This window comes from Ipomoea nil, unplaced genomic scaffold, assembly GCF_001879475.1.
Source record: "Ipomoea nil cultivar Tokyo-kokei standard unplaced genomic scaffold, Asagao_1.1 scaffold1074, whole genome shotgun sequence".
NCBI lineage: Eukaryota > Viridiplantae > Streptophyta > Magnoliopsida > Solanales > Convolvulaceae > Ipomoea > Ipomoea nil.
Window position 1 is genome coordinate 870,186 of NW_017617502.1, and position 70,286 is coordinate 940,471.

The 70,286-nt window shown below is 33.3% G+C and overlaps 3 protein-coding genes and 2 non-coding genes across 7 annotated transcripts; 1 reads left to right on the plus strand and 4 right to left on the minus strand.

Annotated features, from left to right (window-relative positions):
* Positions 1-3,444: 3,444 nt before the first annotated feature.
* Positions 3,445-3,516, minus strand: TRNAP-AGG. Its single transcript has one exon. It is a non-coding gene; the product is annotated as a tRNA-Pro (tRNA).
* Positions 3,517-5,380: 1,864 nt separating this feature from the next.
* On the minus strand, positions 5,381-5,452 carry TRNAP-AGG. The gene has a single exon. It is a non-coding gene; the product is annotated as a tRNA-Pro (tRNA).
* A 318-nt stretch (positions 5,453-5,770) lies between these two features.
* On the minus strand, positions 5,771-9,467 carry LOC109182501 (U1 small nuclear ribonucleoprotein C-like). Of its 3 annotated transcripts, none has more exons than XM_019332625.1 (6): positions 9,330-9,467; positions 9,013-9,047; positions 8,850-8,892; positions 8,681-8,722; positions 8,337-8,586; positions 5,771-6,378 (listed from the first exon to the last, which is right to left on the minus strand). In XM_019332625.1, the coding sequence occupies exons 2-6, from the start codon at positions 9,018-9,020 to the stop codon at positions 6,116-6,118; spliced, it is 606 nt and encodes a 201-aa protein (XP_019188170.1). In that variant the 5' UTR covers positions 9,021-9,047; positions 9,330-9,467; the 3' UTR covers positions 5,771-6,115. The 3 variants fall into 3 exon arrangements, with proteins under 3 accessions (XP_019188170.1, XP_019188169.1, XP_019188171.1); XM_019332624.1 differs by having other exon boundaries at positions 5,771-6,381; positions 9,330-9,466; XM_019332626.1 differs by having other exon boundaries at positions 8,346-8,586; positions 9,330-9,465.
* Positions 9,468-30,837: 21,370 nt separating this feature from the next.
* On the plus strand, positions 30,838-58,272 carry LOC109182601 (CBL-interacting serine/threonine-protein kinase 7-like). The gene is made up of 5 exons (XM_019332750.1): positions 30,838-31,161; positions 40,903-41,679; positions 53,471-53,474; positions 57,515-57,607; positions 58,133-58,272. Exons 1-5 carry the CDS (start codon positions 30,838-30,840, stop codon positions 58,270-58,272), a joined length of 1,338 nt encoding a protein of 445 aa, XP_019188295.1.
* LOC109182840 (rho GTPase-activating protein 2-like) lies at positions 42,745-47,463 on the minus strand. Its single transcript, XM_019333054.1, has 4 exons — positions 47,026-47,463; positions 44,376-44,496; positions 43,888-44,238; positions 42,745-43,625 (listed from the first exon to the last, which is right to left on the minus strand). The coding sequence occupies exons 1-4, from the start codon at positions 47,361-47,363 to the stop codon at positions 43,029-43,031; spliced, it is 1,407 nt and encodes a 468-aa protein (XP_019188599.1). The 5' UTR covers positions 47,364-47,463; the 3' UTR covers positions 42,745-43,028.
* Positions 58,273-70,286: the final 12,014 nt, after the last annotated feature.

Below are 70,286 nucleotides of genomic sequence, written 5' to 3' on the forward strand. Positions count from 1 at the left end.
CAATTAAAATAATATTTAAGGTGGGTGATTGCTACAAATCTTAAACTATATTAAAAATTTAGTACATAGTATTTAATATTACAAATTTTTAAGAACTTAGTAAACTACAATAATAATTGAATTACAATTTTAGAGTCGCCACGAATCAAAAATTTTAGACCTTTGAAATTTTTAACTCTAGATGTAGCAACATACAATTGACCTTTAAAGACCAAACAATCACAATCTTAGTTCGAACATTGATTTTTTCTTCCAAATACTATCGAATTAAGTGTGTAATCAATAAAAGCTGAGAACTAATCATTCGAGAATATAATCTTAATGTTACTAAGCCTACTTCACGTCAATTAAGTTGAAGAGTGTTGTTGGATAGTATCCGATGAATCCACGAATAACGCATCTTTGTCTCCGTAGTCCTCGATATGCACATCAACAATCTTAAATATTAGGCCGCCTAGCTATGCTATATATTAATTTCAAACTTATGGACTTTGGGGTTGCACGTGTGGTGTGCATGCATGCTTCTTAAAGCCATATGGTCTTGTGAAAATTAAATGTTGTTAATACCAACATTTAACCATTAATATCAACATTTAATTTTCACAAGACCATATGGCTTTATTATAATTAAGATTTTAAATTTTTATTACTTCATCGTCTAAACTCTTTAAATTAGGAATTTCTTTATCCATAATTATTCATTCAACAATAATGGTTGAACTAAATGAACACTGAGCAAAATTCCTAAAGGACTGGTACCGTTGATTCATTCATTGATTTTGTATGTGCATTCATTAAATATATTAGAATCATTCGCAACAAAAATATTTGGTTACTATTTAAAAAAAGTTTATGTACAAAGTGGAAAACAATTTTACTCAAAGGTTAGTATCAATTCAATGATTTTTTTTTTTTTTAAATAAAACATACACACACACACCATCAATATTTGGACTACTTGTTATTATTGTTATTATCAAGTAAACAAGTTATGAAAATAAAACAAGACGTACTATTCAAGAACATTATACAAATATAATAAATAATAATATTTTATTCAATACTTCCACATGAAACATGTAGGGGAAAAAGCTATCACTGCAAAATATCAACATGCGCTTGCAAGATCAAGAGTTCATAGTACAACTAAGATCCAGTCATATACACAACAAGAAAAATACACAGCTTCTTACACCATAATCTCATTGCATGACGTTGTCATCTATGCTACTAACCGTAACCAATTGCAAATAACACACTACCAACAAAAAAAAAAAGAAGATGACAAATAGTGAAGATGATGAAGACAATGACAATGTTACTCAAAATAGAATTAAGAATACTTAGAAAAATTCAAACCAAAAGTAGTATTTATTTAGACTACCGTTTTTAGACTAAGTAGTTAGACTATCGATTTTATAAAGTTACAAACATTTATTTTAGTGACAATTATAATGAATCTCTTATATTATCTTGTATTCGTATACTTTGAGTTATATATTTAAATAAACAAATTCGACATTCAATTACTTATGTATGAAATTCTCATATATAATCTTTTATTGATATACTTTCAATACTTATTTAATTATAAATATTGGGCATTAACTCATTCGCGTAATGCGCGTGTAAAACTAGTATATATATGAGTTAATTCTAAATTTTTTGTCTTAGATTTATAATTGTCATTTCACTTTTAGTCTCTATTTTAATAACATCCCATGTTGGTCCTAGTATTATTGTAACATGACTATTTTTGGTCCTCTGTCAAAGCTAGTCTTAGAAAACTTCATATATCTCAACAATTGAAAGCGGTTAGCAAGACTCAAGTTAAATTTACCACAAAAAAAAAAAAAAAAAAAAAAAAAAAAAAAAAAAAAAAAACTATATATTGACCGCAATAAGTCTAAGAAAAAAAAATTAATTCAAAGGGGCATTCCGAGAATTAAACTTAGGACCTCTTGCACCCTAAGCAAGAATCATACCACTAGACCAAATGCCCTCATTTGTTAAATTTGTTGAAAGCTATTAGCAAGGCTCAAGTTAAGTTTACCAAAAATAAAAAATAAAAAAATCTATTGATAGCACCAAGTCTGAGGACGACACCATAATCAGTTGATCTTCTATTTGGGGCATTCCGAGAATTAAACTTGGGACCTCTTGCACCTTAAGCGAGAATCATACCACTAGAACATTTCGATAATTAACTCTTAAGATTTTAACATTGGGTATTAATATTGGGCATGTATTTTTCACATCGCCATATAAAATACCAGTATATATATATGAGTTAATTATAACTTTTTATCTTAGATTTATAATTGTCATTTCACTTTTAGTCTTTGTTTTAAGAACATCTCATGTTGGTCCTAGTATTATTGTAAACTAGTAATTCACCCGCGCGATGCACGGGGAAAAATTATGTTATTATAAATATAAATAAAAAAAATTAGAAAAAATAAAAATATTTTAAATTGTTTAATATAATAATATTTTTGAGCTTCCATTGGTCAAATATTTATTATTTTTATAGAATACAAAATTATAATTAAAATTTTGTATGGTTAATATAATCTCTAATTATGTACATATTCAAATAAACTTATAGAGAGAATTTACATAATTACACTGATTTATTCTTAATTGTATTTCATCTATATTATAATTTTCACAATACGAATAATAACTAAGATAATTACATTTAGAAAGCAAATTTCAAATTTTGTATGAGTAAATTTAAACTCTAATTGAACATATTTTTTTTATATGATTATATAATATATTCTTTATGCACATCTCATTCCATAAACCCAAATGTCATTTTATAAATCCAAGACCACTTTTTGTGGAGATAATTCAAATGTATTTTTTTCTTTTAAAAGTCCTAAGTTTAGACATCCAGAAAAACATTAAAGACCCATACGATATATACATTTATATATATTTAAATTTTTATTTATGGCTTAAATGATTTTTTTTTTTAATTCTGAAGTCCAATAATTGACCCACGGCCCACAACATTTTTATTCCATAATTTTTGTTATGAGCGAGAAAAAAAATAGCTATTTTATTTTTCAAATGTTGTGTTTTTTTTTAATTATATATATATATATATATATATATATATATATATATATATATATATATATATATATATATTAAAAGATGTTGGGACTATTTTATATTTATAGCTAGTAATAATAATAATGTTGGTAATTAATTATAACATTAATTACTTCCCAACCATATAGCTTTATTATATGTAAGATGTAACATGACTATTTTTGGTCCTCTGTCAATGCTAATGATGGCAAAGCTAGTCTTAGAAAACTTCATATATCTCAACAATTGAAAGCGGTTAGCAAGGTTCAAGTTAAATTTACAAAAAAAAAAAATCTATTGATTGCACTAAGTCTAAGAAAAAAAATTAGATTTATATTTAAAGGGGCATTTTGAGAATTGAACTCAGGACCTCTTACACCCTAAGCAAGAATCATACCACTAGACTAAATGCCCACATTTAATTTATTAAATTTGTTGATAGTGGTTAGCAAGGCTCAAGTTAAATTTATCAAAAAAATAAATTAAAAAATTATCTATTGACCACACTAAATCTGAGGACAACACCATGATCAATTAATCTTCTATTTGGGGCATCTAATGATGGCAAAGCTAGTCTTAAAAAACTATATATATCTCAACAATTGAAAGTTGTTAGCAAGGCTCAAGTTAAATTTACCACACACAAAAAAAGGAGTTAATTACCGACTATGAGGATTTTACCAATTTGGTCATCGACTATCAGAATTCCTCAATTTGGTCCCCGACTATGGCATTTTTACCCGATTTGGTCCTAAGTGTTATTTGCCGGTCAAACTTAAAGGGAAATTTGGAGATTATTAAAAAGAATTATTATTACCTCATCATCTTCAATCCAAATTATTATTATTATCTCCAATTTCTAGACAATATCATCATCATCAATGCCAACATGCCATTTCTTCACTAGACTTCACCCTTCATTCTCAACATCAACTCAACACCATAGCCGATCACCTCTCAACTACACCGCCGGACACCACCACTATCCACAACTTCGCGGATGCCGCCGGAACATTCCGCCGTCGCTGCACACCAGTCAACGATGCCTCCAACTGCTACTGCTAGGTTAGCAGAGAGGGGGGAATGAAGGTAGAAGGTGGGAGCTGCTACTGCCGGAGCTCCTCCAAGACTGTCGTCGCGATAGGAAACGAGAGAGGGAGACTGTTGCTCGCCACTGACCTGCTCTGCTTCGCCGGAAAAAGACATCGCCAGAGTTGCTTTTGAGATGAGATAGGCGAAGGAGAGAGAGATAGAGGTCCACCGATGTGCCTTGCTACTGCCACTGGACAACACTTCGTCGATCTACAGTCTGCGTCGTCGACGAGTGATGAGCGAGGGTGAGAGGTCGCCGAAAAAGAGCTAGCTGAAACCAGAAGTCACCGCAGATCTGCACGCGTCGGCGCTCTGCTCGCCCACTGATGTAGGGTTATAGTTGTCGCTTGAAAGATAGATGATTTCTCAACTCATTGCTCAAAATTTCGGCTGGAGTTGTGCAATTACTGTTTCGTATAGTATTTGGAACTTCAACAATTAGAAGGTTTTGTTTGTCTGAAATAATAAGGCAAAACGTGGAATTAACTTAGACAGTCGAGAAAGGAAACAATGTGCAATTACAAAAATGTCCTCAAGTTTATTGCCTTAAACAAACTGGTTTGACTTTAGGACCAAATCAGGTAAAAATACCATAGTCGGGGATCAAATTGAGGAATTTTGATAGTTGAGGACCAAATTGGTGAAATCCTCATAGTTGAGGGACCAAATCGGTAATTAACTCCCCAAAAGAATTATCTATTGACCACATTAAAGTCTGAGAAAATAAAGTTGGATTTCACATGGCTCAAGTTAAATTTACCAAAAAAAAAAAAAAAAAAAACTATCCATTGACCACAATAAGTTGAGGACAGCACCATGATCAGTTGATCTTCTATTTTACAGTTTACACCAATTGCATATTCTGGAATTATTAAAAAATTAAAGGAAAAATAGGCTCAAGTTAAATTTACCAAAAAAAAAAAAAAAAAACTATCCATTGACCACAATAAGTTGAGGACAGCACCATGATCAGTTGATCTTCTATTTTACAGTTTACACCAATTGCATATTCTGGAATTATTAAAAAATTAAAGGAAAAATAGGCACCAGCCAACCAGGGGTGAGCAAATAAAAATTCGGATTCATTACAGTTTACAACAATTGCATATTCTGAAATTATTAAAAAGTTAAAGGAAAAATAGGCACCAGCCAACCAGGGGTGAGCAAATAAAAATTCCGATTCACAGGGGCATTCCGAGAATTGAACTCGGGACCTCTCGCACCCTAAGCGAGAATCATACCACTAGACCAAATGCCCACATTTGTTCTGGATTGGCGCAGGTATATATTAGAACCTTATTATTAAGGACAGAAATATATTAGACCCTAAAATAAAGCCGATTTACTGCACAACGCAAATGCGGATATTTGACCAGTCCTGTAACTATTTCATACAAATACATAGCTGCATATTGACAGTGGAACAAGTGCAGAATAGCAAAATACAAAGCCAATTTAGTTTCAAACATGTAAGAGAGTTACCATGTCTTTGAAACTATTTAACATTCATACAAATACATAGCTGCATATTGACAGTGGAACAAGTGCAGAATAGCAAAATACAAAGCCAATTTAGTTTCAAACATGTAAGAGAGTTACCATGTCTTTGAAACTATTTAACATGATAGTGATGCCAAAAAAATGTATTACAAAATTTGGTGTCATAATATAATGAGAACACTTCAATGTTATATATCCAAATGCATACAACATAAATTCCTGCAAGTAGTTCTTAACTCCAATAAACCTAGAATGCCAAAAAATGTCAGGCTATATTCTAAGATTTTTCTACACCAAACCCAATGGGGAAGAAATTATGTCCCCTCTTCAGGGTATTTCTTCCAAAAGCATCCTTCTCACCAACTCGTATCATGGAGCAATCACAGGTAAGTTTGGTGCACAAACATATATCTTAACCGGACTAATGGTTAGGCTCAGGAGGCACATGAGAGTTACTCGAGTTATCACCAGCCGCACTAGTTGGCACAGGTATACCACCTCCTTGAGGCATAGGAGGAGGAGGTGCATACATTGGAGGGGGACCAGTAGGTGTAGTCATTCCTGCACTTCCCGGAAGTGAAGTTGGAGTACCCATAGGTGGCCTTGGAAGACTATTTAATTGACCAGGGATCGGGGCACCAGGAGGTGCCATCATAGATGGCATGGGTGGACCAGATACATAACCTGGAAACATCACAAGACAGGCAATTGGAATGTTAATTGAAAGAGCATAACAAGGAAAATATAATTCAGGTATGGCACAAATTTATTACTTATTTGGGGTGACGAGGGAAACCCGCAACCACTACCTGAGGGCATGGTTGCAGACTTGCAGTAGGCGCTAGTCGGGTGGTAGAGTAGCGCCTAGCGCCTAGGTGGCTAAATATTAATTAATTAATAAAATTTAAAAAAATAAAAAAAAAACAGTGCTGGGTTATATATATATATATATATATATATCAGCGGATTTGTTCAGAACAAGGGTCCAGATTTATTCTATTCTGTTGGTAATAATGTAACAATTCTGTTCGTAGGAACAAAGAGAAACAAATTTATTCTATACTCGATAAGTACCAATACGCAACGGGGGTTGATACCTTTTTCTATGAGCGAAAGGGTCCCCATTTATTCATCATTAGAAGGCCCAATTCGTAAGAATTTTACTATATTCATTATTCATTCTGCATTTTTTATGACTTTAGGAATTTTTATAGTCTATAGAATCTATTCTATGTATAAAAGAAATACGATAAAAACCAATACTCAATACTATAATATAAAGCCAATCAAACCCTATTTTATATATATATATATATATATATATATATATATATATATATATATATATATATATATATATATATATATATATATATATATATATAAAATTAAAAGAATTAGCAAGGCCAACTCGGTCAAACTCGCCGCCACTCGGCCGAGTTGGGTGCCTAGGCGGCCGGCCACCTAGGGGGTAATTCGCCTCGGCCTAGGGGTGCCTAGGCGGCTGCCTAGGCCGATTTTTGCAACAGGTGTGCACGGGGTAAATCCCACCTTGTGACCCTAAACGGCAAAGGAACACAAGGTGGTAAATCAGCCTAAGTTGCCCATAGCTGACCGGCTCAAACTAAGAGGGTTGGGATTTGAACTTGTGACCTTGTGGTTACAAGTGTGTATCTTTAGCCATCTTGACTGGGGTTATCCCCAAATTTATTGCTTATTTGTTTGGGGGGAAGATATACAATGGCTGAGCAGGAGGATGCCAAACACATTGCTCATAAAATACTAGCAAATGGAGAACCTTTAGAAAATAAGCAAGCAATGAAATGAGGCCATCTAGAGATAACCATTTCAATTCACATTATATCAACACACATCACAGTGTTAGTTCCAAGGTGTTGGGAATATCATATTATCATATATGGGCAGCCTCAAGGATTGAGCTAAAATATATGGCCATATGGCACTATGGATCAGCCAAGTATACTTCCTCGGACGCTCCAGATATCTAGCAGACTCAGTGGCCATTTACAGCAATCTTAGCAATGAGCTCTGTTATTTAATGACTCCATCAGTTTGGCTAAATCATGTACTGAACTAACTCATAAAGCTGACCTAATGAATGACCCTTTGGACGAATACGCTTAGGCAGATGGGCTCATTACACGCACTCTTCCGCCAGCTCATCACACTAGGCTCCTTGACTCAGAGAGTCAGAGACAGCCTCAGATTATCATTCCCCAGATTGAACAATCAACACCAAAATAATCCCTCTAAATGACAAAACCAACTAGAAGACAGCCATTACATTTTGATAGAAGTACAATTAGTATAGCAGCATTTCCCAAAACTGCTCACTAACAGCCATCTAGTTGGGTTGTTAGGCAATGACACAAGGTATTCTACTTCTTCAATCAATTCTCTCAAGTCTCACCCCAAGAGATCATTTAATAAAAATGCAGTTTTCTGGACATAGAAAGTTAGAAACCAAAAAATATAAAATAAAAATTTTTCCACATGAGGATAGAAATACTTATCTCAAAATATTCATAATAACGTGGGAACTACAGACTCAATTAAACAAAAAGAAGCAGTAGAAATTATGGAACAAGAAGTTTGCATAAATGTTGACACGCTGCATATACCTGGTGCACCAGGCAGTGGTCGTAACATTGGTGGCCGAACTCCTGGGATTAAGTGAGTACCCGCTGGTAATTGAGGATTGCCTGGCATAGGAATTTGCCCTGGGGCAGGAAAAACAGGCAGACCGGGTCTCATTTGTGCATAAGGAGGAGCAGGTGCCCTAAATGCTACAAGGTGCTCCTTGACCCTTTGGTCAATCAAACTCTGGTTAAGTTGTGCCTCATATTGTTGATAATAACTCCTCACATTAGCCTGAACAGATATAAACATATCTGACTCATAAATTACTGTAAAGTAGTACTCCACAAAATTTAGCAGATTATGTTCCAAAAGCTATACACAATACCTTGTGTTTATATCCAGAATTATGCTGCTTTCTAACCGAAGGCTGTAACACAAGATTCGCAGAAAACAACTCGAGTCAATGAAATACTTTAAACTTCGCTAACATTAACAACTTCAGGAGGTTTAAATCGGAAATAAACAACGAAGGGTTCTTCGATAAGGTGACTTACAGAATCATGTGTCAAGTAAGTGTCACAATAATCGCAGTAATATCTGGAAAAAAAAAAAAAATAGAAGAACTCCAAATTAGGGAAGTGGGTACATTTCTAAGCCAGATGAAAGACGACGACTTTAATTACACAGTTTAAGGTCTCTTTCGGACTGGAGACATACCGAGGCATCCCTTATCTATGGGCCGCGCGAACAACCTGCAAATTTAAATTAAAACCGTTCAATGTAATCACTAAAGCTGGCAAAACAGCGAAATCCCAGAATAGCATATAGCTCATCTATAGGGGTTTTAGCATCGCAACCCGAAATTTAGCCGTACAATGTAAGCACAAAAGCTAGGAAATTCTCTTTATATTGTTCAATATTTTTGGTTGTCCCGTCGGGGTTGAAGGATTAAACGGGCATTAATAGCGAGAACTGAAAAAAATAAACAAGAATGATAGGAGCGAAAGGTGAAGAAGAGTGGAGACGAAACATACCAGGGAGTCAGGGGTTGTGTCACTGGAGCGAAGCAATGCAGATCACGGAGAGAGAATTGGTGCTCAACCTCAACCCTAAATAAAATAAAATTCGGAGTGAAAAATAAGAAGAAAATCTAGGGAAGAAGGGGAATTTTAAGCCAACCTATGAGTTGTTTTCTTGAATCAGCCCCGTGAGGATTTTTTTTTTCTCTTATTTTTTGGGTGATAATAGATTAATAGATTTTCTTTTCTTTTTTTTTTTTTTATAAAAAAAGAAAAAAATTCTGATGAGGGGTTCACCCGTGGTGACTTATAATCACCTTAAATATGCAATCTAACACAAGGTCTATGCCGGCGATGCTTGATTCCGACATGATCCCTCATGATACAATCTCGAACAGCTAGAGGCGGTTCGGTTAAAATTTGAGCCCCAATGGATGATGCACTGAGTGTGAATTTTAAAATGATTTAATTTCAGCAATGGTCTTCCGACTATATTGATTTTTTAAAATTAGTCATTAACTTTTAGTTTGGACAATTTACGTCTCTTAACTTTCAATTTCATTACAATTGAACTCCTTTCGTCAAATTACGGTAAATTGAGAGGCAATCACGGTTGCTTCCACCTTTGTCCTGGAAGATGATGGAGGCTGATATGACGGTCTCCTCATTCGAATGATCTATACAAAGGGGGAACAGTTATGGCTGCTCCCTCCTTCATCCATATCGGACGAAGGAGGGGGCAACCATGTGGATGAAGGGGGAGGCAGACCCTTCATCCACAGTAGACGAAGGTGGAGGCAGTCATGACTGCCTCTACTTTCTTCTGAAATTTTTTAAAAAATTATTTTTTTCTTTTAATTTTTAAAAATAATAATTAAAATAATTTTTTATATATAATTTGACATTATGACATTATATTGAAGGAAAATTTGGAAGTAACATGTAAAAATTGCTATTTACACAATTTTTGAGTTTTTAATGGTCCAATTGTACATTTTTTGTTTGATTGTATAATTACACAATGTGTAAAAGTTCAATGGTCTATTTGACACTTTTTCCAAAAAAAGTATTAAAAAATGGAATGCTTATTAGGTGGACATGGTTTGAAAGTTGTGTGAATCATGCATAGGATATATTATTTTTATTTTTATGCATATGGAACACTTTTTTTGTTTTTGTTTAATGTATGAGGGTATATTAACTTTATGCATATTGTACATTATATTTATACATAATGTTCATTATTTGAATGTGTACAAAATAATATAAAAAAAAAACAATTTGAATTTTCATTGTTTATATTCATAAGGTTCACTAGTTGTGTGCACGTGGTTTATTATTTGAGCATGTTCAAACTGGCTGAAGTTCTAGGCTTATTTATGTTGTACATGATGTTCATTATTTATTGAATATCTTATTACTTTGTAGAGCATATCTGGACTTATTTGACACACCTCACCCCTTTACTTAGATATTGATATTTAGTAAATTTATGATCAATATTTGTATGTATAAAATTCATTATTTGTATACATAAAGTTCCTGTTTGATGTATGGAATACCATAAAATTGTCTAACAAATATATGCTCACAAAGTTGTCAAAACAAGTTTAACGAACCTACTGAGTCAGTTTTACTTGTCATCTAGTAAGGTAAGGACTAGTTAGGGATTGGAGGCCTGCACCCGCCGTAGGCTAAACTAAGGATGTGTTTGGTTCGCACATAGGAATCAGAATCAGAATGAGTATCAAATACTTGGTAATGGTAATGGGTTTTGATAAAAGTATTTAACATGTTTGGTAGTAGGGTGGAATGAGAATGGTTACTAATAGTAGTGCTTGAAAATGAATAAGGGAATGATAAGGGAAAATGGTCAAATAGACCCATAAACTTTAAGTAAAAGTGCAATTAGGTCCTTCAACTTTATAAGAGTGCAATTAAACACTTGAATTTGTTATTTTGGTGCATCTAAACCCAATAGCCAGTTATTTACGTGGAACAACCAGTCAAAAAGATTCCGGCAACTTCTCCAATAATAATTCCGGTGAAAACAAAAACTTTTTTTTTTTAAAAAAAAAGATGAATTAACCGGAGAAGACAACTGTTCGGTCGCCCTCTCCATTGGAGACTCTCCCATGGAGAAGGCGACCGGACTCTGGGTAGGGGTGACCACGGTTCGAGCCGTAACCGTTACTGTGCTAACCGAAGCGTAATCAGAACCGTCTATACGGTTCCGATTTCAGTTCCAGTTAAGGTTTGTAATATTCTGAAACCGGTTCCAAACCATGAAATTTAAAGAAAACAAAAAAAAAAAAAGTCAAGTCTGACCAGCAGACCATGACTCAGTGATTAAAACTTCAATTCTTTTTTAAGTTTGAATGTAAATTATAAACTTATTATAAATAAATAAATCCTATATATAATAAAGCTATATGGTCTTGTGAAAATTGAATGTTGCATTTAATTTTCACAAGACCATATGACTTTAAGATGTGAAAGTCTTGTGAAAATTAAATGGGCTTTAAGATGTGAAAATTATTTTAAGATGTGAAAATTAAATGCAACATTTAATTTTCACATCTTAAAGCCATATGGCTTTAAGAAGCATGCATGCAACCCCAAAGTCCATAAGTTTGAAATTAATATATAGCATAGCTATGTGGCTTAATATTTAAGATTGTTGATGTGCATATTGAGGACGTACTACGGAGACAAAGATGCGTTATTCGTGGATTTATCGGATACTATCCAACAACACTCTCTAACTTAATTGACGTGAAGTAGGCTTAGTAACATTAAGATTATATTCTCGAATTATTAGTTCTCACCTTTTATTGATTACACACTTAATTCGATAGTATTTGGAAGAAAAAAATCAATGTTATAACTAAGATTGTGATTTTGGTCTTTAAAGGTCAATTGTATGTTGTTACATCTAGAGTTAGAAATCTCAAAGGTCTAAAAATTTTGATCCGTGGTGACTCTAAAATTGTAATTCAATTACTATTGTAGTTTACTAAGTTCTTAAAATTTTATAATATTAAATACTATGTACTAAATTTTTAATATAGTTTAAGATTTGTAGTAATCACCCACCTTAAATATTATTTTAATTGTAAATATATTTATGTTCATAATTTTATCATAGGAATTCACACATAATAATTATTAAATAACAAAAATTTTATATATGAATAAACCTCATATAGTATATATTTTTATAACATATTTTCCGTGCATCGCACGACATAAATACTAGTAAAAATAATGATAGCATGGAGCTGAAAGATGGATTATATATATTCATTCGTATATTTGTTTACAAAGATATGAGGATGAGTATTTATAGTTTTGAAAAAATAAGATTATAAATAATACTTTTACAAGATATAAGCATGCTAAGCAAGTTAGACAAATTGGTTTGTTGCTTTTGCACAACATCCCTCATTACTTGAGGACACATGTTTGATCCTCATCTTCATGACTCATTTCATTTCTTTGGAACTTATAAACTGATTGTATTGAACATTGAGGGTTCAATATGTTTTGCATATAAGCATTAACATAATTGTTCCTATAGCTTAGTGAGTAAGACTTTGCTTTCTAAGTTAAATGGTCTAAGGTTCAAACCTTGTATTGGGCATTAATATCATTTCTTTTCTTCCATTATAACATTACAGAGTATAATTGTGCGCAACAAAGCATACACATTAAAAAAAAAAGGGGGGACAATAAGGTTCCGGTTCGATTTGTGATTTGGTGGAACCGTGAACCTCCGATTTGGAATCGGAACCTAACCGTGGTCACGGCTAACTCTGGGCGCCTTTTCCACGTCTTCTCCGGTGAAAAAGGTCACCAGAAGTTATTTAACTCATTTTGACAAGTTCAAGTGTTTAATTGTACTTTTTCAAAATTGAAGGGGCCTAATTGTACTTTTGTTAAAGTTGAAGGGTTTATTTGACATTTTCAATAATAATAATAATAATAATAATAATAATAATAATCCTTTATATAATAAAGCTATATGGTTTGGGAAATAATTAATGTTACAATTAATGTCACAACATCCTTTATTATATATATAAAAAAAAAACACACAACATTTAAAAAATAAAATATCTATATATTATATAATCATATAAAAAATATACTTTTGAAAAATAAAATAGCTATATATTATATAATCATATAAAAAATATGTTCAATTAGAGTTTAAATTTACACATACAAAATTTGAAATTTGCTTTCCAAATGTAATTATCTTAGTTATTATTCGTATTGTGAAAATTATAATATAGATGAAATACAATTAAGAATAAATCAATGTAATTATGTAAATTCTCTCAATAAGTTTATTTGAATATGCACATAATTAGAGACTATATTAACCATACAAAATTATAATTATAATTATAATTTTAATTTCAATTTTAATTGTAATTTTGTATTCTATAAAAATAATAAATACTTGACCAATGGAAGGTCAAAAATATTATTATATTAAATAATTTAAAATATTTTAGTTTTTTTATTTTTATTTTTATTTATAATAGCATAATTTTTTCTTGTGCATCGCGCGGGTGAATTACTAGTAATAATAATAATAATAATAATATATTTTTAAAAAAATATTATTTGAGTTTTAGTGTCTTTGTATTAATATTTGTTTAAACTAGTTAAGTTATATTATTGTCTAATTATTAGCTTTTTTTTTTTTTGAAAATGTCTAATTATTAGCTTTTTGAACTAATTTTTAATTAAATTAGAATATTCAAAATTTGTGGACTGTTATGACATGGACCTGTGTCCACCTTGCAAGGTGGACACGCGTCCAATACGACGCCGTTCTGCAATTTCGGAATAACGGTGTTGTTAGTGACACTGTTTTCTTTCTACCAATCATATTTTTTAAAACATTTATCAAAAGAATTTAGCGACATAAAAAATTGTGAATATACTATTACGTAACTGTGAATATAGAGTTCTGCAGTTGTGAATATAGAATTCAAGAATTATGATTACAGAGATCAAAAATTATAAATATAGAGTTTTGTAACTGTGAATATAGAGTTCAATAATTGTGAATATGGAGTTCAAAAATTATGAACATAGACTTCTAGAGTTCAAAAATTATGAACGTAGAGTTCTGTAATTGTGAATATAGAGTTCAATAATTGTGAATATGGAGTTCTATAATTATGAACATAGAATTCTATAATTATGAACATAGAGTTCAGTAATTATGAACATAGACTTGTATAATTATTAACATAGAATTTGGGAAGGAAACTGTCGAATCTAAAGACAAACGCCAAATTCGCAGGTACGCAAGGGGACCAGAAGCGAAGGAAGAAGAGCGCAAAATTCACCATTACAACTTGGTGGATTTGGAAGTGGAGAAACAACTGCATTTTTAATAATGTGGAGTTAGACATCAGCGACAAGATGATGAGACTACGCAATGAAATCACGGAAATTGAAAAAGCGCTGGATAGAAGTTCGGGACCAGGAGGCAGAAAGGGTGGCGATACAAGGCGCAACCAGCCATGGCAACCACCGGAAGCCGATTAGATCAAGCTAAATGTAGATGGGTGCACTGGAAGGAATAATAAAGCTGCATGTGGAGGAATTCTCATAAATGCAGAAGCTGAGTTTCTAGGTGGCTTCTCTAAGCAGATAGGCACATGCAGTGCCATGGAAGCTGAAATTTAGAGCATTTACACTGGAATGGAAAAAGCATGGGAAATGGGAGTTCGGAAGCTGATCATAGAATCAGATTGTGCTAAAGCCATCTCCATAATCAATAGCAATGATGATTGTGGGGGAAATGCCAGTAATCTGATTACAATTTGCAAAGAGGCAAAAAATTGGCAGTGGGAAATTATCTTTATACATGCACCACGTGAGCAGAACAAGGTGGCAGACATCTTGGCGAAGCAAGCTTATGAGTATGACGCAAATAGCACATGGTTCGAGCACCCTCCTAGAGCAATTCAGCAAGCCATAAGGGAAGATGAACTTGGCCTTTTGGGCAGCACAAACTCGGTGAGGATTAGCTATTAATCCTGGATATACTCCTCCTTCTTTCAGAAAAAAAAAAAAAAAGAAAAAGACAAGCGATGTTAACGGCGAAAGAAAACAATTTTTTTTTATAATTGACACGGCGTAGTTTTCTGCCAAAACGACGCCATTTGAAAACTGTATCCACCTTGCAAGGTGGACACAATTCCACGGTATAATTTGCCAAAATTTGTCAAGTAGGCTTGTCATGTCTTACGAGTTAGCATTTTTCAAGCCCACTTAAATAACGAGATTTGATAAGTCTAGTTTTTTTAAATCCAGCAAAAGCTTTATGTAGTGCTTAAAAATACAATGAATATAGCAACATGTCCCTTCCAAAGACATGAAACCTAAACAAATGACTCAAAACCAAGTTCAACATATCAATTCAAATATCACATTTCTTTAGTAATTTTTAATTGATTATTTCTTTTATGTTCAATACTGTCTAAGGACTTCTAATAGAATATAGTGTTGTGCTATGAGGCTCGAATGTCACAGACAGTATTCTGTATTTTATATAGCTGGACGAATGGTTTAGATAGTAGAATGTATCTGCGTCGTGTTATTACAAACACTCCCTTAAAAATATTTGCGACCAGGGAATCGCTTGTTTTCGACAAGGAACACAGATACGCAGAGATGAAAATTCTGCTTACACAGCTCAGGCGTAAGTTTTCTGTTCGGTATATTTAATGGAATTGGAAGAGACAAGTTATATACTGATAGCTATAACTGCCTCTTCCTTTTCAGCCATCCAGAAGAGCTACAGAGTAGGAGAAGAAGAGGGATCGATGTTGCACGTTCAAGTAACGTGTGTAGAGTGCGGACAAGGTGGTCAAAGTCCCATAAAAATAGGGATTAAAAATATAAGGCGAGAGTAAAACTTTGACCCCACCACACCGTGCGAACCGAGGCGGGCGGGCGGCGGCGGCGGCGCGCGCGAGATCTCCCCTTGTTCCCTCTCCATAACACTTCAAACCTTAGGAAAGGAGTTGGTGTTTAAATAGTGAGAAAAGGTAAGCTAGTCTTTCAATGTGGGACAAAGGGCAAAACCAAATATGCCTCTTAAATGCTCCCAACATATAGTGCATTCCGTTTAGCCAAAAACACACTTGAAATGAGTGCAACAACTTTTTTTGAACTTAACTGCACTCATTAGCTCTGTAATAAGTCCCTGTTCTGTCTATCTCTATATAGACTTATAATCTGTCAAGTCTATCTCAGCATAGACCACCCATTTTAGGCTACAGATTCAGCACTGTTCTCAACAGCCATTTGGTGTAAGTCTTTCCGTGATTTTCCCTCACAGGTGGTTGATCACGAATTTCTTACCTCATTGGGTTTTAAACCCATTTCCCTTGAAGTTTCAAGGACGGTCTTCCGATTCAGACCTTTTGTAAAAGGGTCTGCAATGTTCTTTTCAGACCTCACAAATTCCATTGTGATTACCCCATTTAGAATTAGTTGCCTTACAGACTCATGTCTGACTCTTATGTGTCTTCTTTTGCCATTATAGACACTATTCTGTGCAACACATATGGCAGTTTGTGAATCACAATGTATAGGAACAGCAGGTGCTGGACACCCCCACAACGGCACGTCTGCCAGTAGGTTTCTTAGCCACTCTGCTTCCTGGCTTGCTAGATCTAGAGCTATGAATTCAGCTTCCATAGTTGATCTAGCAATGCATGATTGTTTTGTTGATTTCCAGGATACAGCGGCTCCACACATAGTGAATACATATCCACTAGTTGAGCTTGCATCATCACTTCCGTTTACCCAATTCGCATCACAATACCCTTCTAGCACAGCTGGCGACCCCTTGTAGTTGAGACCCCAGTCCACCGTGCCTCTAAGGTACCGCAGTACCCGTTTAAGTGCATCCCAATGTGGAGCACTCGGGTTGTGCGTGTAGCGACTGAGTTTGTTCACAGCATATGCAATGTCGGGTCTAGTATAATTCATTAGAAACATTAGACTCCCGATTATTTTTGCATATTCTTCTTGTGACACACTAGCCTCTACGTTTTTTGACAGTTTTACACTAGGATCAAAAGGGGTCTTGGCCGGAGTGACCTCATAACTGGAAAACTTCTTTAAAAGTTTCTCCGTATAATGACCTTGGGATAAGAGATAACCCTTCTCAGTTTTTGTGATTTTTATCCCAAGTATCACATCGGCTTCCCCTAGATCTTTCATGTCAAAATTCTCACATAGAGTTCTTTTAGTTTCATCTATAGCCTCGATGTTAGAGCTAAAGATTAACATATCATCTACATAGAGACAAATAATCACAATGCTAGACTTTACCTCTTTAGTGTATAAGCAGGCATCAGACCGGTTCGTTGTATAACCCAGGTCTATTAAAGTTTTATGAAACTTCTCATACCATTGTTTTGGAGCTTGTTTCAAGCCATATAGAGATCTTTTAAGTCTGCACACTTTCCCCTCTTGACCCGGATCTACGCATCCGGGAGGTTGCTCCATGTAGATTTCTTCTTCCAGTTCACCATTCAGAAATGCTGTTTTAACATCCATTTGGTGAACTGTCAACCTGTGTAATGAAGCCAAAGCAAATAGTACACGAATGGTTGCAATTTTTGTCACCGGTGAGTATGTGTAAAAATAGTCCTCACCGAATCTCTGAGTGTAGCCTTTAGCCACTAGCCTAGCTTTAAACCTTTCTATAGATCCATCTGGCCTTAGTTTTCTTTTAAAGATCCATTTACAGCCATTGGGTTTACAGCCTTTGGGTAGATTTACTAGTTCCCATGTGTGATTTGACTGTATAGAGTCTAATTCACTCTTAACAGCTTCTCTCCACAGAGTGGAATCTACCGAGCGCATAGCTTCTTGAAAGGTTCTTGGTTCTTCTTCTAGGACTAATTGACATATGAATTGATCACCAATTTCATTAAGATCTTTTAACTCTGTCAAGTAAGTCACGAAATCAGACCCAAAGGTTTTCTCTATTCTAGGCCTTTTGCTTCTTCTAGGCTCCTCAGTGTTACTTGTGAAACTAGGAGGTGAAGGAGGAGGACTTTGATACAAACTGGTCTCACTTTTGTCATAGTCCTTTTTCATTGGAAAAGATGTTTCAAAAAAGGTGGCATCTCTAGATTCGCATATTGAATGATTTTCTAAAAGCAGGAATCTATATGCAGCAATATTTTCAGCATAACCAACAAAAATGGCATCTAGGGTTTTGGACCCCAGATTTGGCCTCTTGAAGGACGGTAGTCCTACTTTGGCTAAGCAGCCCCATACCTTAAGATAATTAAGGTTAGGGGCATACCCTTTCCACAGTTCATAAGGAGTTTTTTCAAATCCTTTGTGCGGTACTCTATTCAAAATGTGATTTGCTGTTAAAGCAGCTTCCCCCCACAAAGAGTCCGGAGCACCTGAACTGATCAACATTGCATTGATCATCTCTTTGAGAGTTCTATTTTTTCTCTCAGCAATGCCATTTTGTTGGGGTGTATAAGGTGCTGTTAGTTCATGAATAATGCCAGACTTTTCACATAGTAATTTTAGTGATTTTGATTCGTATTCTCCTCCTCTATCAGATCGAAGCCTTTTAATCTTTTTGTCTAACTGATTTTCTACTTCATTTTTAAAAACCACAAATTTCTGTTCGGCTTCATCTTTTGATCTTAACAAGTAAAGTTTTGTGAAACGCGAAAAATCATCAATGAAAGTAATGTAGTAACGCTTTCCACCTCGACTTTCAGTGGTTTTAAAATCTGCTAAGTCAGAGTGAATTAATTCTAAAACAGATGATGTTCTATTATTCACTGTTGTAAAAGAACTTCTAGCAAACTTAGCTTCAACGCAAATTTCACATTGAGTACATGCATCACTTGACAATTTAGGCAACATATTCATGCTTTTCAGTCTATTTAAGCATTTTGTACCAACATGTCCTAATCTATCATGCCATAGATTTAAAGAAACAACTATGTAAGCGGAAGAGGAAGCTTTATTATTAGCATTGTTTGCAGAAACATCACAATTGATTGAACCAGCTAAAACAGTTTTATTCTTAGCTACAGAAGCATCTAGCACGAAAAGGCCTGCACGGAAATATCCCTTTCCCAGGTATTTCCCACAGTGAGTCAGAACCAGACGGTCAGACTCAAAAACCATTTTTATTCCAGCCTTATTGAGTAGGCCTCCGGAAATAAGGTTTCTACGAAGGGAAGGGACATAAAACACATTTTGCAGTAAAAGAAGCTTCCCAGAATAAAGTGTTAACTCTACTTTTCCTCTACCACTTACCTTAGAAACGCTAGAGTTCCCCATAAACACTTGTTCATCTTCGGTGTTGGGCTCGAGCACTTTGAACAGGTCTTTGTTGTTGCAGAAGTGGCGTGATGCTCCCGTGTCCACAACCCACTCATCTGGGTCTCCCACCAGGTTGACCTCAGTTATCACCGCTGCTACCATTTCAGTGGGTTCTGAGTCTTCCACCAGGTTCGCTTGATTCTTTGGCCCTTCTTGGGTTGATTTTTGACCAGTTTCACTCGTGGAACCCTTCCGGTGATAACAATGCTTGGCTTGTGGCCTCTTTTTCCACAAACGTAGCATTCAGTGTTGTTTTTTCCTTTTTTCTGAATTTTCCCATTTTTAGGACGATTGTTGTTCGGTTTTGAGTTTTTCTTTTGGTTTCTGGCACTTTCGCCAGTTTTAGACCTATCAAGACCACCACTTGTTTCAACCACATTAGCCTTAAGGGTGTCAGAAAAATTACCAGACTTTTGAACCATGCGGATCTCTTCCTCTATATTGATAGTGTTGATCAGCTCTTGTAGGTTCTGATTCTTCAGTTCGTGCTTTGTTTTGTTCTTGAAGTCCAACCATGACTCAGGCAGTTTGTCAACCAGCGAGTCAGTCAGGAACGCATCGTTCACCAAAGCACCTTCTGCTTTCATATCAGCTACAAGATTCTCGAAGTCATGTACCTGTTCAGTGACGGGTTTAGCGTCTGTCATGTAGAAGTGCAGCCAACGATTCACAGCGTACTTTCGCCTTCCAACGTCATCAACACCATATTTTTGCTTCAACAGTTCCCAGATCAGTTTCGCAGATTTATTTGGTGCAAGCATGTCGAACAGCGCATTATTAACTCGCTGCAGTATGGTTGCGCGAGCTGTTTTATTGTCCTTCTCATATTGTGAGCGAGTTGTCTGGGAAACAGCAGAAACCTGTGCAGGCGCAGATGTTGATGTCGGTTCTGAAGGATCAGCAGTCGACTTAGAATCAGTCGAATCCTTGGAGGCCGCTGGTGTTGCAGATTTCGCAGGTGACTGCACTGCAGGCTCAGCAAAGTTGGCAGGATCTTCAAGGATGACGTAATCCACATCTTTGGATTCTAACAGCATCATAACCTTCGCAACCCATCGCTTGTAATTCAACCCACCCGTGAGAGGTTCAATTGGGGTAACATCAGAGGTGGAGTTGGTCTGAGACATTTTTAGAGGCAAATGTTTTTAACTGTTGTGCTATGAGGCTCGAATGTCACAGACAGTATTCTGTATTTTATATAGCTGGACGAATGGTTTAGATAGTAGAATGTATCTGCGTCGTGTTATTACAAACACTCCCTTAAAAACATTTGCGACCAGGGAATCGCTTGTTTTCGACAAGGAACACAGATACGCAGAGATGAAAATTCTGCTTACACAGCTCAGGCGTAAGTTTTCTGTTCGGTATATTTAATGGAGTTGGAAGAGACAAGTTATATACTGATAGCTATAACTGCCTCTTCCTTTTCAGCCATCCAGAAGAGCTACAGAGTAGGAGAAGAAGAGGGATCGATGTTGCACGTTCAAGTAACGTGTGTAGAGTGCGGACAAGGTGGTCAAAGTCCCATAAAAATAGGGATTAAAAATATAAGGCGAGAGCAAAACTTTGACCCCACCGCAATGCGCGAGCCGAGGCGGGCGGGCAGCGACGGCGGCGCGCGCGAGATCTCCCCTTGTTCCCTCTCCATAACACTTCAAACCTTAGGAAAGGAGTTGGTGTTTAAATAGTGAGAAAAGGTAAGCTAGTCTTTCAATGTGGGACAAAGGGCAAAACTAAATATGCCTCTTAAATGCTCCCAACATATAGTGCATTCCGTTTAGCCAAAAACACACTTGAAATGAGTGCAACAACTTTTTTTGAACAAAATTAAATCAGTGTTTTTTTTTTTTTTGTCAAAATAATTTTGATTTTAAATTAGAGATGTTATATCAAAGCTAATACTTTTAAAATAATACTCCGTATCTATTACTTTTATGACCCGTTTGGTTCATGGAATAGGCCGGGAATGGCATAGCATTCCCAGTAATAGGTCTATTCCTTTGTTTGGTAACCATTTCTATTACCAGGAATAATATTCTTGGTAATAGCCTATTACCTCAAATAAGGTAATAGCTATTACTAGGGCCCCCCCTGGTATTAGCATATTACTGAACGCTCAAGAATAGATTTTTAGAATCTATTTTCTTTTTTACCCCTTTCTTTAACCTAATTTTTTTATCCTATATATAAATTTATCTTATTTCACCACCGTCGTCGCCACCACCACCATCACCGCCGCCGCCGCCACCACCGTCGCCGCCGCCACCACCACCACCATCGCTACAACTGCCGTCGCCCCCACCACCACCGCCGCCCCCACCACAGCCACCGCCACCGCCACCACTACCACCCCAGCACCACCATCGCCACTACCACCCCAGCACCACCACCGCCACCGCCACCATCACCACCATCGCTGCCGCCGCCGCCACCACCACCAGAACCACCACCCAGCAGCAACACCGCCACCACCACCGCCACCACCGCCACAACCGTCGCCGCCCCACCACCACTGCCACAACCGTCACCACCACCATCGTCGCCCCACCACTGCCACCGCCACCACCACCACCACCACTACCACCCCAGTACCACCACCACCGCCCCGCCACCACCATCGCCACCACCACGCCACCACCACCACCACCACCATCACATATTTTTATAAGGGTATTTATGTCTTTTAAAACATATTTCATTTCTATTCCTTAAATCAACCAAACACTGTAATATAATTCACAAATCGATTCCTTCCGCGAACCAAACAATAGAATACCATTTCTATTCTATTCCTTGTCTATTCCATTCCTTATGGAATAGCATTCCTATTACCTTAAAATTCATTCCATGAACCAAACGTTCTGTTAAACTAATACATATAAGTCATTTACTATGTAGTATGTCGACACTCTTGTTATCATTCTAAATGAGTAGTCACATGATTGAATTTCGGTGATGAAAAAAAATGATTGAGAAAGTAGTGAACATATACATTCTTTGTAAAGAATAGTGTTTAAAAAAAATCACTAATACAAATCACTTTTATACAAAAAAAAATAATAATAATAATAAAAAAAAAATTCCTTTGATCATATCAAAAAGTGTTACAATATTATTGAAAAGAACTACTTTATCTTTGAATTATATATATATTTTTAAAAGTATTAATCATTACATAAAAAATATCACATTTTCAATAAAAAGTATTAGTCTTTAATTGAAAAATATTACATATTTATTAAAAAAATACTCACTCTGTCTCATTTTATATGACATGTTTATTATTAATTGGTCAATGCAACTCTTTTTTCTTTGCTTATGAAAAAACAAAATATAATAACTTTAATCAAATATCTTTAACCGAAATAGAACATAAAATGGGACAGATGGAGTATTATATTTCGCTGGAAATGATAACTTTTTCATTGAAAAGTTTTACTTGTTCATCGGAAAGTATTACATTTTCATTGAATAAAGTATTACTCTATCCATCCCAAATTGGTTGTCACATTTACTTTTTGCACGTTTTTAAGGAACTAAAGTAAATACTATGTATTTTTCAATTATGCCATCACTTTTAGAAATAAAAACAATAAAGAAAGTAAAACTCGATCATAAGAGTAATTAAATTGAAAAAAGTAGAATGATGTTCAATTTTTAGAAATAAGACATGTAAAATGAGACGGAGGGAGTACTTTTCCTTGAAAAGTATTACATGTTCACTAAAAATACACTCTTTAATTGAAAGTTAATACTTTTTTTTTTTTTGAAGTGTTACTCCGTACATGTTTACTGCAAAGTGTTACATTTTTTTTTTTTTTTTGTTAAAAAGTATTATATGTTCTCTATAAGTGTTATCTCATTTTATTTTTTTGGATATGTAGGAGTAGAGACGTCAAAACGGGCTTAGTCAGTCCCGTCTCGCGAAAAGGGTGGGCATGCTTTGATATTTGGGGCCTGTACTTTGGCGGGCTTTTTAGCCCGCCCCCGCCTAACCCGCGGGGAACCCTATATATATATATATATATATATATATATATATATATATATATATATATATATATATATATATATAAATAAATATAATCAAGTTTAAAAGAATTTGTACAAGTTTAAAAAAAATTAGTACATTGCATAAATTATTTGTTATTGATGTATTAACACATTATGTATTTGATTATTTATTAATTATTATTGTGTATATGTTTAAACTATCCAAATTATTTCAGTATACACTTATTACTTTTTTTTTATATTAATTTTTATTTAAATTTAAAACTTTTAAAATTTGGCAGGCCCCTGCCAAAGCCCGTGGGCTTAAGGCGGGGTGGGGAGGGCCGAGTTCCTTTAGGCCCGTATTTTGACGGACTTTTTAACCCGCCCCGTCATATGACGGGCTTTAGCGGGTCTCGCCTCGTAAACCCGTTTTGACAGCTCTAGGAGGGATACCCAAAAGGCAACTCAATTTCTTCTCACAAGGATGATCATCAAATTCATGACATGCACATTATATTGACACCAATACTATCTTTGTGAATCAGTCTTCTTATCTCAAAAGGAGGGTCCGCATAGTTGTTCCATTGCATGCGATCTTGGATTACAATGTTGGCCAACAGATCAGCCACCATAGTTTGTTCTCTATAGAAATGGTTGATAGAAATATCACAATCCTTGTTAAGCCATCCTTTGTGGGCTTCGATAACATTATGTTAGGGTCCCTTAATCGAATTATTGTCCTTAATCCACCTCACATTGTCCGTTGAGTCATTTTCACTTCAAATTTTTGGTAAACTTTGTTCCATATCCACTAAAAACCGGAACGTTATGATGTGAGCACGTGCCTATGGTTTCATATCCATAATTTTTATACTGTAGATTCATAATTTCTATATTGTAGATTCATAATTTCTAGTTTGTCATAATAATTTTGCTAATTACAAGTTGAGGTTTACAACATTTAAACACTAACATCCTAGGTCCATGCTTTTCTCTATTATTAATGTTGAAAATTATAGCTAAAATGACAATTTTAAGTGTCTAGTTTGTGTTACAAATATATGTGGAGTTCACTTTCGATTTTGGTCGGATCAAAGTATGGATTCAGGCAGACATGACTAAATGCCGTTGCGCACAAGGGATCTATTCACTTTGGACATAATCCCCACACTCCCACTGTCGAAATTCAAACCTTGATCTCTTCTCTTAAATAGTGCCTAGTACGTGAACCAGTGAGCTAAGTCTATGCGAGCATGTTTTCGTCTTCCCGTCCCAAATACACATGGTTTCTACATACTATAGTCAATAGTATGTGTGAATGTTAATTAGTCATTTTCAACATTAGTCTTCAATTCAAATCTAACATAGAAATGGAGTATCAACGTGGATGCCATGCTTAAAATTCAAATACGCACGCGGTACGAATATACTGCGACCATCCAAAATGCATGGAATCGGTATATGCATTATTATTTGAACCGGTAAACCAAATTAAAAATCCTAACCTAATTAATTTCAGAGGAAATTAAAGTGTAGACTTTTAAAAGGATTGGAATTCTTCATCCACTTGCATTGTCGTTTGGTCGTCCTATATTTCCACAGATTAAATACGTCGTGATGAATATACAACAAGAAAAGGACTGTTCCTTAAATTCCAACACTGTTCTTTCAAGTCAGCCCTGCATTTATTTATTATTATTATTTTTTTACCTTTTCTGTGTTTTAAATTTTAATCGAAAAATATTGTTTTTTCTTCGTAATTTTACTTCTGAATGTTTACTCTTGATGCGATGATAAAAATCTTTATATTCATTGGTTATCTGTGAATTGGCCAACATCACTTAGCATTAATAAAGAATCGGAAGTGCTTATTAATTAAATACAAAAAGATTCAATCAAGTATTATCACGTAGAGATGTGCACATTAAGAGGTAAAATTATGAGAGGAATGTGTCATCATCACTTTTTTTTTTTTTTTAATGTCAGTTTAATTCATACAATGAGGTGAATTACATATTGATTTGGTATTGTATGTTTGATATGTGAAATAAAATTTTAGGAAAATTATATATGGACTGATCACATGCAATAGAACTCCTGCTATGGTTGTGATTTCAATTCATTAAAAGAAGAGAAATAGAGTAATAAAAATGAGAAGTTGTATTTTATGTCCCTAAGTTATATAGTAATTATATAATTTGTCTTTAATTGTTGGTTGTGCTTACTTTTTAATTCGTTATTAAGTTATCATTGGTGTTACACTTTACTAATGAAACACAATGGACGAAATTTGTAACGTTAGTATAGCTTAGGGACAAAAAGTGAACATGAAATGTTAATAAAATGACGAAAAGTACAACGCTAATGATAGCTTAGGGGCGAAAAGTGAGCATGAACAACAATTAGAGACAAATTCTACAATTACCATATAATTTAAGGACAAAAAAATACAATTTTCCTTATTATAAACTATGACTTATTCTCTTTCTGGATTGATCAAAACATGCTACCTAAGCAGAAAAAAAAAAAAAATTGTTTGCTTGGTTCATAAAATAGCAATTGTGTTAGAATATGCCTTGTGTCAATTGTGTGAGATCATCTGACATGAGACATATAATATTTTTTTGACGTAAAGTGTAATACTATTTCATGGACATATAAAAAGTATTACGTTTTTATTTTTTTTTTAAAAAATATATTACAGTATCTCTTATATTTATATATTATCACGAATCTAAAATTTGATATTTTATATAAAATTAAATTGGAAATTCTATATATCATATTATAAAATAGTACTCTATAGGACATTTTAGTACGAATAATATAATCTTAAAGTTCGTATTGTGATATTGTCACTAATTTAAAAATAATTCTTTTAAAATCAACAAAATCTAAACTAATTAAAGAAATAATTGAAGATATTTTTCAAATAATTTGACAAGAAGACAATTAAAACATTAAAATGTTTTAGAAAATATCAAAACATTATTTATTTAATTATAATAAATTAATTACAAATTTATTCTAGTGCTCAGAAATTACATGCACTATTTATTCTATAACTTCTCTGTTTTAATTTGTAAAAAATGAATCAACCTATGGAACAATCTTGTATCATTCTCAATTACTTTGAATATTGTTTCAAAATTAATTTCGCATTCACTCTACCTATTTTCGTCCCGTAAATCAAAGAACTGGTAAAAGATGTATAAATTAATAGAAAAGGAAGCTAAGTTCTCAATAGTCATGAAGTTTCGTAATTAAACTAGTAATAAATTCAGGTGGAAGGTCAATTTAGGTGCAAACCCAAATTTTAGATCCAACAATTGATTATAAAAATTGTTATTCCCAATCTTATTTACTAGACTAGACTAGACCATCCATGGAACAATAATTTAGTACTTTCTCAATTTCCAAATCTAAATAGTAGAACAACCTCAATAGTTGTAGATTTTTGTGGTATAGCTTTTGCAAGCTATGTAGAAAGAAGAAAGTGAGCAGAGGAGAAAGGGAGGGGGGAACAATAAATTTTGATAGGAAAAAAAAAGGCATTACGTGCTTTCTTGGCGGACAGATTGTTGCACACACGCAACAATTTGCACAAATTTTTTCTTTTTTCTCCTAAAAGTATACTCCACTCCAAAAATATATTTGCAGGAGAAAAATATAACCAAAAACTCCACATTCCCATTAGATAAAAATTATATCCTAATTTCTTTTTCTTGAAAAACTGAGCAAAAATTACTATTGTTGTTACAAGTGATGTTTGGTGAATAACTTTTATATTCTACTATTTGATTTGATACATATTCTTATTTTTTGTTTGTCTACTTTTATTATCTTACTATTGGATTCAAATTATGTTAGAATCATAAAACTCATTATCCTTTCCTCCCCTACTTTTGACCAATAGAATAAAAAATGAGAAAAAAAAGAGTCACTATTCATACTGATAGGATAAAAAAAAACAAAAAATTAATTAATTATAAAAACAAAAAATAAAAAATAAAGAAAAAAAAACAATTTATAAAAAGTGCAAACGAATTTCACTCGCACATATGAGTTCATCAATAGTTGAGAGTTCAATAAAAAAAAATGCAATCAATTTTATAAGTATTGCAAACATGACAAGTTTGCAATATTTATAAAATTAATATTTTTTTGCATTCTCCATTTAGTATCGTATCACTGTAAAATTGATATGAATTCAATCCTGATCGCACTTGCAGGGTTTGACTCTTACTCTAATCTTGCAATTACATTAACAGTCTATTTATCGACTATCTTGAATTGTGCTATGTTAAAAGAAAACAAGTACCAAAAAATTAGATATATCACTTTGTTTATAATAATTAGCTTTTTTATTGTTTGAAATTATAGAATTATTTCATAATTATACTATTTTTAAAGGACATAATTATAATATTTTTTTTTTGAAAATACATAATTATAATATTTTAGTTAACAAAAAAAAAATAAAATTACAAGCTTATAAGAAGACTCGAAATTCCAAGTTTAACGTTAGAGACATTGCTTTATTCATGGAGGCATATGGTTGTTGGTGGTGAATATAGTTTGGTCTTTTGCAAGGTAAAGACTAAAGACTAAAGCAAATGGCCCCACAGACGTTGTGCAACACTGAACAAAATGGTGTCCACCTTCCGGAGCCGTTCTAAAAAAAAAAAAAAAAAAAAAAAAGTGGCCGACTGACTAATGAAACACCATGTGCACAGTTTCCTTCTAGAAGCCCATCTCCTGCTCTGCTGTCCTAATCTTTTCTTTTTAAATTTTCTTTTTTAAAACCCAATAATACATTAAATAAATTAAAGAGAGAAAAATGAAGCGATATACTGTGGAACCGTGAGGGTAAATACGGTTCTATGTTCATAATTACTAAATTATATATTCATAATTATAAAGCTATATATTCATAATTTTTAAATTTCATATTCATAATTATTGAAATTTTTTATTATATTTTGATAGATTGAAAGTAAATTTAATTCAATCAAAGATCTTTCTTTTTTTAAGTCAATAATGTTGGGTTTAGTTGGTGAGAACAGTGTATTTTGTAAAAATGACTTGGCTTTAATTTCTAAATTTTAATGTAAATAACTTTGTTAATCTTTTTTTAAGGTTTGCGACAACAATGAATAAAATAATGAGATAAAGTACGAATAAGCTACTGAACTATTTGGGAAACATCAATTAAGCCATTGAACTCAAATAACCCTTAAATAAGCCATTGAATCCGAAGAAAAATAGCAAATAAGTCATTGAACCAGGAAAAAAGAACAATTAACACTTTTAACAGGTAAACTTCAAATTTTTGCTTACTAGATTGCCAAATATTTATTTTATTTACGTTTCTTCTTATTATTATTAATATTAATATTATCCAATGGGATAGTATTATATTTTAAAGTAATTATAATCAAAATAGTTTTGTCTTGCCGAGATTTTATTTATTTATTTATTATTATTTTTTCACTGAATCTTCTATTTAAAAAATAATAATAAATAAATAAATTAGATCTAGCCAAGACAAAACTATGTTGATTATAATTACTTTAAAATATAATAGTATGTAGTGGATTATAATAAAAAAAATGTAAATAAAATAAACATTTGGCAATCCAGTCAGCAAAAACCTGGAGTTAACCTGTTAAAAATGTTGATTGTTCTTTTTTTCGGGGTTCAATGGCTTATTTGAGGGTTATTTTAGTTCGATGGCTTAATTGATGTTTCCCAAATAGTTCAGTAGCTTATTTGTACTTTATCTCTAAAATAATTGAAATAGTAGCCATAAAAGGGATATAGTGAAGTGAATGTAGAATGATTTTTGAATCAGAAGGTCATAAAGTTTAAATTTTATCAATACCACTTAGTTAAGCTCGTTTCACAAAACTTGCGTGATTTATTATACATGAATAAAATTTGTAGAGTGAGACTGTCTCACGAATCTTTATCTGTGAGACAGGTCATATCATAATGAAAATGTAATACTTATGAAAAATGGGATACTAATCAAGAATAAATTATTTGTTACTTACAAAAAAAAAAAAAAAAAAAAAAAAGCAATACTTTTGAGAAAAAAAATGTAATATTTAGGGTTGAATAGTTACTTATGAGAATAAAATGTAATACTAATCAGGGATAAATTGTTTAATTGTTACTAATAAGAGAAAATGTAATACTTACGATGAAAAATATTATACTTTATGTGGTAAATTTTACCGGGTCTGAATGTACGTATGTTTTGGTGTAAAGGTGGTTGAGGATATCAATTCAGGATTGGAGTACAAAGGTCGGAGGTTTCCGAGCCCGTAAAAGCTCTAGAGAGAGAGCCAAAAAAGGTCCATCCTACCGGCATCTCGCTGGGTATTTATAAGGAATTTGAGGGGCCACATATCGAGAGATTGGCATGTGTACCACGTGTCCTTCATGCACTTGGTAATTCGATTGAGTAAGAAGAAACGTGCACGTGCAAGTATATATCTGACTAGCCAATGGCTCACGAGGATCAATTTGAATGCAAAGTATACAAGCTCAGGGTCTCATCCGAGTAATCGGGTCGGGACCGAGCTTAAAAGGGTTAAGGCAAGGGTGATGAAAATAGTAAAACTTATGTGAGAAAATGTAATACTTATCAAAAATTCAACTCATCTTACGGTTGAGGATACGTGAGACAATCTCAAAGAAATATTTGTCAAATTTTTATTAAAATAACATGATTTTATTGTAGAAAAGTAGGGAGTAATATTTTGGTATTGTTTATTAGGGAGTTACTGAATTTGTAACTTCCCCGTGATTGATTAATGAAGACTGAGAATTAAGAAAGCGCCTCTCGGGGGCGGGCTTGAATGTTTGATTGCCTTCAAGCGTACACCTTACCTGTTTTTCTAGAAACAATTTTTTTTTTTTAAAATATAAAAACTTTCTAATGCTATTATTATATCTATCCTTCCTTTTCCCAAATCTTCACATCCCCTAATTCCATCCTTGCACTCAACACCATTACTCTTAATCATGATCATTGCCCCACCCCACACTAATCTCCATTAACGCTCTCGTCTCTCCTCTTCTTCTTCTTCAACTCTGCCCAGCCGGACCGGGAATGTCGACCGTCGCCGTCGACGTTTCTCGCTTCTTTCTGTTCGAGGTCACCGGCGATTCGTCGGAGGTTGTTAGCTCTTCCGTGGCGGAGGATTTCTGGGCCGACGACGATGCGCAGTCGTGCAGCTGCGACACCTCCGACGCACAGAGCGTCCGTCTCTTCTGCCGCGACGACGGCGGAGAGGACCGGTCGGGATCTAGCTGTTGTGTTGAGAACGACGGCGAAGAAGAAGAAGAAGAAGACGGAGACGAAGTTAACCAGAGCGAGAATCAACAGAAACAGAAGGAATCATCATTGAAGGTGCAGGACGATTCTGTAGAGTTGGTGAGTGAAAAGGACAGGGATAGGCTATTCTGGGAAGCTTGTTTGGCATCCTAATTCCTGATTCCTAATCTTGCTTTGGTTTTGGAGCACCAGATGCGATCCAATTTCTTCTGTGGACTGTGGAGGATCAGAACACATAATTATTATTGCTTCGATTTTTTCTGTTCTCTTTTATTTTTGTTTCCTTTCGAATTCCTAAAAACCTTACTTCATTTTAGATTAGACACAGCTTGCGCTGTAAGCTAAGTGTACATAACATTGAATTAAACGAAGCTGTATCTCAAAATCGGGAAAGCTCCGATACCAATTGCTATGTAATTTATTTTATTCCTTGAATGCCATTGAAATGTTATAATTCAATATAAGAGCAAGCTCATCACTCATCAGTTCGAATTTTCTTTTACACTCTTTGAGAGAATTAATTACCGATTTGGTCCATCGACTATTAAAATGTCACCAATCTGGTGTTCGATTTTCAAAATTTTTCAATTTAATTTTCGATTATGTTTTTTTTTTTTTTACTCAAAATGGTCCTAACCGTTAGACGTCCATTAACTCGGGATCAAATTGGTAATTTTTCATAGTTGAGGGACCATTTCGGTCATCACATGCACCATTTTCTCCGAAAGTTAATTACTGAAATGGTCCCTTGACTATAACAAAATTACCAATTTGGTCCCGAGTTAACGGACGTCTAACGGTTAGGACCATTTCAGATAAAAAAAACATAGTCAGAGACTAAATTGAAAAATTTTGAAAGTCGAAGACCAAATTGGTGAAATTCTTATAGTCGAGGGACCAAATCGGTAATTAAGTCATGTAGGACATCGGTATAGGGAAAAAAAGAGAAAATACCAAAAGCAAAAGAAAACTAAAATTGGAGTCCTTTTATGTGAGATCGGTGGGCGCATGCAGTGCACACTTGCTAAGCGGCAAGTGCGCCCTACGCGCACTTGCAACAACCTTTTCTGATTGTTTTTTTCTTGCAGTTTGTCTCACAAAAATCATTGTTTATTGAATGCATTTTTCTCTTTCTGTATCCTCTCACCTCTTACAAAAAATATAGATTTTGAGGAGTTTTTATCGGTGCGGCTAGGAAAGAGAACATGAAAGAAATAAAAATGGATAGAAGAAAAAAAAAGGTGAGAAAATTATGTGCCTTTTCGCTTCACGCACAAACAAAGCAACTTTTTAACTTTGGTGGGCCCCACTGTGCCGATAAAAACTAGTTCTTAGCAAGAAGACCTCAAAACTTATCTCTCCTCCACATAAGCTTAGATCTCCTAAAAAAATTGAGCAAATTCAACTGATGAAGATGCTCCAACAAGCATACTCTAACATGTACATGTTTTGATGTGATATAAATGATTTTTTTTCCTACAAAAATGTACAAGCGTTTAGCAAAAACAATTGAATTATGTTTTTTATTTTTATCATTAGTTTATATGGTATATGAATGGTTCTTTTTTCCCATGCTGGTGGCTATACTATGTAACTGGTTGTTGGACGGTTTGGTTATTTTCTTGCTACCCTCCCGATTTGTCAAATTTCTTATGTCAAAAGCTAGGCTTCTGCTTACCTTCATACTAGTCTTTGCTTTCTTTCAAATTAAACCTTTGAATATGCAAAAGTCCGCCGCAGAACTGGGTTCCCATTCCCTGGAATGGGTAAAAAAAAACCAACACCAAAAGTCACAAAACCCAAAGTAATTAAGTTGTTTATTAAACAATTTGAGCGTCCAACTCCCCTAATCCACAAGAATTGCGATTTTAATTTTAATAGTGAAATATTTAATTCACTAGTGAAAGATATAGTCGCTGAAAATAATTATTTGACAAATTCATTAGATTTTTACCTTCATAAATTCATATTTAAATTTTGGTGTCTTCAATAGAGTTACAAATTTTTGAGTTAGCTTTCCAATGACACTTGACAACTATAAACAAAGATATATTTAGAAATTTTGAAAGGAGTGATTGATTGGAATTTAGGGACGGAGCCAAAGGGGGCACGGTGGCAGCTGCCCCACCCCATATATAATCTTTGTATGTATATATGTATATATAGTTCAGGTTTTAGTATTAGTATAAAAAAATTATTAAATGTTAATAAGAAGTGAGTTAGATTAGTTGGTAGAGCATATGTTTGATAATAGTAAAGGTCAAGGGTTTGAATCCTTTAGCATCAACACATAGTTTTACCATTTTTCATAGTTTTTTTAATATTTAATACACACATATATAACATTCTACCATTTTCATAGTTTTTTTTTAATATTTAATACACACATATATAACATTCTTTTATATTAATAGTGAGATGTGTAATTTATAATGTGTTTTCTATTCAAATTATTTTATCAAATTAATTATGTTTCATATTTTGTTATGAATATTTTTATAAAGTTTTGATTTGTTCTATTTTTCGCCTATATCCAACTATATCTTTTAGGTAATTTATTTATTTTTTTAATTATCTCTTTTGTTTTAATGTTTCTCTTTTAATGAATTTTTTTTTTTAATCGCCCCCCTCAACAGAATTTCTGACTCCGTCCCTGGATTGGATGAAACATAACATTCGTATTTAAAGGTCAAGAATTTTATTTTTATCAATACCCTTTCGATCAAGCTAGTCGAACACTATAATCTTTTGTGACTTTTTAAATACAAGTCCTATAATACTTTTCAAAGTCATTGCAATGACTAGTTATAATGCACGCAATGTGCAATTAAATTAATGTCCAAGTTGAAAATTAAAATAAGTAAACACTTAGTACAATTTTTAAATATTAAATAATTATTTATATTAAAAATAATTATTTTCAATATAATCAAAATTAGTATTTTTAACTTGTAATAAAAGTAGTAGTAAAGATGAGTATTGTTGTAGATAGTTATAATCGAGAATACAAATGATATTAAAACAAATTAAGTTCTTAATGTGATATTGATGAGCCAGTAAAGCTTAACTTATTTTTTTTTGTTAAAAGTGACATGATTATAATAGACTTACTGATGTTGTCGAATAGTAATTAAAGAGTAGTATACAAATTAATTATAACATATGAATTTATAAATTTTCCTTGTGCGTATGATTGAGACATCAATTGTTGTTATATGTGAACAGTACTATTCATCTTGTAAACTTTTATTGATATTTTGAAATACAGAGTATTATTTTTGTTCTTATAAGATTGATTAGATAATGAAAATGTTGCATTTAAATTCATAAAATAGGGAGTAACTTTGTGTCATACATACTTAGATCAGGTTGTAATAAAATATACATTTTAATTAAAATAATATAAATTTAAAATAGAAAATTAAAATTCGTGTTACAGCAAATAAGATTTGATTTAAGTAAAGAAAAGATAATTTTTTTTTGAAAGTAAAGAAAAGATAATTTATTGTTAGAATAATTATAGTATGAAATTCATATTATTTTATAATGAAGATTCATAAAATTAGCTTTCATTTTTTTTTTTTAATGTATACTTGAAAGAAATAAATCAAATGAAGTAATTATTATTATGTTTTAACTCTTACCACAAAGAATAAAACAGTCAAAAAAAAAATAAAAATTAAAAATTGACACGGGTTCCATTATGTGTACACTAATTCAATTGTTATAATCTACAAAGCTAATAAGATCCAATAAAGTTAGTTCCCTAACGGGAACTAAAAAAATGTTGGTGTACGTGGAGGCAAATTATGCTCTGCAACCGTGTGCACCATGCGTGCACACGGTTGCAAAAACGGCGTCATTTTACTTTAAAAAAAAAAATCATTTTCGATTGCCGTTAGTTACGTAAACATATGTTCATAATTTTATAATTTCACATTCTGAATGTATAATTATGAAGTTATGGATGTGTAGTTATGCAATTCTGAATGTATAGTTATGAAATTATGGATGTGTAGTTATGCATGCAATTCTGAATGTATAGTTATGAAGTTATAATTTCACATTCTGCATGTATAGTTATAAAGTTATGGATGTGTAGTTATGCAATTCTGAATGTATAGTTATGAAGTTATAGATGTATATAGTTCAAATTATGCACAAAATAACGCCGTTATCGACAATCAAAACTGATTTTTTTTTTTTTTTAAGTTGCACGTCAAAACGACGTCATTTTTGTGGTGCACACGATTGCACAACATAATGCTCCAAAAGTGGATTAGCAATCATACAAGTATTGAAGACATTAAGAATTACCAAACCCATTAAGAAGGCGTATCTATCTGCTGCAACCAACCAACATTTGATTTATTGATTCACCCAACTTTTAAAGCACCATCGCTTCTATAAGTCTATATATCCTAAAAATTTCATGAAGAAAGTAAATTGTGAAATATATTTCAATTGGTTCATAAACTTTAATAGGACGTTTGGTTGGGAGGAAGGGAATTAAGAAGTAAATGTTGCAGCAGCAGCAAGGGGTAATTTGGTCATTTTTTCCCTTTCCAAGATGGCATCAAATTAGAATTCTCATAGGAAAGTGTATGAATTGCAATTTTTCAAATACAGGGAATTGCAATTTCCTCCCACCGAACACTATAATTTAAAATATCAAGAAATTATGTTGTAAACGGATTATAATTACATCCAACCAAACATTATGTAAATTCTTCTACTCTAATACCTTACTTTTTAATTTTTGGTAAGAACCAAACATTACCTCCCTTGACTATTTTGTACACCCTAATTTATTTTGGATTAGATTTATTAATTACTAATTATAATCATCTAATTGTGGAGAATATGACAAATGAAAATGAAATGTGGCACTAAAAGACTCATTATTTAATTCCACTCATTAGTGACGGCCTTACCCGCACGGCCGCACGTCACATTAGGCTATTTCTAGAACTTCTGAAATTTCCTATTAATAAATCCTTGATTATATAACAATGGAGTCACACCTGTGTAAAATAATCTTGCGGATCATAATTTATGAGTGGGACTGGATTGGATCTAGGATATATAGTTATTTGTTACTTATGATAAAAGTCATAATGCTTATTACATAAAATTTAATATCAATTTAAAATAAATAAATTATTATAGTTGATGAAAAGTAAGTTCTCTATTATATTACTCTTATTAAATTAAATAAATTAGTAGTTACAACCAAAAATAATATGTATGCATTTATTTAAGTTAGAATTAGGTGTCTACAATAATGTCTTTATTCAAAAAAAAATAAAATAAATTATATTTATTATCAATAAATTAAATAAGAGAAATAATTTCATTAGTTATATTGTTTTTATTTTCTCTAATGCAAAGATCCCTTACATTCAAATTTATTAATTGATTATATTCACTACATTGTTCATTGTCTTTTTTTTTTTTTTTTTTTTTACACTATCTTGTAATTAAATAGAAAAGTTATCAGACCATTAAATTAATGTTTTATATTTATTTACCAAGTATTTTATTAATACCATGGAAAAAATAAAAAATACTTTGAAGCCGAACATATTAACTACTTGGGGAAGAATTGTTGACAAAGAGAGTATTAAAAAATATAATAAATTGAAGCAGGAGACTACCACGTAATAACTTTAGACTACATACATCATAGTTGTTCACTTTAAATGTGAATTCTATTTCTTTATTAAGATGATTTAAAATGTTTGAATTTTTACTACCTTATATAATCATATTCCTTAAACTAGGAATTTCTCTATCCACAAAAACTCATTCATAATGATTGAACCGGCCAAATGAACCTCGAGCAGAACACCTAAAAGACTAATATGCTTTTATGTTGAAAATAATATGTAAATGTTAATTAGATCATTATCTTACATAACTACATTTAAAATTCATTATTAAAAATGTCAATGTAGGGCAATAGAACATCGTGACATGTCACTTGACGCAATGAAAAGATGCCTAGACTACAAGAATACTGCAATTAATTTGACAATTATAGAAAGTGAAGAAATTTTAAAAATAACCACCCTTACTGCATTCATTGATCCTGTATATAAAATACTTACAGGGCGTTTGGTTGAAGGGAATTTAAATTCCCTTCCCACTTAATTTCAAAGGCCACAAAATTCTCTTGTTTGGTTGAAAGGAATTGCAATTCCATGAAATTGCAATTTTTCTATTTTCATGGAATTAAAATCCCATGCCCCCCCAGATTTTAATTTCTGGAATTTTTGGGAAAAAAAAAAGATAGTGATGAGTCAAAATTACCCATTCCTTTTTAACCTAAAATTAATGCCTAACAACAACAATGGACATTTTTTTACTTTATACTACTTATTCCCTTTCAATTCCCATGTATACCAAACGTTGGAATTAGAAGTCCCAGTAATTATATTCCTATAAACCAAACACTGGAATTTAAATTCCCACTTTATTCCCACTAATTCATCTCTTATGAAATTACAATTCCTTTCTCACGTAATTCTCCATCTGCAACCAAACTGCCATGTTATTGTACATTCATTAGAGAACGACTCATAGTAGCAGGCTACTTGCTTTTGAACTGATGTGAATGCACCAAATCAATTAGTGTTGCATAGGAAACACACCACATGGGCATGTACCATTAAAGAACAAAGGACACCAAACAATTGAAACAAAACATTTACTCAAGCCAAAATATAAAACACACCCATCCACCCTACATCAAACTTAGTAACGAACAACTCACGGATTTTGTTTGGAAAAAAAGAAAAAGAAAAAAAGAAGAGCAACAGTACTTAAACCACATTGAACAACCACAGACCTGTGAGTGCACATGATTCCTTCATTCAATGCACCAATCTACACTTGTGATGCACATGATCCAAACCAACAACGCACAAAAAGTACCACATTGATGCACAGCACCGACAACGCTGATGCACAAGACCTGCGCTCACGATGCAGTGCCAAGTAAGAATTAATCCATGAAGACGACGAAAGCTCAACGACGGAAATCACAGCACAATGGCCACAGAGAATAATGGCGACGAAAATACAAAATGAGAATAATGAAAATTTCCGAAAAAAAAACCTATAATTACGTATCATAACGCGCAAGGAACCTACATGCAAGGAAAGAACGAATCAAAAGACACTATTTGTCCCTTACCATACTAAATACAACAATGTAAAAAAAATAAAAACACTAAAAACTAAAAAAAATATTATAGACATCCTAATTATGACCGCAGGTTCTCACCTAAGACATGGCTCTCATTTGAACGCAACTCTCTCTCTCTCTCTCTCTCTCTCTCTCTCTCTCTCTCTCTCTCTCTCTCTCTCTCTCTCTCTCTCTATATATATATATATATATATATATATATATATATATAACAAATTGTTCAATTTGTGTTTTGTGTGACCCGTCAAAAAGTAACTAACGTACCCAAAACTATGCATCTGAGGGGTTATATATAAATAATAAATGTTGTCTAATTATTAATTTAGACTTTTAATTGAGATGAAATGTATTTAATTTTTGTGCATACATACGTTCGATCTCAACCTAATGAAACACAAAAAATCAATGCCTTCACTAGAGTTTGATCTGTAACCTCTCACCCATTTGAAAGAATCGCAGAAATGCCATTAAGTTACAAGGTAGTTCGCTAGAATATATGTAATTGTTTGATAAGAATGTGCAAGGGGAATGCATGCCATACAGAATCACTGTCACTGCAAACGTGGGTTAAGAATCATGTAAGGATTGAAGGCATTAATAAGAGTTACCAAACCCATTATATTTGTGAGGTTAAGGAAGGCGCATGTGCTGCAACCAACCAACTAATATTTGGTTTATTGATTATGGTTATTCTTTCCCCAACCCTAAGGACCCCCACACACCCCGGTCTGACAAAGTATCTGTGAAGATGTAATCGTGGTAACTCAACTGAACATGAACCACAGAGGCTAGACCTTTGTTCACTACGCACGAGGAGCCCCCCTCACTTTGAGAGGTTGCTCTCAAACTGCCGCTGGTGAGACTCGATCCCTGATTATTCTTTCCAAACTTCACCTTTATGACTGATTGAGCTATCCATGCGGGCTTCTTCCCAACGAACTCAGCTAGTAACACCTTTAGTTAGGCATGACCACGGTTCCGGTTCCGGTTGGAACCGCCGGTTCTAACCGGTATTATTTAATTTTTTTTTTTTTTGTAAATTGTAAGTTGAATAAATTGTAAGTTTGTAAGTAGTGTTAAGCCGTAAGTTGAGTAAAATTTTTATTTTTTTTTAAGATGACAATTGTAACTTGTAAGTTTAAGTGGAATTTATTCATAGCAAAATTAAGTAATCTATTTCACGGCTAGCATTAGAGGTCAAATTACTTAATTTCTTCAAGATGCAGCTAGCTTTTTTTTTTTTTTTTTAACGGTTTGGAACCGGAACCGTCGGTTCCGGTTCCAAGATTATAAGAACCTTAACCGGAACCTTATAGGTTCGGGTTAAGAACCGGAACCGAAACCGTACGGACGGTTCCAGTTAGCACAGTTACGATTCCGGTTCGAACCGTATCGAACCGGAACCGTGGTCACCTCTACCTTTAGTGGAGATTTATTGATTATTAATAAATAATAATGATGGAATGGTGGAGATTATGAGAGTGCAATTGGGGCACTAATAAAACTCATAATTTTAATTCCACTTCTTAATCACTCCCTTCCCCACTGCACACTTCACATTCCGCTATTTCTACAACTTCTGCAATTTCCAATTAACAAAACCTTTCTTAATTACATAATATAATAGTGACATTTTGTACATAGTTAGTTCTATTAAATGTATCTTGACTAATGATATCAATTTTTCGTACGTAAAATTGCTGAATGCCTATTATTAGCATGTATGTGAACTCCCTATATACAATTAAAATGTTACTTTATAAAATAAAATAAAATAATTTTATTTTGAAAAAAAAAATTCATATAGGTACATGAATTTGAAATTACTTTTTTTTTTATTATTATAAATCAGCATGTTATTACACATATTTTACCTCCAATAAGAAGTAAAATGACTCAATTTAAAAAGTAGAAGATTATATTTAACTCTTAAGTTATCCGCACTCATGCAATATTCTCCCACTTTCAAAATGTCACATCACAAAATTTAGAGTTATTTATTATTCACTCTTCATCCATGCAATTCTCTCTCATCTTTCAAAAATAACCCTACTATCAAAAAAATTATTTTTTTATCAATAAAGTATTAATAATAATTAAAATAATAAAAAAATAAAAGCGGTCAGAATTGATGTTGCAATTCTGATAGGCAAATTGCAATAAATGCAATTATGCCTCTCAGAATTGCTACATGTAATCACTAAAACAAAAAAAAAAAAAAAAAAACATCAGCTTTGCAATTGGGAAGAAATCACAGCTATGGATGGCCTTATTCCTAAAAAATATAACTAGAATCATCACCTCCAACAAAAATCACAACCGAACTAGTGAGCTTGGTACTATATGAAGTTTGTGCACGGATAACTCAAATATCGAGACATATTTGTTAATAATTAACGAGTACAGTTAGTAAAGAGTTAATGAATGTAACTAATAAACTAGTTCGAGAGTTTTTTCCATTTTTGGTCCCTCGACTTCACTTGTGGTGACAAATGGGATTCACGACTTTTATTCTGGACATAATAGGTGCTCAACTTCAATTTTTTTTCCACGTTTGGCCCCATCCGACCAAGAACCCGGCCAACCCATCGGAATTAGACTCAACCCTTGTTATGTTAAGGGTATTCTAGTCATTTCTAACCCACTGTGACATCAAGCCCCAGAACCTCCTCCTCGACAAGGACGGCAAGCTCAAGATCTCCGATTTCGGCCTCTCCGCGCTGCCGGAGCAGATCCGGAACGGCCTCCTCCACACCGCGTGCGGTACTCCGGCCTACACCGCCCCGGAGGTGATGATCAGAAAAGGCTACGACGGCGCCAAGGCCGACGCGTGGTCTTGCGGCGTCATCCTTTTCGCCTTCCTCGCAGGGTACCTCCCATTCGACGACAGCAATATATCAAACATGTACCGTGCAATACGAAGCCGCGCGTTTCAGTTCCCGGATTGGATCACAAAGCCCACCCGGAGCATAATTTTCCGGCTGCTCGATCCCAATCCGGTAACCAGAATGTCCATCGAGGAACTGATGAAGCTCCCGTGTTTGACAGACGAACATCAATTCGGGAACCAAGAGTTCGACAAAGATTGCAAACACTTAACCAAAATGAACGCATTCGATATCATTTCAATATCTCCCGGGTTGGATCTATCAGGGCTATTCCAGGCGGGATTGAACAAGAAAGAAATGAGATTCACCACAAATTCCGAGGTAGGAGAGGTTGAGGAGAAGGTAAAGAAGATCGGGAGTGAAGCAGGGTATAGGGTGGAGAGGGGAAAGGGAGGGGGAATCAGACTGGTAAAAGCAAGAGTAACGTTAATGGTGGAAATTCTTCAAGTGGCGCCGGAGCTATGGCTGGTGGAGATAAAGGTCGTCAATGGAGAAATGGAATTCGAGGACACACAGTGGGTTAGAAATGACTAGAATACCCTTAACATAACAAGGGTTGAGTCTAATTCCGGTGGGTTGGCCGGGTTCTTGGTCGGATGGGACCAAATGTGAAAAAAAAATTGAAGTTGAGCACCTATTATGTCCGGAATAAAAGTCGTGAATCCCATTTGTCACCACAAGTGAAGTCGAGGGACCAAAAGTGGAAAAAACTCACTAGTTCGATCAGTAGTTCAGAGAAACATTAACACACAAAATAGGAAACAAGCGATCTGATAAAAAAAAATAATAAAAAAAGCACAAGAATATGGGACATTTGATAACCCCAGTTTGGAATAACCATTCCTAATCTAGGGGCACCACAAAAATGATTACCCAACTCTTTATTCATAATCAGGAGTTCTACTACATGAATTCTCAAATTCTACTCCTTCATTTGTACTCCCTGATGTGGCAAGCCTGGATTGGTTGTTTACAACATGTGGGTCCACAGAAAAATGTCTACATCAAGAACATGTGAGAGGGAGTATAAGTTGGGAGTATAAAATAGGAGTACACCAAGTATTTTCCACAATAGTGTTTTACCAAACAAGTGATTAGAGCGAAGCACTTCGAACTCAACAGCTACTCCATAGCTTTCCAACACGACGAAGCTTCTTGAAAAGTCAGTGAAAGATCTCCAGATCTTCTAAATTGAATTTCCCCCTCAATTGCAGCTCTTCCGAGTTGTATTCTTGTAGTTAACGGCCGTAATCATTAAGGATCAATTCCAACAATAACTTGATATGAATATGAATTCACCAAGTTGTTCTGTTAAGCTTCATGAATATGCCCTATCAGTATTCCGGAATTTGCAAAGTAATTCTTGAAAATTATCAATCATATCTGGAAGAGAGTCAAGACATTTATAATCGTTCTTCCGGATTAAGTTGTAACTAACTAACTGCCTTGAACTATCTTCTGGACTTGTCTTATCATCCGGGTCCATCAATCTTCATCATCTGCCAGTATCCATTCACTGAACTATGTCTAAGAACTAGTTACAACTAATAAATCAAAGATCTGGTTCAAATTTAAATCGCTATAAATGAAAGATCTTCAGTTTGAGCAATGAAATCCTTTGTTACTCAAAATGATGATTAACTAAACACATACAAGTTCAGCCCTAAACTGAAAATGAAGAAAATAACTAACACATACAAGTTCAGCCCTAAACTGAACCCTATGCACCATCAGATGATCAATCATGCAAAGCAGGTCATGCCAGCCAATTTACAATATCAACCGTTAGTTCACTACCAACAGTATATTTGTGAATGGTAGAAGGGGGGAAAAAAATCCTAAATACTAGTGTGATCACACAGTTACAATTAGGAGCACTCTGGCTGTACTGCACCAGTAGATTCTATCGTGTTGTCTTCGTTAGAGCTTCCACGGACTTCGGGTAATCTGTGCACATCAACCTTAGGCCCCAGTGCCACGGAGCTTGCTCGCGAGTCCTCCTCCCCGTCGCTTGTGCTCAAACCGGAACTCCCCCCCACTTTACTATCAGAGAACGAAAAAGAAGAGTTGCAAATCATCAAGGTTGGGCCATTGCTGGGACTAACGAGATCTCTGCACAAGATTCCTTCGAGCTGTTTCCGGAACCCATTCTTTGCGCTCTCATTCTCGTCCAATTGTCGCAAGAAGCAGTCTTCTATCTCGCTCAATGACTCGACTTCGTCCCGGTCTTCGCTGCTGTAGCCATAGTGGGGTTGCTCATCATCGTCTGCTGATCCACAGCTACTCTCGACTTCTTGTTGAGTGTCACAGTCCTGATCAGTTTGCCCCCCGTCAGATGAATGAGATGACATGGGCGAGTATCCTCCCAATGCCTCCACACGTTCTCGTAGGGTTTTCGTTATCAGGGTCTTCAGCAAATTCATCACTTGGACAGCGTGCATTAGGGCGGTCAGTGGATCAGACATCTGGCCACAACAAGAAGTCAATTGTCCTGTTCCATACAGTTCTACTACATGGACTCCCAAATCTTACACCCTAAATTTTACTCCCAGATGTGGCGGGGACTGATAGGCTACTTTTTTCATGTGGGTCCCAATACAAGTGTCTACATCAAGATTTTGTGTGTGGGAGTAAAAGTTGGGAGTAGAAAATAGGAGTACATGTAGTATTTTCCTGTTCCATAATGTAAACAAGTTTTATGAACAATGGAATCATTCACCAACATACCTGAGTCATATTTGGAGCAAAAACCATAGCGATATTTCGGGCATTCATTTTGTTGAATTCCTCTTGCTCAACTACGTCAGCCATTAGATCGATTGCCCAATTGAGCAATGCAGTTTCAGTTGGTTTTAATTGTTTCACTAGCTCAACAAACTGCTCCTCCGTATTGCATTGCAAAACCTGCTCGGGAGAAAGTCCATCTAGCACACCTGATGGGAGCTCACGAAACCAGGCTTTGATAAGACCCGCTAAACAATGTACATCAATGTCAACAGGCACAATGCCTCTATTTAGTTGGTCCCTTACATGCTCCTCCTGGCTATTCTCCGGGTTTATTCTGAAAATGCCTTCTGCCTATACAATTCATCCAGGAAGTTTGTATCAGTAATCTTTCACATTCTACCTTTTGTTCTACAAGTACTCCTATGCAATATATGTTTTAAGAAAAATAGTTTCAATTCTAATGAAGATTATACAAACATTCCACTTACCTTCAGACCATCTTGCGTATACAAACGTTCTTGCATCAACAAGAGAATGGTTGGGACACTATTGCCCCTGGTATCATATGAGCACTGCATTGATTCTGCTGAGACACCAAAGACACTCACACTGCAATATTATGTGCAAAAAGATTAGCACGATCAACAAAGATACTGTCACCCTGAAGTTCATTAACAGGACATAAACGCAATTTAATAATTTACTTGATATTAACAAATGTAATCATACTTTTGCAGTCAGCTTTAATAAGTACAAATAAATTCCAATAGCAAAAGTTTCAGAAGCTCAAGAATCAAGAATATGAAAAGTAACCTAAAGCCATTCTAGACTGGGAAGTTTACCTTGGTGTCCTATTCAGAGGGTAGCAAAGCGGTACTTTTTAAGTCTAGTTCTACATACTTCATGACTAAACTAAAAAATCATTAGAATGGTGCCCACTGCCCAGGCATCACCCCTTGATAGGATTATAATTCTTTCATTTCAATTTGTACTATTGTAAATTCATTATTATTTTTAAATAATTATTTTATTTATTTAAAATTAAAGTAATAGATTTATAACCCAGATAAAGTTATATAAATGCTATAACTACTTTGATTAAAGGGTCAAAGTTATGTAAAGCCGAGGTAAAGAGCCCAATGGCATAGTCTTAAGCTTTTTTTTTTTTTTTTTTTTTTTTTTTTTTTTTAAGAAATCCAATTATATTCACGATGAAACTAATTGTAAAAAGCATATAAGGACAATGTTATAAACAGTATGTCTATTATACATTATGGGCAAATAGACCAATGTAATTATGTTTATGATAAAATTAATATATAGGGAGTATTGATAATGTGGTTAACAACATTATGCTTGTTGTTGCATTTTACTTGTATACAAGTGTGATAATTTATAATCCATAAAACTAAAATATGTAAATAATTATATTCTTCTGTGATTATTTTGCAAGCACCCTTTATTATTTCTTTTTCTTCTTCAAATACCATAATTAAGTTGTATAAGAAAATAGTATTATGGTATTTAGTATTTAGTATTAGAAAAATATATATGTTTCATTTAGAATTATTTACTTAATTTGGTTACCCCAACTGGGATTGTCTAAACAACCTATTGCCAAAAAAATAAAATCTTCTATTAATTTAAAAGAAACAAGTGCACCATGGTATATATCTTGATGATCGGCTATTCTATCAGAACACTAGTTTTTTGGAAAAACAATCTCACATTTTTTTTAATCATAAAATTATATATAACAAGTATGCAAATACAGAAATGGAAAAATGAATTTTTGTTTTCCATTTTTTATCTTATTTTCCAAAAATCAACTGGTATTTACTTGGGCATGAGACATGTTAAATCATTTGAAACTATAAATTAAAAACAAAATTTGGGAGCCGTTTTTGTTAATATACACCAAAGGATTACCCATCACTGCCAAATATAAAGTCCTGAAATTCATAACACTTTAGTCTTTACAGTTGTATTATTATATGGAAGATGGGGAAACTACCTTTCCACCACTTGCATAAGTTGCATTGACTCCCAACCAACTGAACTACTTTAATGCAGCAAAGGTTGTCATCTGAGCCATTAATACAACTGAGTAAAGAATACAACTTTCTTCTGGGTGGTTAGATTTTGGATTATGACAGAAAACCAACCATTTCAGGCTTTGTCCCAAAAGGAGAATTCATGAGAAATTCTCTCACCTGGTTGGACTTATGGTAAGATATAACCTCATAATCAGTACAAGTAGTTCTCGAATCTAAAATACTCTTGCAGTTTTATTTAGGTAAATCTTTAGAGTTAATTCCATTTTTAGTCCTAGATTTATATGTGACAATTCACTTTTTAGGCCTTTTTTATTAGAACATCCTTAGTTGATCCTAGTATTATTGTGACATGACCATTTTTAATCCTCCATAAACAAAATCTTCATTAAATACAAAGACATTTCAATCTTTTTATACAAAGTAGGTTGAACCGCTATATTTTTTATGATTATTTTTTTGAAAGAATCCATAATTGAAGACCAAAATACCCTTGTATTTGACGATATTTAAACTGTTTTGTTGATAAAGGACCAAAAAGGTCATACCACCATAATACTAAGACTACAAGGGGATGTTCTTATAAACAGAACTTATAGACTGTCACCTATAAATCAAGGAGTAAAAATGGAATTAACTCTAAATATTTACATCAAAAGTTTTAGGCTTTCTCAGAGGATGATAAATACTATTACTACCTTAGTTTCTCTAATGGCATCTAAATGGAGATACATAAAGACACACATGTCTTTAGCTGTTGGAGATTCTGTCTACTCTTGACTTAAAGTTCACTTTATTATAACTTTACAATTATCCTCCGAAAATTTCTTCCGATCCATTAGTGAGAGAGAATATTTACCTTTTCAAGAGTCACTCAGCCTACCAATATACCTAAATTAGGTAGAATTTCCCAAAATTTCAACTTAAGCAGAATTATGTGTGGTCGACGTCAGATCTATGACTAAAACGGAGACAGATAGGCGGCGGTTTTGCAGGAAATGGAAAGAGACATGAGCAGAAAATTTTGAAATTAGGGAACCTAAAAGATTAGAAAAAATGCTGAGGATAAGGTTTGTTGACAAACCTTGCACTGGGCACTCTACAGGGGATTTCAACTTCGAACTCAACAGGAAGGCCCAGAAAGCCATGAAAGCGGTCGAAAGTGACGTGGGTGATGTGCTGGACGTTTGTGGGCCACCCGATCTCCATGGCATGAACGGCGGTGGACATCACCTCTTCGTGCCGGTGCACCCGGCACGACACCATCGACTTCCTCAGCGCCGCCAGGAGAAAATCCAACAGCGAGAGCTGCTGCTGGTTCTGCTCCTCGGAGCCACCGTGTGATGAGCTCCTCCCGCTCACAACGCCGCCGTTACCGCCGCCGCAACCGCCGCCTCTCGTCACCATCACCATCCCCGTCATCCTCCCCCGCTCTCTCTCTCTCACTGTGTATTCCTCTCCCTTTCTCTCTCTAGGAAATCCGAAGAACACTGAGATTGTGTGGAGCGATTTGAAAGGAAAGGGTCTGAGGCATGTGGAGTTGGGTTTTTAAGATGTGAAATTCAATTCAAATTTTGTCCGTTTCACTGTTGGTAGCGTGACCAGACTGCCCCTCCCACTGTAATTAATACCGAATTTGCCACTACGCTTTTACAACGGCTCACTGACTACACTTTCCCAACGGCTCATTGGGTGTTTATGTGTTCACCAATTTCCATTAACTCTTCTACTTTTTATGAAAACTTTTTGTGTTTTTTATTTCTTGCTCCCTAGTTGAAAAAATTTAAGGAAAATTGGTCAATTAGGTTCTTCAATTTTAACCCAAAAAAAAAAAAAAAGAAACATTTAAAATCTCTACTTTAAACATTTTTAATTAAACATTCAATGATGTGGCATAATTTTTATTTACATGGATTCTTGCCGTCAGCTGCACCTATCGTTTTGATTGCCTTCTTCAATTGAAGAAGGTGATCGTGAACTTCCTTTGAAGAAAGTCGTTGCTTTTATTGACTAAAAGAACGCAACGAGCTAACGACATACATTACAACGACAGTGAAGTGGCGACATATTAAGAAATTAGAACTTTTTTTAAATAATTTAACCGGTATACCTAGTAGGATCACCAATTAATGGTTTTGATGCATAAAAAATCAAAATGACTGGTTGATGTGTTTAATTAAAACTTTTAAAAGTTTAAATTGGGAAAGCCACAGTTATGCTGTTTAACCACAATGTCTTTCTCAATAAACCTTTTGTAATCTCTTGAAATAAAATGTGAACATTATATATAAAAATATACAGTGGTATTTTTGTAAGTAAAGAAAATAAATTACTACTAGTATGTAGTTGCACTCGTGCGATATACGACTATATATATAGTACTAGTTTTACACGTGCATTGCGCGAATGAGTTAATTTCCAATATTTATAATTAAATAAATATTTGAGAGTATATCAATGCAAGATTATATATGAGAACCAATAGTTATGTTGTGGAACCGTGTAAAGAATTTTTAGTAGCAAAAGGGCTCAATCAAGTGTCTGGCCAGGATTTCTTTGACACATTCAGTCCGGTGGTAAAACACTAAAACCTACAACTATAAGACTTCTTTTGTCTTTAGCTTTATCTTCTGGGTGGACTATCAGGCAATTGGATGTTCATAATGCTTTCTTGAATGGTAATCTTGCTGAAACTGTGTATATGAAGCAACTTCCTGGTTATGTTGATGCTAATTTTCTATCTCATGTCTACTTGCTAAAGAGGTCTCTATATGGATTAAAACAAGCTCCTAGAGCCAGGTTTAATCGTTTACATGCATTTTTATTATCAGTTGGTTTTCAAGCATCCAAAACAAATGTTTCTTTGTTCTTTTATTCTAAGGATTCTGCCTTAGTCTATCTATTGGTTTACGTAGACGACATTCTTGTAATGGGAAGTGATCATGTTTTGGTTTCTCACCTAATATCAAAACTGTCAACTACCTTCAAAATCAGAGATCTTGTAAGCCAAATTTCTTTCTGGGGATTGAAATTGTTAATTGCAATGATGGAATTATTTTATCTCAGCAACGGTATATGAATGATATTCTTAAACGTGCTAGAATGACTGAGTGCAAACCTCTTTCTACTCCTATCTCTACTTCGAAACAGGTTCCACTCAGTCTAGATTTGTATGATGATCCTACACAGTACAGGAGTCTAGATAGGGCTTTGCAGTATCTCACAGTCACGCGTCCTGATGTATGACACTGGGAACAGCTCAAACGTGTACTCAGGTATGTGAAAGGCATTCTCGGCCTCGAATTGCGCATTCGGCGGGGTCTAGTTCAAAGGAGATTCATGTTATTTCTGATTCTGATTGGGTTGGTTGTCCAGAAGATCGTAAGTCCACAAGTGGGTATGTAGTTTTCTTGGGTACTAATATCATATCTTGGGTTTGTAAGAAACAACGAACTGTTGCTAGATCTTCCGCTGAAGCTGAATACAAAGCTCTAGCTGAAATTTGTGCTGAGGTTTTATGGGTGATATCATTGCTGCGTGAGATACATGTTCCGGGAATATCAACTCCAAAGCTATGGTGTGACAACCTGGGTGCTACCTATATGAGTGTTAATCCAATTTTTCATGCACGTACCAAGCTTGTAGAAATTGATTATCACTTTGTTCGTGACGGAGTAGCTTCAGGCGACATTCAAGTGAACTTTATTTCTACAAAAGATCAACTTGCTGATATATTCACCAAAGCTTTGCCTGGTCCTAGATTTTCTTCACACAGGGACAAACTACAAGTCACTAGTGTACCATGTGCTTGAGGGTGAGTATTAGGACTCTATGTATTTGAGTCAATTTAGGTCTCCTACTCGTAGTCGCTATGAGACTCTTTACTGTATATATTCCCTTTTACCTGAACTCATTGTAATTAAGTTCTGTTAATACAATTCCATCAGTTCTCATCGTCTAGATGTGTTATAATTTTTTAAAAGACTCAAGTCCTTGATTCAAAATTCAGGTTTACATTTCCTCCTTTTTTATGCCTGCCACTTTTGACTTCTCAATTCCCTTGGATGAAGAAATTCATCCAGAAGGGATCTTTTAACAGTAGCTGAATCAGCAACCTCATTCAACCTGTTTTTTTAGGGATCTGTAGTGGCATGACTGTTTACCTCATCCCCTTTCGATGCTTCCTGAAAATTAAGGATTAAATTTCAGTGTAAACCTAGCTATATAGGTATTTGAAATCAAAGTTAGAAAGTTTTACATTTGAATCTTCTTGACAGTTTTCTACCTCTTCAATCATCTTTGAAATCAGATCCTTCTCTTGATTTCCAACAAATCTAGAACAGTAGGTAGACACTAAAACATCATCCCTAAGCAATCTCATCACATTAAAAGCTGAAGTAGGTCATCTCATTTGATCTTTCTTATTGAAAAGCATTGTCATTCCATTTAGTGCCTCCAACTCGGGGGGGGGGGGGGGGGGGGGGGGTATGGCAACAGAACCCTGTTAAGTATTAGGATTATCAATTACATTTTCTGTCCTAGAAAGTTTTATAAAATGATTTTATAATTTTAAATACCTTTTTGTATTTCTGATACAAGATAGATGTTGGAATGCCCACCAATTCAAAAACTTCCTTATTCCAGAGTAGGAATTGAGCATCTCATGTCTTGTCTAGAACTCTAACCACCAGTTTATATCTCACTGTACCCTCAGGATATTTTCTGTCACACTTAGAACAGAATAGTAACCCTTCATCTTTCTTTAGCTTCTTATTACACCCTGCTGTCATGCAAGAAATGTAGTACCACTGACCAGAACCTTCTATACCAACTATCTCTGCAAGCACATAAAACTCACCATCCTGGAATATAGAAATAGATGTATTAATAAAATAAAATAGGTTCAATGTAAGAAAAATTAACTAAGAAAAAATGTCTAAGAAATCTATCACCTCTTGAAGCTTATAAAGATCATAGATTGTAGAGACAATGAGAGAATCCTTCTGGAAACCACTAAGACTGTTGATTGTGAGTGAACTGTGCCAGTACTGAGACGGAGTATTTTCAGCTTTTAACCTAAAAAATATATATATTATTTAGAGCATATGAGAGATTATTAGAAGTGAAAAATTCATTTAATCATATATGAAGTATATATACTTACTTGGATTCGAATTCCAAAAATTCATTAAAAGACTCATTAAACCACAACTTTGTGGCATCATATGAGCTTGTTATCCTCACCTCACCTTAAAAAAATTATGATTTTTTTTGTGACAATTAAACACTGAAAATAGTATTAGTAATTAAGAAATAACAATAGAGAAAAACTTACCATTTACAACATTGGCCCTACACAACTGAATTACTACAACTAGTGGTTCTTTGGAATCAGAATTGTAGTAAGGGATTAGAGAAGATACATGTTCATCCCATACTGTGCACTTCAATGTATTATCACTGTAATTAGATTAAAAGATTAAGAACTAAAAACAGTTCTCTATATTCTAAATATAGAGACTAAATTAATTTTAATCTTACGCTTTGTCACATATAAGGAAGTCAATGTAGTACACGTTTGAATTTTTGAAGTCAATGTAGTACACGTTTGAATTTTTTTTATTGACTTCCTTATATGTGACAATGCGTAAGATTAAAATTAATTTAGAATATAGAGAACTGTTTTAGTTCTTAATCTTTTAATCTAATTACAGTGATAATACATTGAAGTGCACAGTATGGGATGAACATGTCTCTTCTCTAATTCCTTACTACAATTCTGATTCCAAGGAACCACTAATTGTAATAATTCAGTTCTGTAGAGTCAAGGTTGTAAATGGTAAGTTTTTCTCTATTGTTATTCCTTAATTACTAATACTATTTTCAGTGTTTAATTGTTACAAAATAAAATTCTAATTTTTTAAGGTGCGGTGAGGATAACAAGCTTATATGATGCCACAAAGTTGTGGTTTAATGAGTCTTTTGATGAATTTCTTGAATTCAAATCCAAGTAAGTATATATACATCATATATGCTGAAATGAATTTTTTTACATCTAATAGTCTCTCATATGCTCTAAATAATATTTTTTTTTTAGGTTAAAAGTTTAAAATACTCTTGTAAAAAGTCTTAGTACTGGCGCAGTTCACTCACAATCAACAAGTCTTAGTGGTTTCTAGAAGGGTTCTCTCATTGTCTCTACCGTCTATGATCTTTATAAGCTTCTAGATTTCTTTGACATTTTTTCTTAGTTAATTTTTCTTACATTAAACCTATTTTTATTTTATTAATACATCTATTTCTATATTCCAGGATCATGAGTTTTATGTGCCTGCAGAGATAGTTGGTATAGAAGGTTCTGGTTAATGGTACTACATTTCTTGCATGACAGTAGGGTGTAATAAGAAGCTAAAGAAAGACGAAGGATTACTATTCTGTTCTAAGTGTGAAAAAAAATATCCTGAGAGTACAGTGAGATATAAACTGGTGATTAGAGTTCTAGACAGGACAAGATATGCTCCATTCTAACTCTGGAATAGGGAAGTTGCTGAATTGGTGGGCATTCCAGCATCTATTTTTTTTTATCAGCAATACAAAAATGTATTCAAAATTAGAAAATCATTTTATAAAACTTTCTAGGAGAGAAAATGTAATTGACTAATCCTAATACTTAACAGGGTTCTGTTAACATTCTCTTTGAGTTGGAGGCACTAAATGGAATGACAATGCTTTTCAAAATAGGGTTTAAGAAAGATCAAATGAGGGGACCTACTTCAGCTTTTAATGTGATGAGATTGCTTAGGGATGATGTTTTAGTGTTTACCTACTGTTACAAATTTGTTGAAAATCAAGAGAATGATCTGATTTCAAAAATGATTGAAGAGGAAGAAAACACTCAAGAAGATTCAAATGTAAAACTTTCTAATTTTGATTTCAAATACCTATATAGCTGGATTTACACTGAAATTTAATCTCTAATTTTCATGAAGCATCAAAAGGGGATGAGGTAAACAATCCTGCCACTACAGATCCCTCAGAAAACAGTTTGAATATAGTTGCTGATTCAGCTACTGTTAAAAGATCCTTTATATACTAGATGAGTTTTCTTCATCCAAGGGAATCAAGAAAGTGGCATGCATTAAAAAAAAAAAAAAAAAAATGTAGACCTGAATTTTGAATCAAGCACTACTATTGGTAATCATTCTCATTCCACCCTACTACCAAACATGTTAAATACTTTCACCAAAATCCATTACCATTACCAAGTATTTGATATCCATTCTGATTTCGATTCTCATGTGTAAACCAAACACACCCAAAGATTTGTAGGATAGGTTTGAGGTATGACTAATTTATATTGCAATTCAAAAATTAATTTTGGCCATTCCAAATTAAATGTTATTTGCAATGTACTTTTCCAGGAAGGTCACTATTTTGTCCCTAGTAAAATTGTTGGACTGGAGAGTGGTAGGCATTGGTATTATAATTCTTGCAGGACAAAAGGAGACTATAAGAACCCTGATCTCAAGGAGGGTTTTCTAAAATGTGACAAGTGTTTGGTTAATTGGCATGAGGGAACTCTGAGGTATAGATTAGTTGTTAAGAGTTGTTGATAAGACCAGCAATGCCCCATGTCAACATTACATTTTTTTATTTTTGTTCTTATTATATGTTATATTATGTTTATGTTTTTTCTATGTTTTGTTTTTTTGTTTTTTTTTTTTTTTTAATGCAGAAGATTGATTGGAGAGCATTTTCCTAGCTACATCAAGTGTAAATTATTTTGTAATAAAATCTTTTCATATATTAGAAATTTCATGTGCATGGTTTTGTTTGAAAAAAAAAAAAAAAAAAAAAATCTCTATGACTCTATCATACTTCCTAGCATACTTATCAAGTATAATAATAAAGAAAAAAATCACAATCATACATGTGATAAAAAATGATTAACACAAGTTTACCCAATTTAAATAACCTTTCATCAACTTCATATACCAAGATCAGATATGTCTATCTTCTCCACCACTTTTCAACAGGTTTATTGGAGCCTGAACCCCTCAATTATTTCTCCTATAATAAAATGAGTAAACAAATTTAAGTCTAATCATTTGCTAGATTAAAAAAAAAAAAAAAGTTTTGGTCAATTAGTTAAGTAATTTAAGTACTTATTATATATTATATATTTAATTTGTTACCTTACATTTTCTTGATGAAACAAGATCAAATTTGTCTCCTGCCACTCTTTTTCAACATCTTCATTGGAGACTAAACCTGATATCATTTTGTTTGGTTTATGTTATCAACCTATATAATTGGTGATTTAGATAAACTATAAAATTAGTCAACCTATATAATTGGTGATTTAGATAAACTATGAAATTGGATCATGGTGGACTAACAGTTAACATAAAGTCCAAAATCTAAGCAATACATTGTTCATAATTTACAAGAAAAAGGCTTAATACTTTAAAGAATTCACAGAAATAAAGGAATTACCATGTCATTGTGATTTTGTGTGTGTATATATATATATATATATATATATATATATATATATATATATATGGGATGATTAAATTATAGCATTATAAATACAGTATTAACTATTACATAATTAATTATAATTAATTCATAACCGACTATAATCATAATTATAAACATAATATTAACTAATAATTAATTATACTCCGTAATTAATTCATAACCGACTATAATAATCATATTACAAAAATGTTACGCTAAAAAATTTTGTAGCCGTAAAGTTCTTAAAATTTCTTCCGAAATCTTACGGCTCCATATCAATTTTTTTTGTCTTACTTCAACAAACTTGAATTCAATTTGACCCGACTCAAATCAGAAATGGACCTACATACATATATTCCAATATTTGTACCACATGAAATTATCATTTGTTAATTAAAATTTTCAACATTTATTACCCCTATTATATTAAAAAAAAAAAATTAAAGTAGAAAACAATAATCATATACAAATACATTTTTTTAAAAAAAAAACATCTAAGTTCTTTTTCAACCTAAAAATTGGATTGTTTCTAATCATGCATTCCTTTTATTATATTATATTATAATAATGTAGTCTGTAATATTTGTGTCACACAGGATCACATCATCACATGTTCTAATTTGTTTGTCTCAAAATTTGTGTCAATCATTGTGATGGTACGCAAAATAAACGAAAAATATGAGACAGGATGAGGATGAAATATCAATCATTATTGTGCGAAACATAGTTCGATCCATAGTCCACACGGCTCTGTAAATTATACTATCAAATAATATATATTTAATATATAAATAATGTACTTTTAGTATATTAAAAATATACATTGTATTAAAAGAATACATTATTTAGATATTAAAAATACATTGTTTTGTATAATTTACCAATAACACCAATAATGCATGTTACACGCACCAAGAGTATCACTGCCGAGCGGTCATGGGCGTTTAATATCTTCTTTTATATGTTATTTTTTCCCACATTTCTTTCTACCTTTTTCTCATACTTGGTGAAAAAACCTAACAAACTTCCAAACTATTGAAAATCATCTAACATTTTTTGAAAATCATCTAACATATATTCCCTGCTCCAAATCATTTACTTTCTCCATCTCTCTCATTTATCCATCGTATTTACTATACATGGGTCAAATTAACATTTTCATTTTTGTTTATTTAAAAAAAGTCTTATAATTTTTAAAGTATATATATCTTTTGTATTTAATACTCCATAATACTTTTAATATAATTTCTAAATATAAATTTTTGATATTAATACTAAATATTTCAAAAAAAATTAAATAATTTAAATTATATCTTATTCGTTCAGTGAATGAAACACATAAAATAAATGAAAATGAGTACAAACGAAATGCAACGCTTTTGGAATGCGAGTGTTGTATCGTTTCCTCTTTTTCGTATCTTTCTTCTCATGTGACATGTCCCTTTCTTTGCCTTTCAGATTAAAATAGTTTATTTCCCTTCCGTTGCATAGCTCACTCTTATTTTGCATTTTATCTTATTTATTACATTATCTCCGTCCTTAAAATATTCATTCACTTTTAAAAGATAATATAATAATAACATTAAATTATTATATTAAAAAAAAAAAAGGCATATATTTGACAAGGTGAGACTTGATGGTGTCAATATTGCAAGTTTGGAATACAATTGGTAAATAAAAAATAAAAATTAATTATCCTATGTAATAAAGACTGCAAAATTAAAGTGGACACCCTTTTGATTTTTGAATGATGCAAATGATACAATCTCATATCAACTCCACAAGAGGCTATGGAGTGATAAGGTTAAGACCCTAACTCTATCACAAAAGCTAATTCATAAGTGAAGACTTAACCTCAACTTAAGTACCTATCTATAATCTCTTGTGAGACCGATGTGGGATCATATAAGCAAATGAGCTTATGACTAAAGAAAAATAATAATATGTCGTTTCATCGGAATTGCTCAAGTTATCACCCAATCAGAGTGTTAAACTACCCATCAATGGTGGTGATGAAGACTTCTTTTGCACATGAGTGTACAAGCAACGTGTGACTCTAGAATATAATCTGGCAAGTAAAAAAGTATTGATATTTGGAGTATGTCCTCTATTTTTTTCTAGGAAAACTGTAACACTGATTTGTGTGAAGCAATTTGAAAGATAAGAGTGCAAGTATGTGGAGTTTGGTTTTTAAGATATGAAATTAAATTGACTGTCAAGCACTTTGTGCTCAGATGACACCTCTATGGCTCCCTTTAAGAGAATGTCACAAGATCGAATTCCGTGGTGGGGTATTGACTCTTTAGACTGCAATACTTAGAAAAAGTATAGAAACTACCTTGTAATAGAGTCAATAGTATTAAAAAAGGAGTTTATTACCGAAATGGTCCCTTGACTATTGCGAAATTACCATTTTGGTCCTCAACAATTTTTCTTTTCCAATTAAGTCCTTCGACTTTGAAAAAGTTAACCATTTTGGTCCTCCGTTAGGTCAGGAGTTAAAAATCTGTTAAATTAAAGGACATTGATGGAATTTCACATTTAAAAGTCTGTTGTTATGCTCCCTCTTCCTGCTCAAGGCCGGCCATCTCAACCAGCTTCTTCAGTTTTGCTGCTTATTCTCCTCCCATGGACTCCGTGTTCACTACATCGGATCTGCCATCCACAACCAACAAGCCAGAGTTCGTGCAAATGGCGGCTTAGACCCCAACAAAATAGCCAAAATTCATTTCCATATTCTCCCAACTCTAGATTTCGATTGCCCATCCCCCAACCCCAACGCCTCCTTCAAGTTCCCCACTCATTTGCAGCCAAACTGGGACGCGTCGCAGCTTCTCCGCCACCCCACAACGCGTCTTCTCCGGGAATTAGCGTCTAAAGCTAGAAGAATCGTGGTTATTCATGACTATGTGATGTCTTACATTGTTCAGGATGTGCGCGTCAATCCTCAATGCTGATCCCTATAACTTCAATTGCGTGTCGATTTTGTCTATGGAGTATGGTTTCTTACATGTATAGAGGATTAGGAAAGACGTATTTCGCAGATGGAGAGTTGCGAGAGCAACTGCCACATCCTGAGGGTTGCACAACAGATGAAATCGTGAGGCTTGGGATTTCTCATATGGAGGCTTTGAGTGTGAGAAGTGGAGACATTTCAATAGGGCTTCATCGATGATGGTTGAGGCGGCGATCCGGAGGTCCATAATTTGCTATTTTAAATATTTAGTGTTGTGCAAGGAAAATCGTACTAGTTTGTCAAGTGATTGAGGAATTATGTTTGAAAGGTCAATGGTAGTAGAACCCTTTGTTTTGTTTTGCTTTTCTTTTCTTTTAAAACCAAAGTTGAGAAGTTCCAGAACACCATTGGATTGACTTCCATTCTCAAGTCCCCATTGTCTGTGTATTCTTGCCTCCCTCAATTTATTGAAACTAAGGAACTGTTTTTGAATTAATTTTCTGGAAAGGGAAGGCTTTTCGAACAAGGATGGTGAGGATTTAAATTTATGTTTGAAATTTTTTGCTATGATGCCATACAAACCAACTGCAACTGTTATACAATTTTATTTTCAGAGTCCGAAGTTATTTATGTCCTATTCGTTAGATAAATTCAAATTTTGAGCTAAATTGTTTGCTTAAATCAACTGGTTTTTCTGCTTCCTATGTTGCAGGTACCGTGCCATTACTAGTGCTTTACTACAGAGGAGCATTGGCGGAGTTGGAAGCTCTCTACTTCATGGAAACCTCTGCACTGGAAGACACGAATGTGGAAAACGCCATTGAAATGGGTCTCCTACTCTTCTCATATTAAAATGGGTATTTCTCATATTAAAATGGGTTAATCAATTAAGAAATGGGTCTTCTCATGTGAAATTTCATAAATGCCCTCCAATTTAACAGATTTTTAACCCCTGAACTAACGGAGTAACGGAGGACCAAAATAGTTAACTTTTTTAAAGTCGGAGGACTTAATTGGGGAAGAAAATTTGTTGATGACCAAATTGGTAATTTCGCAATAGTCGAGGGACCATTTCGGTAATAAACTCTTAAAAAAGATATGAAATCCAATTCACTTCAAAACAAACAAAAAAATAAATAAAAATAAAAAGGGAAAATGGTCAAATAGGCCCTCGAACTTTAGTTTAAAAGTCAATTAGGCCCCTAAATTTTCTAAAGGTGCAATTACACCCATCAACAATTCATTTAAGTGCAATGAAGCCCAAAAACAAATTAATGACCTGCTATCACAGGTCATTAGGGTTCAGGCCACCTTCCGGCGAATTTTTCGGCAAAAAAAAAAAAAGTGACCGGAGAAATTTTCGACAAAAGAAGTGACCGGCGAAATTTTCGGCAAATCTAGGTCAGTTGCTAGTCACATTTTTTTTGTTGGAAAATTCGCCGGAAGGTGGCCTGAACCTTAATGACCTGTGATAGCAAGTCATTAACTTGTTTTTGGGCTTCATTGCACCTAAATGAATTGTTGATGGGTGTAATTACACCTTTAAAAAATTTAGGGGGCTAATTGACTTCTAAACTAAAGTTTGAGGGCCTATTTGACCATTTTCCCAAATAAAAATGATGAAATCCAATTCAAAATTTGTCCATTGCGTGACTAGAGAGCCCTTCCCACTATATATAATATCGAATTTGCCATTGTACTTTGACTCCACTTTTCCAACGGCTCATTTTTCTCCCACTGGGTGTATGTGTTCACCAGTGTCCAGTGACCATCAAAACTATTCTGTTTTAACATTTTTAGCTCATGTAAAGAAATTAGTTACTAACTTGTTATTATTATTTTTTTTTTAAATGAGCGGTCTAAATTGAATGAAATTAGTTCAAATTATTGAAATTTTAACCCCATAAAAATATATGAAAAATGAACAAAAGCTTATATATTGTTATTATTGTAAAGGTCTTTTTTATTTTACTTTTTATTTGGTAGTACAGCACATTTATAGCAGGTTGTGTATATAATTATATACATTAATGATCCATCTCATACTTGCATTACATAACTCCACCTTTAACTGCTATGGGACCCAAATGAAAATAAGTCCGTTATTTCTAATAAATTTTGTGTGCTTTTAATACAATTCACCTGAAAATAATAATAATAATAATAATAATAATAATAATAATAATAATAATAACAACAACAACAACAACAACAATAATAATAATAACAATAATAATGTCAATGACCTTATGGTATAGTGACATAAAGTGGTTCTCTAGGAGTAAATAGTGATAATATTTTACTAAATGATTATTATTTTATTTATAAAAATAAAACAATCACTTTAAAAAACAAATACTCATGATTCTTTATAATATAGTATTTGTTTTATATTTTCTTAAAAAAATTTAGCCCAATTTTTTTTTTTTGAATCCTACTGACTCTATTACAATGTAGTGTCTGTTCATATACTTTCTCAACCTACTGAGAACCAATAACGTCTCTACTGAGGCTCAAACTTACAACCTTTCAAATGGAAGTCCAACCCGGGTACATTAGACCACATAGTCTTTGTAGCCCAAATAATTTAAACTCTCACAAGTCAATTTGAATTTATGACAGACGTTATGCCATGGAACCGTGTTCACCATTCATGGTGAACACGGTTCCAACGGTGTTAGTGCACCGTTATCTTTTTTTTTTTTAATTAATTACGTGACTGCCTACACATTCACTTTGGAACCATGCCTACACATTCACTTTGGAACCATGAGATTATGAATTTTCTGTTATGAGATTATGAATTTTCTGTTATGAGATTATGAATTTTCTGTTATGCGATTATGAATTTTCTGTTATGAGATTATGAATTTTCATTACATTCATAATTTCGGAGTTTCGGACATTCATAAATTATGAATTCATGCATGCACATTCACTTTGGAACCATGCCTACATATTCCCGTCCGAAATCACGGACATTCATAAATTATGAATCCATGCCTGCACATTCACTTTGGAACCATGCCTACACATTCACTTTGGAACCATGAGATTATGAATTTTCTATTATAAGATTATGAATTTTCTGTTATGAGATTATGAATTTTCAGTTGTGAGATTATGAATTTTCTGTTATGCGATTATGAATTTTCTGTTATGAGATTATGAATTTTCATAAAATTCATAATCTCATAACAGAAAATTCATAATTTGATCAGTAACGCGCCGTTAACTCCACATCCGCGATTTTTTTTTTTTTTTTTTTTTTTGCCTAAAAACGACGTCGTTTTGACTTGTGTTCACCATTCTCGGTGAACACGATTCCACGGCATAATTTGCGCATATATGACCACTCATTTGTAATGGTAATCGAAATTTTAACCCAAAAAAATTACTCCCACAATTAAGTTTAAATTTACGACAACTCATTTGTAATGGTATTCGAGATGCCATTACAAAACATGGAAGTTGGCACAATAATTTTTTATTTAAAAGTATCGATTTGAGATTATCAAATTTGTATAACAATAACTTTTTAAAATAATTTTTCTCTCAAAAATAACTTTTTAAGATAATTAAATAATTTAAATTTCTTTAGCACTAACCTCCGGGGAAGTTGTGTCTATGTAGAAGGCGACAAGAGTGGCCGAACGGCGCTCTCAACCATATTTGGACCAAGTCAATATCCTTTTTTGGTTAATGCGCCCATTTTTTCAAATTAAGGGGGTGTATTCAATCATGACTTTTGTAGAGTTTTAATGACTTTTAAAATAATAGATTTTAATAAACTTTGATTGACTTTCATAGAGTCGTTCAAAACTTTTTAAAACTTTATAAGACTCTATAAAAGTTTATATAAAAAACATTCATAGACTTTTATCAACTTTTTATTTTAAAAAGTCTACAAAACTCAATGAAATTATAAATTGAATACATCCTTACAAACTTTCAATGATTTTGATTCTTATCTTTTATAATTTTCTTACAAAATATTTATAATATATCATAAAATTCTTCTTATTATATAGTTCTTCACCCACATCAACATTCTCAACATTATTATTTTTATCCATAGTATGCTGAGACTTATATGCTAATTACTTATATATATTATTAATAAACATCAACAAAAAAAAAAATATTTCATTAGAAATTCATAATAATATTGAACAATAAAATTCATAATAAAAGACTTGATCAAATAAAATATTTAAAAACATAATTACAAGTTGCATAAGATAAAAAAATAAAAATCTAATATTAATAATATATATAAAATTATCCTTGATATGTTGCTAGGCATCACACAAAGAACTATTATTTACAATAGCAATTTGAGACTACAAACAACAACAAGGTGCTACTGTTTGCAACTCCAAATTGTTGTTGCGAACAGTAATTCACTATACGTAGTAACCTGTTGTTGAAAAAAAAAAAGGAAAAATATATATTACGAATATAAACATAAAATAATAAAAATCAAAATATATAAGTATTTATATGAATATTACGAAACATATACTAATAAAATTTGACGATGAAAATTTTGCTTTGTTCATGTATTTAGGGAGAATTAGAGAAAGTTAGGGATAAAAATTCATAGAAAAAAAAAATAAAAAACCAATGTAAACAAGCAATAATGAAGTAAAAATAATATTATTTCGAATTTTTAGATAAAGTTCTAAAGTTTATAAGAGAGAAAAATTGGTAGAGTTTAGGTGTGAGGAAAATATAAGATAATGAAGAAAAAAAACACTTTTATTGAATTTAGATAGGTTTATAGAGTTTAAATAGGGAGAAAAAATAGAGTTTAAATAGAGAGAGAAAACATTCAAAGTTGTTAGAAAGAAAATTTAAAATCTTGGGGTTGATGGTTGGATTTCAACTATTTATATTTGTGAAGGAAAAGTCTACAAAAGTCTATAAAAGTCTTTAAATTAAAAAGTCTACAAAAGTTCATAACTTCTTGAATACCACATGACTTTTAAAGACTCTTTTAAAAGTCTTAATCGAATACCACACGACTTTTAAAGACTCTTTAAAAATCTTGATTGAATACCGCCTGACTTTTAAAGACTCTCTAAAAGTTTGAATTGAATACCTCCAAACTTTTAAAGTTCATAAAAGTCTTTAAAACTCTATGAAAGTCATGATTGAATACACCCCCCTAATTTTAGTTTTCCTTCTTCAAAAGATTGATTCTTCAAAGGCTTTCATATTAAATAGAGTCAAATACCGACGACAAATAATCTCAGCACGTTAGGCATAGGGGTTGGAATAGACCAGGCCTCTTGCAGGGGCTTATGTCCTGGCCTAATAAAAGCCTAGTTAGGCCTAGCTCGTTTAATAAAAAGGTCAGGCTTGAGTCAATTTCAAAGCCTATTAAACTAAACAGGCCAGACCTATATATATCAGGTTCGGCCTTCAGGCCTACAGGCCTGGCCTATATATATATATATATATATATATATATATATATATATATATATATATATATATGTTTACAATAAACTCCAAGTATATATTATTTAGATATACTAAAATTTTGTATACTTATGTAATTATGTATTAGTTTTATATTAGGTACATTTCTTATATTATTTAGATATACTAAAGTTTTTAAAAAGTCTTAACATGTATGCTTTAATAGGCTAAGGTATGACATACTTTGAACCTTTTTTAATGACCTAAATATTAAACAGGCTTTAAAAAGGCTTCAGGCCAGGCCAGATTAATTGCAGGCTCAGGCTTGAGCCTAACAACAAGCCTACATACAGGCTCAGGCCCAGGCCTAGGCTTTAGATTTTCGTAATAGGCTCAGGCCTAATTTTCCAAAGCTCGGCTCGGCTCGACCTATTTCCACCCCTAGTTAGGCATAATTTTCACATTATCACTGTCGAGGTTTGAAGTGTAAGTAGGCCATATATCTGTTTCTTTGTTGATCACTGACGTCATATTCTTGTAGATGAATGGAGTAACGCAAAATTTTTGTTCTTTTTAATCAAAGTTTATATAATTGATTTAGACTTGATAGTGAGAAAAAAACAAAAAAAAAAAAAAAAAAACAAAACATTTGTGTTTTGTGAAAATTACATCCAAATATTAAAATTCAATGATAAAACCTCAAAAAGTTGTGTTTTGAGACAATTATACCTAATTACTCCATAATAATTATGTATAGCAATTATATTAAAATAATTTTTTAAACACTCATGATTCTTTACAATGTAATATCTGTTAGAGCATCCATATCAGTTATATCACATTTTACATTATTTTTATGTGTCATTTAGAAGAGAGAGAGAAAGAGAGTTGGACAAGAAATAAGAGAAAAAGAAGAAAAAAAAAATGTGGGGTTGACACTCTGACCAAAAATAGACAGAGAAATTAAAAAAAAAAAAAAAAAATCCAAGCGCACAATGCACGCGCCAGCTAGGCGCATCAGTGCGCTTGACACGCATGCTGCGAAACTCTCCAACTTTTTTTTTCTTTCTTTCTTTCTCCCAAAAACCAACCATTGTAGGAGAACCAAAAAAAAAAAAAAAAAAAAAAAAAAAAAAAAAAAAAAAAACTCCCGTCAGTTAAAAGCCATCTCATTGTTTTACTATTTCAAAAAACTCCCAAAAATTCAATATGGATGCTCTTATATAATTTCTTAATCATTTTCAACCCAAAGAACCAATGCCCCACCGGAGTTCAATCATGTGACCACCCATTTGAAATGGTAATAGAGGTGCCATCATACTACATAGAAGTTAGCATATTAAAGCATTTAAACATTAACAAATTAATATTAAATATTTACATTTTGTAATAATTATACTTTTCAATCCAAGAAAAAAAGAAGTACAATCTCACCTAGATTTTTTGAATTTAAATAATTTGTAAAATTCGAAACATATTTTTTAAAATACTAAGTTTTAGTCAAAGTGTTTAATAGAGTTATTTAGATTTTAATTAATAAGATTTGATCGAAACATTTGTTTTTAATCTACTATAGTTTTGCCACCAATTTTGTAGTGTGACGATATTTCTGTTATCGTTTTAAATGGGTGGTTACATGATTGAATTTCAATGGAGGGCATTGATTCTTTACTACTTTGTAAAGAATCATGAGTATTTAATTAAAAAAAATTACTATAATCTTGAAATTAGTTGGAAATGTATAATTTTTTAGTTAATTTCAGGAATGATCCATTGACTATTGATATTTACTAATTTTTATCTTCAACTTTCAATTGGATCATAAATAGTCTCTTAACTATTATCATTTACCAATTGTCATCATCAACTTTAATTTAACCATAAATGACCTATTGACTATTGATTTTGTTACAAATTTGATCATGTAATTAAATACTTCGTATCAATTTAGTAAATATTAAAATTAAGGTTAATAATGTAAAAATGACTTCTTGTTGAGATGAGCAAATAAGGTTCATAAGCTTAATACTCATCATTAGTGGAAATAATCGAAATCCATGGGGCAAGGTTCTTGGGGCCTAGATAGGAAGATGAAAAAGCTAGGTGTGCAAATTGGGATGAGAACTGAGAAGTAGAGTTAAGAGGTTGATGTGCAAATGTTGAAATGATGAGGCCCGAAGTGGGAAAATGCATAAAGTTAAAGTGTGGCAAGCCAAAAAGTATAAGGAGTGCAAAGATTGAAGGGAAGGGATGTAAAGTGAAGAATGAGAAAATGTTTGAGGGCCAAAGTGTAGCAAGTAAAAAAGAAGAGGGTCCTAAGGACCAAATATTAGGCTTGGGGACTATTTGGCGATTGGAGTGTTGGGAGGTGTTTTGCGACTTGGTGAGACACGTGGGTTTGGCATGCCAATCACCTAATATGACATCGGACTTTGGCTAGTTTGCCAGATTATTTGCTCATTGTATTTATTAATTTTTGTAGCCCAAATTTAGCGTTCTAAGATTATACGCCTTTGTGAGTATTTTACCAAAATTGATCTGTATTATATAGTTTATAGTGGACCCGAACTCGGTTGAGTATAACCTAGACTGAAAATGGAAGGCCGAAATGATATTAACTACCTAGTACCAAGAAATAAAGGAAAAAAAAATAAAAGAAAAAGGTAGCAGGAGGAAAGTTATGATGTCATATGTCTCAAGGATGTGAGGTGGCAGCAAGGGTTGGAAACATCACTCAAGCTACTATCCGAAAAGAGAAAGCCAAATGGTACCAGCTACCTAGCACCGAGAAATGAAAGAAAAAAAGTGGAAGAAAAAAATAAAACACACAAGGAAGAAAGCTAAGATATCACACGTCCAAAGTAGGTGTGGTGACAGCGAGGGTTTGAGAAACCACTCGAGCTATTATGCGTAAGGTCTAGAAATGAAGGAAGATACCCAGCACTCCAAAAAAAAAAAAAAAAAAAAAAAAACAAATAAAACAAAAATAAAGTGAAGGCATAACTGCATAAGGCGGGTAGTCGAGATACCAAACATCTTGGGGAGGTAGGGTGGCAAAAGGGGTTCGAGAAATCACCTGAGTGGCTACATAGCATGGGCCAAAAAAGTACCAATTACTTAACGAGCATTAAATAAAAAATAAAAAATTCACACATACTATGGGGACAAAGTGAAGGAGCAAAGGCTAAGGCCAAAGGTCGTGGAGTCAGACGCAAATAGCCAATGATGCAGGAGGCAAAATCTCAAATTTGAGAACTAGGCGTTGCATGTTTTATCTTCAATTAAGGATGACCCAAAGGTAAACATGTTTGAGGCAAAATCGATAGCATGAGTGGGGGTTGTGGAAGATAGGACATGTAATATCATGAGTAGATCTCAATGCGGGCAGCGTATGGTGTTTTACCACCAGTTATGAAAGTGTGTTTGGCAGGCCAATCACCCAATTAGACCAGGGACTTGAACCAATTAACCAAATTATTTCTTCTTTGAATTTATTAATTAGAGTTAATTACTAATTTGGTCATTCGACTACGAGGATTTCATCAATTTGGTCCTTGACTTTTAAAATTTCTCAATTTAGTCATCGATTATGTTTTTTTTTTTTTATCTGAAATTGTCCTAACCGTTAGACATCCGTTAACTCGGGATTAAATTGATAATTTTCCTATAGTCAAGAGACCATTTCGGTCATCACATGCACTGTTTTCTCCGAAAGTTAATTACTGAAATGGTCCCTAGACAATAGCGAAATTACCATTTTTTTTCTCCGAAAATGTAGTAGAATTAAAATGATAATTTAGTATTGCTATAATGAAACTAGTGTGTGTGGAATTTGAAATTGAAAAACATAGCACATTACTGTCAAATGAAACTATAGTATAATTAAACTAATACTTTAGTGTTGTTATAATGAAACTAAAATCCAGAGTCATAAAATAACATATATCGTCAAATGAACTTGAAGTGTAATTAAAATAATACTTCAACATTACTATAATTAAACTAGTATTTGTGAAAAATAAAACAAAAAAATAGAGTTCATGTAATAATGTATATTGTCAAATGAAACTGTAATAGAATTAAAATGATACGTTGGTATTACTAAAATGAAACTAGTGTGTGTGAAAAATGAATCTAAAAAACATAGCAATATTGTCAAATGAGACTGAAGTAAAATTCAAATGATACATACTCCATGCTCCATGTTGCTACATAGACCATGGTCCATAGTAAAATTTGTCAACATAATCACAACAGGGCAAATTATATCGTGCACCAGGGTGCACAATGCATTGTGCGCCCTAAGAGTTTATGTGTATTATGTTAAGAGTTTATGTGTATTATGTATTATGTTAAGATTATGTGTATTATGTTAGGAGTTTATGTGTATTATACTATACAATTATGTACATTCAAAATATGAGATTTTTAGGGCGCACAATGCATTGTGAATCTTAGTGCACGATATAACAATTGATCACAATAATGAAAGGGGGTCGTTATATGCACCGCGGTCAAAACGGCACCGTTTCTTTAAGTAAAGAAATGACGCGTTGTTAGTGTTAACGGAGCGCGCATTTTTTGTATGTTAATTACCAACTGACACTACAGTGTATCTAAACTGACACTACAGTATATCTAAACCGACACTGCCTCACGTATTATTTTTATTTATCAAATGAAATTGCAGTTATATCAAAATGATATTGTAGTTGTGGTGAAATGAAACTACAGTGTATATAAAATGAAATTGAATAACATTTCACATATTTGAGTGTATATTGTACAATGAAGCTGTAATTATATCAAAATGATCATGTAGTTGTGTTTTCATAAAATTATAGTGTATATAAAATAAAATTAAATAACATTTTCACATATTTGAGTGTATAAATATCAAATGAAACTGTAGTTATATCGAAATGAAATTGTAGTTGTGTTGAACTGAAACTGTAGTATATACAAAATGAAACTGAATAACATACTTACTTTTTTGCGGAAGGGTGCAGAACGACGGGAAACAAATGCCGTTTCTTTTCATTAAACAAAACGACGTCGTTTTGATACGCGGTGTATAATCGATTATGCACCGCGATGCACGATATAATTTGCCAGTGAAAGGGGAGCGTTATGATGTGCAACCGTGTGCACCATGTTACAAAAACGACGTCGTTTTGACGTCCGACTTAAAAAAAAAAAAAATCAGAATTGCATAACTACACATCCGTAACTTCATAACTATAAATCCAAAATTGCATAACTACACATCAATAATTTCATAACTATAAATCCAGAATTTAAAATTATAAAATTATGAACATATGTTTACGTAATTAATGACAATCAAAAATAATTTTTTTTTATTTAAATAAAACGACGCCGTTTTTGCATCCGATGGTGCACACGATGCACAGCATAATTTGCCAGTGAAAGTGCATTGGGCCATCTAAATATAATTTTATCTTTTTTCCATAATTATCTTGCGTTTCTCGATTTATGGCAGGCCCAATCCATTAAAACTATCAAGTAAATTTCACTTCTGTCAGAAAATAAAGTTATTTGCTGACATGCACAATGAGTTTTCTAAAGCTTTAAAAAAAACACACATAATGCAAGATAACTAACTATTATTAATAGGGAAAATAAGTTATTTAGTATAATTATAAGGTTCTTTTTTGATAAAAAGTTGAAGTCAATTACATTTTTTTAGTACTACTAACTCTATAAGGATGTAGTATTTGTTCATAGCTAGACCTACCACCTCTATATTCATGCAGCTCTTATTTGAGGGAGTCACTTTATGTCACTAGACCACAAAATTATTGTCATTACATTTTAGTTTTGTTTAGTAGTTTAAATATGTTTTCTTATGTGGTTCGATAATTTATTTAATTTTTTTTCAAAAAATTATACATAGTTAAATTTAAAGTTAAGAACTACATATAAAAATAAGTAATGTTAATTCTTTTTTTTTTTTAATACTATTGACTCTTTTTATAATGTAGTATTTGTTCATAATTGTTTTCTCAACTTATAAAACATAAAAGATATGATATCTCATGAAAAAGTTACTTTGTGCCACAAGTGTGATTGGTAGTAATGTTAATTCTATTTTCTTGTATCTCTTTCCCTAACCCTTCACTCCACTGCAAAGAATATGTTTATCTTGCAACCAAAATTGTGCACAACCAAGACATGTGAGTTTTAAGGAAGAGTCAATGAGTAGATGATACTTCGTAATATTTTAGTTTTATGTAATTTTTATTTATAGAGTTCTACCGATCGAATAAAGTTAAAATATGTTGAAATTAAAATGAAAAAAAAAAAAAAAAAAGCTATTGAACTACATACAAGAGTGCAATTAGGTTATTCAATTTTTTTTTTTTTGAGAAGAAAAACTTAATTCATTGAATCAGATAAAAGAGTAGCAACAAGATATGGAGGTGGCATGTCATACCATTCTCCGCAACCTGATGCCAAAACGGCTGCCCTGGCAATAACGTGGGCGGCACGATTCGCAGATCGCTTAACAAACCCGAAGTTAACCCCATTAATCGAAGAGGCCACTTCTTTTACATCATCAGCTAAAAAACCAAAAGCACTAGAAAAAAAACTTGACTGCAAAGCATAAAAACAAAGTTGTGAATCCATCTCCACATCCACATCCCCCATTCCAGTATTTTTTAGCCATGTTAGAGCTTCCCGAACACATATCATTTCTGCCTCAACCACAGAGTAACGCCCGGACCTCTGAACCCCCCCCAGCTGCAAGAAACCGTCACTCGTCGTCCCGCAATATCCAACCTAACCCCATGACATTGCGGTCCTCGTCTAGTGCAGCATCCGTGTTCAACTTAACCCTCCCTGTGCCTGGCGGTTTCCACCTTGTGTCTCCTGCAATGCCGTCCACATGTTCATTTGACGGGGAGTTAACAGCCTGCCAGTTCATCCAAAAAGATATCGCATTATGGACTACAGCTCTCGAGTCAAACACAACCCCTTTCCAGACACTATCATTTCTACTCCCCCATAAACCCCAACACACCATCGCGAATTTGCACACCACATCACCCTGCAACTTACTAAGAAACTCAAAAAACCAGTCTACAATAGTACCTTGGGCGTTCGTATTCTGCGGCAAAGTCATGGAACTCCAATTTGATTAAAATAATACAATTTGATTAAATTTGACTTGTTTCTCAAGTCATCATTCACATGATAGTAATCTTATTAGAAAATTAATATTAATTTTAATAATTATAAATAAAATAAAATAAAATAAAACCCACCACTTTGGATCCGAATGATTCAAGATGATTTTTAATATGATAATCGTCACGTCAGCAATAATGGCATAATCGTATACATTTGAGAGACGTAATTACACCTTTTTGAGTTAAATAATTCAAGAGTTAATATCCTGATTTGAACTCTCGACT

Coding starts and splice junctions, on each gene's coding strand:
- LOC109182840 (XM_019333054.1), bottom strand. CDS start 47,363: ATGACGGGGATGGTGATGGTGACGAGAGGCGGCGGTTGCGGCGGCGGT. Junction 44,497..47,025: donor TGTAGAGTGCCCAGTGCAAG/GTTTGTCAACAA, acceptor ATAATATTGCAG/TGTGAGTGTCTTTGGTGTCT. Junction 43,626..43,887: donor TTGCTCCAAATATGACTCAG/GTATGTTGGTGA, acceptor TGTTGTGGCCAG/ATGTCTGATCCACTGACCGC.
- LOC109182501 (XM_019332624.1), bottom strand. Junction 8,723..8,849: donor CTTACTTGACACATGATTCT/GTAAGTCACCTT, acceptor CTTGTGTTACAG/CCTTCGGTTAGAAAGCAGCA. Junction 6,382..8,336: donor ACCACTGCCTGGTGCACCAG/GTATATGCAGCG, acceptor TTGTGATGTTTC/CAGGTTATGTATCTGGTCCA.
- LOC109182601 (XM_019332750.1), top strand. CDS start 30,838: ATGTCGACCGTCGCCGTCGACGTTTCTCGCTTCTTTCTGTTCGAGGTC. Junction 31,162..40,902: donor AGGACGATTCTGTAGAGTTG/GTGAGTGAAAAG, acceptor AGGGTATTCTAG/TCATTTCTAACCCACTGTGA. Junction 57,608..58,132: donor GGAGGCTTTGAGTGTGAGAA/GTGGAGACATTT, acceptor CCTATGTTGCAG/GTACCGTGCCATTACTAGTG.